Source organism: Natator depressus, chromosome 12, assembly GCF_965152275.1.
Source record: "Natator depressus isolate rNatDep1 chromosome 12, rNatDep2.hap1, whole genome shotgun sequence".
NCBI lineage: Eukaryota > Metazoa > Chordata > Testudines > Cheloniidae > Natator > Natator depressus.
In genome coordinates this window covers 36701962-36762909 of record NC_134245.1, presented here as the reverse complement: position 1 = coordinate 36762909, position 60948 = coordinate 36701962, and the positions used below count along the sequence as shown (strand labels likewise).

Below are 60948 nucleotides of genomic sequence, written 5' to 3'. Positions count from 1 at the left end.
AAGATGTTTTTATACACACAAACCATGAAAAAATGGGTGTTTATCACTACAAAAGGTTTTCTCTCCTAATTTCTTCTATTTCTTCTAATATTACCAGCAGGAGAGTGGGGTAGGGCGAGAGAAAACCTTTTGTAGTGATAAACACCCATTTTTTCATGGTTTGTGTGTATAAAAACATCTTCTGTATTTTCCACAGTATGCATCCGATGAAGTGAGCTGTAGCTCACGAAAGCTTATGCTCAAATAAATTGGTTAGCCTCTAAGGTGCCACAAGTACTCCTTTTCTTTTTGCGAATACAGACTAACACAGCTGTTGTTCTGAAATCTTACAGCTTAGAGGCTTACTGTAGTTTTCCCTGGGAAAAGAAAAGAGATTTTTAAAACAAGCAATGATCCTTGGATTGCTTATACCTAGACAGTAAGGTCCTTGGGGTAAGGACTGTCTTTTTGCTCTGTGTTTGTACAGCATCTTGCAGAATGGAGTCCTGATCCAGGACTGGAGCTCCTAGGTGTTAGCACAATACAAATAAATAATTTCCTGGAAGGGAATGATAAAACCCTAGGAAAAAACGTTAAAGTTAGACTGGGTCTGGACCCTCATTTCTTGTTCTTGAGGTAATAAGAACTCTACACCGTTAGCATCTCTAAAGCCAGTACTCACCAATCCGGCGAGCCTATTAAACCCTAATTCACTATTGTGCCCATGTGAGAGGGAGGGAGGTTGTATTTTCCCCACTTTTTAGCCAGTTACATATATTTTTGGTCTGTTGCTGTCACCTGGATATGATTCATTGGGAGAGAAAGAAGATTTTGATGGGGTGTTTGTTACTCTAGTGCAGGCAGTGGAAGGATCGATTACTGTTCATGTCCCTAAATAACTGGAAGAGGCATGACTTATCTAATTTAAAATTAGATCCTGGAACTAACATAGAGACACCGGATCAGCATAGACTCTTGCCACCCTGTTCTCATGCTGCTGCATCGTGGTATAACACGAGTTTCACAAACAGGATGGCTGACGTCCCTGCAAGAAAGGTGGGGGCTTTTGTTTTATGAGAACTTCTCCAAAGACAGCCTGGATTTAAAAGTTGTCACTCGTCTGATAAACTGTGGCCCTGGTCCTGCAATAAGAGCTCTGCAGGGGATACCCTTTCAGGATTGGAGCTTATGTCTTATGGCTCCAAATGCAAATCTCAGAACTGAAAACTCGAGGGAAGATCACAGCTGAGTATTTGGGGACTTGCTACCCTGGCAGATCCAGCGCTGTGCTAACAGCACTTTTATTTCCCGGGGCGGGGGCGGGGTAGGTAGATAGGTGCAAAAAGAACAGGAGGACTTGTGGCACCTTAGAGACTAACAAATTTATTTGAGCATAAGCTTTCGTGGGCTAAAACCTACTTCATTGGATGCATGCAGTGGAAAATATATATACACAGAGAACATGAAACAGTGGGTGTTGCCATACACACTATAACAAGAGTGATCAATTAAGGTGAGCTATTACTAGCAGGAGAGAAAAATGTGTTATCCATAGGGCATCAACACTAGTACAGAACTCAGATTTCTAATTCAGAGCCATTTTCAGGTCCTCTACTACTCTTTTGAGAGCTCAGTAACTCCATACAGCCATCAGAATCAAATAATACATATTTTTACACATTTTGGGGACCTATTCCACTGTTAATTCTTGTGGTATTCAAAGTGGGATTAATTATTAGGAATTATTTTTCCCCCCCTTTTGTGAGATTTTTCTACCCTAAGGTGTGTTGTGGCCTTACCTTCTGCTGACTGGGTTTATTATACATAATGATTGGACTTTTATGGGGATAATATAGCTGTACTTTGTCATTGTTACAATAACTTCAGTAGTCCTAAGTAAAAAATACATCTGAACTGTTCTTCCTGTGTCAAAAGAAGACACTGAGGTGTAGCGGATTGAGGTATAGGTAACATGTATGTTGCAGGGCAAATCTCTGGGGAAGGGATATGTTTCTGGGGTAGGTATTGGCTCTGCAGCAGTGACTAAGCCAGATGACAAGGCGAAAGCATGGCTTCCCTCTTTGTGTCCATAGCCAGAGGAGGGAGCAGCTAAACAAGTGAGATGAGTCATGTTGCAGCAGCCTCAGGGAGAGATCTCCGCCTCTCTACAGGACAGAAAACAAGTGCACTGAGTTGCCAGTGGAAGGATTATTTACTAATGCTTTAATTTTAGTATCCAAGTTTCTGCATGAGAGATCAGGAGTTTTTAGTGATGATTTGTAGAAGCACAGAGAGTAGATTTAAATAATTTAAGCAGCTCGACGGCATTTACATATTTATTAGCCAGGGAGACAGCGTAGAGGGTTTGTTTCTGTGCTTTTCTGATAAGTTAATATTTGCATCACACAAACTGCAAACTTTTCTGATTTAGTAGAAACCAGACTGAATGACAGAGCAGGTCTGGACTTAGGTAGAGTCCATTTCCACTAAATGTGCTGTTGTGACATTTTTATGTACAGAATGTCTTAGCACTAGGGCTCCTGGCATCCAAATGACGTTACGAACCTGTGCCATGATCACCTGGGAAATCAGCAGTGTGGCTACAATTCAGATCCTCCTACTCCAAAAGCAGGAGTAGCAGACTACTGACATCCTAATTGAAGGAGAATCTGTTAGTTATTAGCAGTATGGGGCCAATGATACACAGTTGCACTGTTCTGATTTCTTTTAGTAGATGGCAGTGGTGCACATATATGCTACACAGTTCATTACACTAATTAGCATTAGAACTGGTAGAAAAACCAGGAGAAAAAAAAATCACAAACAAAATAAACAATTTGAAAAATTTCAGCAGCTTTTCATAGTACACATGATCTTAAAGGACTCTGCAAACACTAACTCCTTATTTCCACACAACAACCCTTCCTCATATGTGCTCATGGCCCTTTGTCCCTGTTCCAACTGTACATCAAAGCGGGGTCCAGATTTCATGGTGCTTCAAAGGTCGGGGGCTGACTGGAATAAAAGCAAGAGCTTACAGGGCATTCTGGGTGGTTGAGGACGGGCTGCAGCAGGACCCTGATCTGAGACGGGGAAAGGAAACCAGTATTGTCAGACCCAAATGTTCAAAAATCATGAGTCCAGCCCCTCCCACAAATCATGATAATTGGCTTACAACATGAGGTTTTAAATAAATAAATAAATAAATAAAAGTTCATTCATTTTCATTTGCCGTATGGCTTTTGAGCCTTTAAGGTACTCTGGCTTCCTGCCTTTCTCTGCAGCCATGAGGGCTAGCAACTCGCTGGTTTTGAAAGTGAAGGCTGAGACTCTTCCGCAATAGCATGGGGCTGGCGGCAGGGAATTTATGAAAAGTGCTAGAACTTACTAGACTCGTGAGAGTTGGTAACACTGCAGAGCCCCGGATCACGGCTGCTGTTTCCTTTGAGGGTTGTGAGCCTAGATAGTGCAAGGCTACAGAGCAGCCCTTCGCAAGAAACTCAGGGAAATATTTACCCTCCAAGGAAGGATCCTGAAAAGCCTTTCTCAGGCTGTATGTAAGGAGCCCTGCAGCAGCCAGGGTGACCTGCATGGCCTAAGGGAACTTGCAGACCCAGAAAAGTGTATTATGATTTTAGTTACAAAAAGAGCACCCTGAGCCCCATAAGGAGGAGCTCTCTTATCTCAGCCCCTAGGGAGACACATCTTTGGGGCCCAGTCCCAGCCTTAGCGCAACCCAAGGGCGGTCCCCACGCTGTCTCAGGCCTTGGGCACGCAATCATAGCTTGGTAACTAGCGCTTTCCTCTCTAGTTCCCTGCAATGCTCCCACTCGTGCAGGAGGCCCAACGGCTAGTCAGAGGTCAAAAGGAACTGCCCCCACTGACTCAGGGCCTCACACCTTCCATCAGACAGTGAAAACTACACCCCATTTTAAGGCCTGCACACAGTCAGGGGCCCTAGGCCTAGGCCAGCCCCTGGAGCCCAGGTAATTTGCTTACCAGCAGCAGAATTTCAAAGGCAAAGCACAAACCCCTTAGGAAAATTAAGGGGGAGGGGGAAGAGGATGCTCCCAACTCCCCCCAGTAAGACTAAAATCTTCTTCTTCAGTGTGAATAGCTACCACTGTCCTGGCCTGCTGAGCAGGAGGAGAGGCAAGGCACTTCCCCAGTAAAGAAGCAGATGGAATAGGGAGGCATTATGCCCTCTCTCCTTGGCAATATGTTTCCTCCACCATAGCGGTGAGCTTTATCAGACATTACTTACAGCAGCCAGCGTTCTTGCTAGGGCCCCAGAGAGAGTCAGCCATGCACAGACAGGAGCCAGGCAGCAGGTGGAAGGCATCTCAGCTAGCGCAGGGGGATACATGACTGTGCAGAGAGAGATGCCCAGCTGGGCAGTAGGTAAAGTAACCTGCACCCCAGGGTGAGGTGGGGCTGTGCAGCCATCAAATGGTGTCCCACGGGAGTTCCCAGTGAGGTAGCAGGCAGTATGTTTCCCAGCAACCCCACGAAGATGCCCAGCTGTGCATCACTCCAAGTTGCCGAGGAGATATACAGCTTTGCCATAACTACCAGAGCCCTGGTTTTCAGCACTTGGCGTTTTCCTGCTGGGTGGGGACTCACACCTGCTGCAGGTTTGTTTTGTCCTGTGCCAGATGCTGCCTGTAGTTAGGGACTCAAAGCTGCCAGGCCCGGAATCCCTCTTAGCTACCTCATCTCTCTGATTGTGGGCTCAGTCAGGTCCCAGCAGAGCGATGTCTTTTCAAGTCGCCTCTGTGTAGAGCGTGACCTTGAGGCAGGGATCCATTCCCGACTGTAGCGATGTCCTCGCAAGGTCCTCCAGCTGGCTGCAGGGAGCGATCAGTCATGATGACGCTGCCGGCTTGGCTGTTCTACCAGGAGCAAAACAGTGCTTGAAGACAAAGTGCCTGGTTTCTTTTCCTCCCTCCTCTCTCTTAGCTCCTTAGAAGGGCAAAGAGTTCAGTCTTCTGATGTCACGAGAGCTAAAGCCACTGCATAGCCAAAATCATTCCCAGACAGAGTCTAGACATGGCCAGTCACCGATCATAAACCATAGGCCCTGTAGGCCAGCCCCAATACTCTGAGCCACCTGGCCCCTGGTAACTCTGCTCCTCTGGCCTTTGCCTGTCTGATGATACACTAGAGGAGCAGAGCTCAACTAAGTAGCTGCGCTGCCTCTGTCTCATCTCCCATTGAGGTGGGGCAGTGCTGGGGGAAGGCAGGAGGAGCTGGGGAGCTCCTGCCTGGAAACCCCCCAGGCTGCAGGGCCTTGTGTGGGGCCTAAACAGGTTCTGGGGCTGCAAACGAGCAGCCTGGGGCTGGTTAGAGGCATTAGGTCCTACCTCCCCTTGCCTATGATGGCTGGCTTATACAGACTGCAGTTGGCCCCAGTGAAAGGGGGCTAGATGGTGACTAGCAGTAGCCCATAGGCTGAGGCAAGGTGGGGTTTGGGGGTTTCCCTGGGGAGAGGAGACCCAGAGACTGTGGGGGGTACTGCCAGAGGGCAGACCCTCCCGACAAAGGGGCACCGGGGTCTGGAAGGGACACGGGGGCCAGCAGCGGTGATGGCACCGGCCTACAGAGGGCGCTCCGGAGCTGGAAAACGAGCTAATTCCCAGCAGGAGACAGCCAGCCAACAGGAGGCGCCGCAGAGATGAGTCTCGTATTGCTACAGGAAAGTATTAAAAATAGCCCAGGCCTTTCCACCTCTTCCCAGCCCTGGATGCGTCCCCAGAGCCAGCGCTTAAAACTCTTTGCAAGAGGTTGTTGCTATAGAAACACAAAACAAAGTCCCAGTGTCACTTGGCACAGCCCTGGCTCATCATCGTTTAAAGTCAAGCCAAGTCTCTTGAAAGGTCATGGCAGGTGCTGCTTGTGTTTTGGTTGCCATGCAACTTGACATGCGCATGGAGCTCAGCAGCGGGTCGGGTGATCTGGTTTGGCATTTGGGCTGCATTCCCCATCGGAGTCACTGGCTGGTTGGAGGAGTTTTGTTGCCTCTTGCAGCGTTGTCGGATGGTTAACATACTGGATGCTAGGAGAGTGGACAGCCCGGGACGTTGGGATACAGGAACCTTTAGCTTCTGCTGCAGCTCACGGGATTGCTGGTGACCTTGGATCACCTGGGGGAAATGAGCTGAGATTCTCAGACCAGTTCCTGGTGCTCAGATGTCCTCATAACACCACCTTTGCAGCTGGCCCCCTCATTGGCAGCCTCAAGTGGAGAGGCCAAGGGCTGATTGGGCCATGGAGACTGAACTCCCGTCTCACCCTTTGTACTGGACTCATCCTGTAAAGGTGGAGACACATTGACTTGGCAGCATGGGGGCAAGCTGGTCCTGCCACAGCGCATAAGGTACCTGCTCTGGGGATTAAGCAATGGGCTTAAATTGCAGCAAGGGTGGTTTAGGTTGGACATTAAGAAAAACTTCCTAACTGTCAGGGTGGTTAAGCACTGGAATAAATAAATAAGCATAGGGAGGTTGTGGAATCTCCATCATTGGGCATTTTTAAGAGGAGGTTAGAAAAACACCTATCGGGGATGGTCTAGATAATCCTTAGTCCTGCCATGAGTGCAGGGGACTGGACTAGATAACCTCTCAACGTCCATTCCAGTCCTATGATTCTATGTGTAAAAATGTAAGCCAGCAAACGAAATGTGTTAACGTCAAAGACCTAAGTTTGACTGAACTCTATATTTCTCCATTGCTGGACTGGCGTTGGGCAAGACACCCAGGGTCTTTGATACCACTAGAAATTTTTACACCCTAATGCAGTTTGTTTGCTTATTAATTAAGATGGTTTTTAATTATACACGTAGCTTATAATTTCTCCAAAGGGTTTGTAACCCCAGGTCCTGATCCTACAAGCCCTTACGCATGTGTTTAACGTGAAGCCTGTGATCATTCCCGTTGAATTCATGCCATGGGACAAATCTTAGGCTTCAAGCGAAGCATGTACGTGTTTGCTGGATCAGGGCTCGAGAGAAGCAAGCATGTGCTGGGAAAGGAGGGAACGAAACAAACAAGAAAAAGTCAGTTATTCCCTCCTCTCCCCTGTGTCAGGGGTTCACTACTCCCTGCAGGGGCGCCTCCTTGTGGCTGTGTCTGGGGAATAGCTCCGCCTCTGACACCCCCTTCCATGTCTCATTCACGCTGAGCCCCCCCTCACACTTTAGGAGTTGCAGTGCTTCCCCGTTGAGACTCAGGATGCTAACTCTTCGGGACTGGGCCAGGTCATTCTAGCAGTCCCTTTCCTGGGTATCAAAGTCTCACCGGACTGGCTGTCCGGGTATCATTCCCAACAGTCCTCCAGTTCAAGGCTAGGCCACTTCATTTGTGGCTAGAGGGGAATCCGGGCCTGCCTACTACTCAGGGTTCCAGCCTAGGGACCTTACAATCAGGAGCCAGGGTCTGCTCCTTCCGAAACCTTGCCGCTGTTTCCCTGGACTGCTTCCTACTCTCTCTATCAGGCTTCCACAACCCTCCTGAATAGGTGCACCCTTGTCTTAGGGTTAGTGTCGCAGGGCTTCTACTCTCCCCCTGGGTTTCTCCTTCATTCCTCTCTAAGCCAGGAGAGTGACTGCAGGTTTCCATGCTGCAGTCTCCTTCTGCCTTCATGCTTGGCCTTATACCAGCCCCCTGCTCCTGCTCAGCCCGGTGAGGCTTATCAGGTAACTTAACCCCTTCTGAGCCACATTAACCCTTTTCAGGCTAGTGTGGGGTGAACACCCCGTCACACCTCAGCCACTGCCATAACCTCAGCATCTGTCAGACTGTTAAACCGTTTGGGACCACCGAGCAGACTGCTGACTAAGCAAATCACGGTAACAACACAGCACCCTTTGTGTTAGTCATTGACTGACTGCACCACAACCTGCCCTCACTCCAAACAGGAGACACGCTGCTCCTTGTAGTCTGGTGCCCTCTCTCTGTCACAGGCCAGAGCCTGATGCTTTCTAAGAAGGCACCTCTAGCCCTTAGATACCTGCTCATTGTGCAGTGCTGTAACTGGGGATCACCGCAGACCACCACATGTCTCCCCCTAAGCATGAGGTTTCGTTGCATAGCTAGGAAGGATGGTAGGGGTCAGAAATGATCCAGCCCACCTTTTAAAGTCCAGCCACAGGATTGGTGCCAGGCCAAGCGACATCATGATCACAAGGTTTAATGTCACCATTGGTATTATTGCATAATCCTGCAATTCACCTGCTCCAGCAGCAGGATTCTTACACTGAGGCCACTCTGACATCTCTCCTTTCTCTGTCTCTTTCTCAGGTTGTTGAGGGCCTCTACCTGGGAAACATCCGGGGTAAGTATCTTTCGCTCATTCCCTCTCCCAAGCACCATGGGAGATTGTTGACCGAGCGCGATCAGTGCACTCGGTGTTGTACAGGAAGACATGGTTCCTGCCCCACCAAGTAAAGAGTCCAAGGGCCTGATCCTATCGGGTACTGAGTGCCTCCTGCAAGGTGCTGAGCATCCTCAACTCCCAGTGATTTCATTGTGAGTTGAAGTCTCTCCACACCCACCCAGGACTGGGCCCTTATGAGCCAGAGGCTATATAAATGGGCCACGCGCTATGAAAAAGGGCACTCCTTCCTTCCCAAGGAGGCTTTCTTCTCAAGGCTCTAGAGAGACCCCCCCCCAAGTAGGGCCTGGAAGTGTTTTATGTATCTCTTGTGCTGCTGATGGTGCGGTCATTCCCCTTTGGCTGGGCCAGGAGTTTTTCCACATAGCGTTAGGAGGATGAGGAGTAAAGAGAAGAGGCAGGACGAGTGAAAAAAGTTGAAAAGAAAATTAACTACAGAGCTGAATAGGGTTGCCAATTTTTGTTGGACATGTTCCTGGAGGTTTCATTGCATGACATAATCTTTCATTAAAGATTATTCTTTAATACCTGGAGACTCCAGGACAATCCTGGAGGGTTGGCAACCCTAGAGCTGAGGCTCTTTGGACAATGTTAATTCTGCTTTCAATCTGTGTGCTTGGCATGGAGATGGCAGCCAAGTGGAATTTACCAGGTTGGTTCCCTGAGCTGATGACAGCTAGCACGGTGGAGTATGTGCCCCGGGTTGCAGACCTAACCTAAGTAAACCCACCCCCCAGGTTACCAGCTCCTTGTGTCGGCACTGCTGAGACTGGTGGGATTCTAGCAGAGAGGCAGGCTGCTTGATGTTCTCATTTGCATATCATTAGCCTCATGCCTTTCCAGCTTGCAGCTGTTCTCTGGGAAGAGGCTGAGAGGCACCAGGGTGCTTTGTCTGATGACAGATATGAACTGAATTTAAGTGTTCCTCAGGAGGGCTGGGCAAATGGGGATAATTAATTATGAGACGAACCTTTGAGAACTGCCATGCCATTGCTGCTATGAAACATTGCCAGGATACTGTCTGTGGGCCCTCTCTGGGCACCTCACAACCATTAATGTGTTTATCCTGTGACGGAGGGCAGCTTAGGTGCTGGCACTCAGGATGCTGGGGGCGTGGCAGCACCCTCTGGCTTGAAGTGGTTTCCACCGTATACCAGATTTATAGTTTGGTTCAATGGCTCTCAGCACCCCAACTGTTCAAATTGTTCCAGCACCACGGGAGGGCAGTGCTATTAACCCCATCATACAGCTGGAGAACTCAGGCACAGAGAGATCATGTGACTTGCCCACAGTCACATGGGAAGTCAGTGGCAAAGCAGGGGATTGAAGCAGGGGTCTCTGAAATGGCCCACTAGTGCTCTAACCACTGGACCATCCTTCCTCTGTGTGTGTTTTCTTTTGTCCATCTGATGTGTTGATCTTAGGTTTCTCCATCTCACTATCCCCGTACTGTCTGAGAGCCGAGCAGGGAATGTAAGCATTGTGTGCACTAGGCAGAGATTCCATAGCAGGTTGGCTCAGTTTACAAATAAAACAAAATATTTTCTGGTGCATTTTTAAAGGCTGGTCCTGCAAACTGCACTGTAAGGCCGCTCGCTACCCATTCTTCCTTTACATGTCCCCACCGGACCCAGCCCTATGAAATCAGCTGTGTCAAGGGAGGGCAGATGTCACTTCATCTGTTTGTAATCAGGTAAAGAATCCCAAATGTGTGTCTCTCCCTAACCCTTGTATGGTATCTATTAGAGTATATGCCTACCCCCACACTCCCCAACCTCATACACCCCTTAACTTCTTCGACTGTAAACTCCTTAGGGCAGAGACTGTGGTTTTGTATGTGTTTGTACAGCTCCTAGCACAACCAGGGCTTCTGGGTGCTACCATAATATAAATATTTAAAGAATAATAATACCCAGCTGATATAATCTGCCTATTGCATTTATAGGGGACCTTAAAGAGATATCACCCCTATGCTCAAACACACCTATAAGGAACCAGCAGTATATGGGCACTGCAATATATAGGCACCGAGGTCTTTATATTTACACTAGCATAACACGGAGCCTGCTGTGTATCCCAGGGCTTAGCCACTCAGGCCGGGTGTTTTGTATTTATTTTGTAAGGGTTGTTTTCCAGGCAGCCCTGCACTTTAAGCATGAAGTCTGGGTGTCGCTGTGGGCTTGCCTTGTATGCCACAGCAGACAGCCTGCATTTCCCGAACAGGGTGACATTTTTTCCAGAGGACGTGAAGGGCTGGGTTTGGTTCTTCAGTGATTCACATCCCCCTGGATTTCTCTCCCCTAGCGAGTTAGTGATCACCATGCCTGGAATGGCGTGGCTGCCACTGCAGAGCCCGTGTCCTCTGCAGGAGCAAGTAGAGAGGAAACATGGGCCAGTGGTTTGGGTAACTGGGTTTAATTCCCTGCTCCAGCAATGCCTCCCTGTGTGACCACAACCTCTCAGTTTCCCCCGTCTGTGCAATGGGGATAACAGCACTGCCCTGGCTCCCAGGGGCGTTGTGAGGGTGAGTACCTGAACGGTTATGGGGTGCTTAGATACAGCAGTGATGGGGAGCCAGAGAAGTACCACAGAGAGGGGGCTCTAGGTGACTGGTGTGTTTTCAAACTACTACGCCTGTCCTGATGGGAAAAGCCCCTTGTTACTCAAGCATCTGGTTACCTGGACTGCGGGATCCTTGCCTCCTGTTTGTATAAGAGGTGCGCTGTCTCTAAATGTCAGGGAAGGGCTGGATGGAAGCTCCATTCGGGAGCTTTCTTTCCGGTTAAATGATTTCTCTTCCCCCAGTGCTGGTTTCTAAAGGTGTCTGATGCGACTGGCCATTGGTTGTGTTTAAATGAAGCAGTGGGGCCACAGAGCAAAGAAAGGAATGAAGAGAGAAGGGCTGTATGTTTGCATGTCAGTAGAACCTCTCCATGGAGAGACTGCAGAAACCAGAAAGGCCACAATGGATATGTCTACACTGCAATCAGGAGGTGTGATTGCAGCACGGGTAGGCATGCCTGAGCTAGATCAAAACTCACTCGAGCAACAATAGCAATGATGCCTGGCAGCACAGGTGGCTGCATGGGTTAATTCTGCCCATCCAGGACCTAGGGGATGTACTTGAGTGGCCATTAGCTCAACGCTAGCATTGAGCTATGTCTGCAATGTCAACTTACCCGCTGTGTGTAATGTGTAGGCGGGGGAAGCCGCCAAATGTATATTTTTAAAGAGAGAGAAAAGAAGCTTTGCAAAGCTGTGAGCCATCTTAATAAGGAGAGTGCTCTGTGGTTCTGCGGGATGCAGTCTGAATTGTGCCCATGTGTGGCAGAGTCCCCAGGCTGCTAATGGAAACTCTCCTGTGGCAGGGGCCCGGACTTTCAGAGCAGGAGGAAACACGCTATCGCTGGAGTAGCGCCAAGGGTCTGAAGGACACTGATGCACAGCAAAGACACAGATGCAAAGTACTGGGTTGTTGTGGATTTGTTCTAGTCCTCAGCACTTTTCATTCTCAAAGCCCTTTGACATTAATTTGTTAATCCTCGCTCCTCCTCAGAGACGTAGGTGGAGAACTAAGTATGAGTATCCCATTTAAGAATGTGGGGGAAACTGAGGCCCAGAGTAGTTGAGTGGCTTGCCTGAGGTCACAGAGGGAGATGGTGTTAGCGCTGGGATTAGAATTTGGGAGTTCTGGCTGTAAGCGCTAGGCCCCTCTTTGCTTTGTTAGATATAGCAGCACCATTTACAATCCTAAGTGGACCTATAGGGTATGTCTACACTGCAACTGGAAGCAAGCCCCCCAGCTTGGGTCCACAGATTTGTAATGGGGGGCCTGAGCTGCAGCTTCTACACAGCTATGTTTAGCGTGCTAGTGTGAGCCCTGCCACAGCAAGTCTGTGGATCCAGGCTGGGAGGCTTGCTCCCAGATGCAGTGTAGATGTACCCACATAGACTAGGTAGTCTGTGGAGCTGTTCTCTGAGACCTGCTTGGAGTCATAGCCTGCCGTGCTGCTGGTGGGTTTATCCCTTACCCAGTGTCAGGGCCGCCTGAAGGAGACGGGCAGAGGGAACCGAAGAGGAGATGGTGATGGGGTTTGGAAAGTGTGTGGCACCGCAGAACAATCCAGCAGCCGGTGACGATGCCTGAGGCTGGGCAGGATTTGGGACACACGATGTAGCCACTAGAGGGAGCAGTTTATGTCTCTCTACAGGCTAAGCCTTGTTGAATTAGCGACTACTGCCTTTAAACAGGAGAATGGGCTGTAATTCCTATGGGCTGGGCACATCTCTGTGCGCGTTTGTGCAGTTCCATGGGGTCCAAGCCATGGAGGGGAATCTAAATCAGCTGGCCACAAGTCGGCTCGGCTCCACCAGCGTGGCTGGTGGAGGTATGATCTTAATGCCGAGAGCCCTGGCATCTTCCAGAGTGAAAAGACATCAAAGCAGTATGGAAGAGGAGCTGTATCTGCATCCACAGTCTCCAAAGGGCTGGGAAAGGGTGACTGTAGGATTCAGAACATCTCAAATGTTGCTTCTGCTTAAATATGAGAATGTACAAAGCCCACAACCTTTCCCACTGTCAAAAGATTGTGGGATTGGATTGAACGATCCCGTCCCTGAATGGTCCCTCAAATACTAGGAACCCAAGCTGGCACCAGTAAACAGGTATGTTTCTCATAGGGCTGATGACATTTTTCCATCAACTTTTTTTGGGATGGAAAATTGGATTTTCAATGAAAGTAAAATTTTCCAGCAAAATGTCTTCTCTCTTCAGAAGCGTTTCAGTTTTTTTTATTTGTCAGAAAATCAAAACCCCCAAAACTGATTTATTATTATTATTATTATTTATTATTATTATTTTGGCTGAAAATTGAGCAATTGGCTTTGGCCATTTTTGTCCAAATATTTTTTTTTGGCAAAGTCAACATTTCCCACTGAAAAATTTCCATGGAAACCAAACAAAACAATTGCATTTTTGTTGAAATTTTCCATGGAGATGGGGGGGGGGGGGAGGGTGTTTGTGCAGTTCCAGGGGAGAAGAGGAGGGTTTCAAGGTTCTGACCAGTTTTAATTTCTAAGATCAGAGCTATTAGCAATGGGAAAGACCTATTGGATCATTAATTTCCTGCCCCTCCTAGCGCAGAATGTAGTCGATGTAATAGAAAAGACCTAGCATGTACTAAACTGACACTCACTTGATGTTAGCCCAAAGACCACTACGTGTTTAGCTGCTGCAAACTAATATTCCTACTTAATGCTTTATGGGCCAGCTTTTAAACAGAGGGTTGGGTGTTTATGAGACTTTTTCTGCCTACAGATTCTGAGGACAGAGAAAATTTGACAAAGAACAGGGTCACCCACATCCTGTCCGTGCATAACAACGCCAGACCCCTTCTGGAGGTGAGTGGGAGTGCGTTCACAGCCTGGGGAGCTGGGAAGGAGGGAAATGTGAGAGGCGAGCATTGCTGCTATCAAGTGGGGATAACAATGCTTCCCGTAGCCAGGGCTGCTTCCCGTAGCCAGGGCTGTGCAGCTGAGTTTGCTAAAGTCTCTGAAGTGCTTTGAGATCTCTGGATGAAGCTCTGCGGCTATAATACCAGTGAGGAGGATTGCTATGCAAAGCAGAGGTGCCAGGCATAGACAGGGCCACCAGAGGGCACCCCAGCTCTGTGCAGCGTTACAAGGCTTCTTCCAGGCCAGAGAAGGAGCCATGTATGCGGGAGGGGACGTGGCAGCCATTCGTGGGTAGGGTGATCAGAGGTCCCGATTTTATAGGGGCAGTCCTGATATTTGGGCCTTCTTCTTATACAGGCGCCTATTACCCCCCCACCCCCATCCCAATTTTTCACATTTGCTATCTGGTCACCCTATTAGTGGATGACTCGAGTGTTCCTTTTTTGGGATCCTAGACTGTGCAAATAGCTTGGTGTACACACACAAGCTTGAATCCAGGCCTTTGTCAACTCCAGGCTTGTACTTCTGCCAAGCGCTCCACACAGGGCAGCTTGGCGTGGCCTGGGGCCACTTGGGGCACTTCTCTGCTGGCAGCTGCCTTGGGCTCAGGAACTGGATTCGTGATGGGGAGGGTGATGAGTGGGGCAGGTGCTGGGTGCCTGGTGCCATCTGGTAGAGGGTTTTGGGGTTAATCCCAGACACATTCCCCAGGTGCTGGCGATGGGAGTGGGGCAAGTTTTGGACGCCAGCCCTTTGTGCGTCATTGAGATGAGAGGCCAGATCTCAGAGATCTGTGGGTATACAGGGGTGGTTCGCCCTCCTTTCCAGGGCAGGGCTGGGGTTCCTGGTGGGAGCAAGGTGCAGGTAGAATTGCACAGTGGAAAATAGGAGGTTAGAGTGAAAAAATAATCTGGAGGAAACCCAGATCCCACTTAGCCAGCCCCATATCCTCAGGCCCTTCTGCAGCACCCGCTATTGTGTAAGTGCACTACTGACCTCTAGTGGATAGGAAAGCAAATGTGTGTGAACTTAGTACCCGTGCCTGCTGCTTCTGGGGGGACCATGGTTCTGCTGGTTGGGGATGCATTTAGCTTATGAGATAAATCCGTACATCTCTTGTGTCTCTCGGTTTCTGCAGCTTGGCCCTCTGTGCTTGTGCTCCCCACGCCCCTATCTGTTAGTCACTCCCTTCCAGCAACTATTGTTGTTGTTGTTTCCCTCGAGTGAGATGAGGGCCCCATTGTGCTAGGTGCTCTACACACACTTAGCCAGAGACAGTCACTGCTCAGAAGAGCTTGCAGGGCAAAACAGACAAAGGGTGGGAGGGGAAACTGAGGCACAGAGCCGGGCGGTGACTTGCCAAAGGTCACCCAGCAGGTCAGTGGTAGAGCTAAGAAGAAACTCCAGGTCTCTGGAGGCCCAGTCCAGTGCATTACCCACTGGACCATGCTTCCTCCCTGCTGGGCCACTATGCTGTTCGTCTTCCACCTCCTCTTGGGCAGGGAGTAGGCTCAGTCCATATCGCAGTGCGGGCAGGACCTTCTGCTAACCCCATGGGCTGGTATGGTACCTGAGGGGAACTCTTTCGGTGAGGGCAAAAGGTCAAAGGGCATTCTCCTGTGGGCCGTTTAATGGTAGCGATAGCCGCGATGATGGCAGAGGTCTGGTGTCTTCGGAGTGGAAGGTTCTCAGGTTGATTCCTGCTGACGGCTGTGAAGTTCCGTGTGGCCCTGTGCGGTTGCTGAGGATGCTGAGACTGTCCCAGCAGCACTGGGCCTGCGCTACTGGACCTTCCTCCTGCTCAGGAGGATTACAAAGAGAAATAACAGCGGGAGCATTTTCCCCGTGAAGGGCCATTGAGTAATTTGTGGGGTAAAATCAAAGATGTAGAAACTGCTGCGGGCGCGGGGGAGCAGCAGCAGCTGCCTGGGAGCCGTCTCTGCCAGAGCATGGCCCCTCCAGACGGGTGGCGAACCACAGCGAGAGCTTACAACACGTTCGAGCACGTGGGGCCAGAGGAAAAGGGGAACCGGAAAGGCATGGTGGGTTGAGCAATGTGTCAATCACAGAGCCAGGCAGGGAACCGCAAACCCCAGTGCTGTTCCCAGGCAGGCAGCAGTGCTGTCATCTTCCCTCCTTGGGCTGCGGGATCTGTCTCCAGCAGGGCAGAGGAAACGGCTAGCAGAGCAGCAGTTAATCCTGGGGTGTGTGTGTGGGAAGAGGGGACCTGCTGGCAAGAAGCACCGAGGAGCTAGACGGTCTCCTGGGCTGGAGACTGTTTGCAGTGCGGCTTCCCTGGCTGCTGGGAAGCTGCAAATCCCGGCCAATGTGTTTTTGATGCAGTTGACTGCTTAGTTTGTTGCTGGACTGGGTGCTGTGGTGTGAGGCCAGCAGGTGCCAGGCAAGCTGCAGCTACATGGCCCTGTCAATGCGTCTTGACCACGAGCTGCAGCACCGTGTGTTGTTCCAGGGCTGTTCCTAGCCTGGCTCTGCCAGTGCACCTCACTCCTGAGCAGTGTTCTCCCCCTTCACTCCCCTCCTGCATCCCCTGCTATTCTGACAGTCCACTTCTGTCACAGCTCTGCCAATGCACCTCACTCCCAACTTGCAGCCCCCCGGCCTGTCCAGGCCTGGGCTTGCTCCCCCACAACCTGCTGTGCCAATGCACCCCACTTTCCTTCAGCTCTTTGACAGCAGCTGTCAGTCCGTGGCAGAACAGACAGTGGTTTGGTGAGGTGTTGGGATGAGGAAACCACCAAGCGCCTTTTCCCCAAACTAATTTGGACTCTCTCAGTTGTGTGAGAGGCGAATTCTCACGCTATGCAGAGGGCTTATGAAAGGGCAGGGCTCCCGGGTGACACACCACAGTGCATTACACCCAGCCCTCTCTTTCCGGCTCCTCCGGGAGTTCTTCCAAAATGGTGTGTGTGTGTGTGTGTGTGTGTGTGTGTGTGTGTGTACATGTATGCACATTGAGAAGCTCTAAAAGGAAACAGCCAGCCTTGGGGCCAACAGTTCTGATGGTACCCAGACACCAAGGTGATGGGCACAGCATAAATCTCTAGAGAGGAGAGACAGACCAGTATAACTCTGCTCCAAGGCAGACAGTAGAGGAGAGCGCAAGGAGATCCCAGAGCAGCCTTCTCCACCTCTTACAGTCTGAAAGGTGGACCCAGAATATGGCTTTTCCCATAAGAAGACCAAGCTGAAACGGAGCAGAGCTCTTGGCAGATGCACAAGCAGCGCACGCGTGAGAGAGATTCCCCAGGGTGGACTGTCTCATTGTTCTTTGGCCTGAATCTGCCAGTGGATCCTAGCTAAAGACACGGCCTTCATAATCCCCACCCGTAGCAGTACTGATCGGCACAGCATGGGCCAGGGCACTGCAGGCTTCCCTTCACCTGCAAGGGCCAACTCTAGGGGTACAAAGGTGGATAATTCAGCCTGTAGCTCATTTTGAACCTTGGCTTCTTCGTGGAGAAAGCCAGCGAGGTACTGCCCATGAAGGTAACCTTTGAGATCTGGACAGCTGCCCCTCTAGAGACTGGACTGAGTACCACCAAACTGCTTTCCCAGAGCGACTGTGCTCTCAGATGCCTGTCTCTGCTGATTGACCTGGTAGTGAAAAGCTCCATCTCCCATTCAAAGGCCCCTGCACCTCCTTCAGACTGACCATTCGTTAGGCCCAATCCGTCCGAGATCACAGCAGTGAGGAGCTCTCCATTCATAGCTGGGTCTCAATGAACGTTTGTGCTGCTGGAGACAGGAAGACGCCCTGTGCTGGCTGTGCTCACCCTACGAAAGTGGCCTTGTTGAGGCCCATGTCTGTGGGAGGCTGTGCAGCAGCTGCCCCCGTTGTGCCTTTGTCTAGCCGCTGCATTTTCACAGCTCCATGTTCACTGATTTCTCAAATCACTAGCTATGTCTTGTCCAGCCATCACGCAGGGTGAGGGTCTTCCACAGGGCCTTAGAAACACAGGTGAGATGAACACATGTGGAGGAGATGCACCACCTTGCAGAAGACCTCTGAGGTTAGGACGAGTGAGGAACTGTTTTCCTTTTAGACTGAGGGCATGCTACCCACAATGCCCTGAGAACACGTCTCGGGGGTGGTGGTGAAGAGAATCCCTGAGATTCCACATGTACCGGCTGACTCCAGACCCACTTTCCCAGCAGTGAAGTGGTCCCAGTCCTGCTGCAGCACAATGGGCACCTCCAGCATCTCTGACCAGGCAATGAGCGTCTAGAACTGGCCCAGCTTGAGCTGACAGTGGGGTGTGAATCCAGGGCCTTCAGCCCTAAAAGCCTCTATTCTGGAAGTAAAGAGTGTGGGCCCAGAGTTTCAAACGTATGTAGGTGTTGCTTAAAACCCTTTTGAAAATGAGATTTAGGTTCCTAAATCAGGCGTTGGGACGCTGAGCGCAGCAGTGGCTAGATACCTTTAAAATCTGGGCCGAAGTCTATTAACTGGCAGCAGTAGTAGACTTTTATCCTCTGAAGTGGACCAGTCCTTCAGGAGCACTAAGACTCACCCTCTCCTAATCAGAATGACACCAATGGAGGGGAGCTCCCCTGGCAGTGCTGCTGGCTCTGCCTGCTGTGGCCAGGACAGCCCATGCATCCCAGGTGAGGGGGATAGTCCTTGCCAGCGAGTTTAAAGCCCCATGCTGCAGTGACACACTGAAGTGCTCTCCAGGCAGCTGGGGGAGAGGGAATAAGTCCCAGCTGTGGCAAGGCTCAGGTGCTGTGCGGTCCCTTGGCCAGCCTGCATACTAGAGATAGGGCTGAGAAAGCTATGCAGGCTGCAGACAGGCAGGGTGAGGTGGGTTGTGAGTCCCAGGGGAGACCTCTCCATAACTGACCAGGCAGAGCAGCTCCCAGCAGTCGGCCACTCAGTCCTGGCCCGTCCTCGAGACTGGACCCTGTTTCCTACCATGCTCTCAGCAGCATGCTGTGCAGGGGCTCTGTCCTGCTCTTGCCAATGGGAGATGTGGGTCTCGGCCCGGCTGAGTCATTGCTCCCGAGAGTCACACACCCTTGGGGAGTGTCTGCAACAGCATTGTCTGGGGGGGTCATTTCCAGGTGAGGTTTGCTGGCCCTGCAAACCCAAGGCCCGGCTGCAGCTAGTGTACCCTCTTCTTGCCAGAGGGCTCTGGCCTGCAGAACTCCCTGCCACTGGGGTTCAGCAGAGGCCTGAGCCTGGCACTTTATAGGTGAGCGCTTTGCACAGGCCTCTCCTCCATAACAGAGCATCAGAATTGCCTGGCTAAACTGGAGACGGCCCCCAGGTAAACCCAGGCTGGGGTGGGGAGGTTAGGCCCTGCTGAGAGACTCAAGGTACCTCCTCTATGGGAGTGGGAAGGCTAGAAGAAAAGATGAGATTAGGGGTAACAAGCGCCGCCAGCCCATTGGCTTCCAGGGACTTTGTGTGACTGGGCAGTGGGAATTCTGGCTTCTAGTGTGCGCTTGCACGTCAGCCACCGTGGGACACGTGCCCTGTGGGCTAGTTTATACGTGGTCTCGTTGGAAATCCCACGGGCCTGGGTTCAGTGTGGGAGCAGTGCCCAGGAGGGGATTCCCAGCCTTGCAGGCCTTGGAGGCCAGGGTCACAGGGACAGAGGCCTGAGCTACTTCATCACCACAGCCAGGAGGGGGCAGACACAGGTGGTTCGAGGCTCGAGTTTCCTCCACAAGGAGAACAACCAACCTGGGTCCCCAAATCCCGTCCGACCTGAGTCCCATGGGGGGACCGGGCTCACCCCCTCCAGGAAGAGAGGAGAGTCTCAGGAAAAGGCGGAGAACGATCTACAGCCCTAGGAGTGAGCTCTGGTTATCTGCAGCGTATCATGAGGTACGCACAGGGCAGACAGAGACGGGGGTAGTGTCGGCTCTGCGATGAGGGCTACATGTGCATGGCCGGGGTTGCGTCTCTGTGCCTGGCTGGTTCCGTGTAATAAAACGACTCCTTTGAGCGGAGAGGGGCCGCGTGGGAAGGTTCGGTGGCCCGTGTTCTCATGGGCGGTGGGTGTAATAGGCCAGAGAAGGCTAAGCCTCCCCAAACCCAGGCTGTGCCCCATCCACGCTCTGCCATGAGGCCTCGCCCTCGTTTTGCATCTCCCCCCCCGAAGCCAGCGCGAGCTCAGCTCTGGCCGGTGGCCTGGGGCTCAGGCCCACCGGCGGCTCGGGCTGGCTGGTAGCTCAGGGCAACTCGGCCGGGGCTCCTCTGGCTGCAGTGGGGTGCTCGGGCGGGGCGGAAGGGACAGGGTAGGGCTAGGGCCTCAGGTGGAAGGGGCAGAGCCAGGGACTAGCCTCCCCTAAGGGGGGTTCACACGCCACCCATGCGCGTTGGGCAGGTCTGACTAGATGGTCTGTGAATCGATGGTCTCTGTTTCAGACGTTCGGTCCCCTTGTGTGTTTGTAGCACGGTGGGGTCCTGCTTCACTCCTAGCTGCTACAGTAATACAAATAAATAAATAATAATCACAGTATGTTTCCCTTGGGCCTGCTCCAAAGTTCGCTGAAGCCAATGTGAGTCTTTCCACTGACTTCAGTTTGGCTTTGGCTCTAGCCCCAGTTGCTTATGGGTTGTTTTTATTGAAAAGTCCACTGCAGCTGATCACCGCCACCCAGCAAAGAGACTGAAGGAGAACTGCAGCAAGCTGGTGTTTACCTGCTCAAACGCTGTCTGGCAGGATTCTCATCCACTTTGCTTTGGAGCGGGAGCCTTAAAAACATCCCACTTTCTAATTTTAGTGCAGCGCTGGGAGGATCTGGGAAGCATTGTTTTAGAGAAAAGAAGTCCCCTCTCCCCCCCAGTGCAGCAGGCCCGATTTATATCTATATAAAGGTAACTAGAAAAGGAAATAACGCACAGATGAGAGCGATTTCAAATGTACATGTTTACACACCATCTTTCTAATCCAGGTGAGGCCCCCATCTCCATGATAGCTAGTTTCATGGCAGGCGAACTAGTTACAACACCTCCTCCCGCAGCTTCAATACAGCATGACTCCGCGTTGGTGGGAACTCTCTGTGTTCTAACCACGTTCCCGAACTGTGCCAAATTCTTGGCTTTAGCGTAGTCTCAGCACTTGGTTAAAGTCCTGTTTGCAGCACAAGAGGGAACCATGTTGCAACTGGGTCAGGAAAACTGTTGTAACGAGAGCCCCTAAATATGGGCTTGTGAGATTACCATATGCTTCCAGTAGCTTCACCATGGGAATTACAAGTGCTCCAGAGCACATGCCTTGGCTGCACCATGTGAATTTCACTTTATTTTGGGTACTATCCATAGAACGCTTGACCACGTTAAGAAAAATAAGCCCCTCCTCACTGGGCTCAGGATGGGGCTAGCTAGTCCGATTATATGCTAAGCAGGTACAGTGGATGAAATCCTGGGGACATGATGACGTTAATGGCAAAAATCCCATTAGATTCCATGGGGCCAGGATTCCACCATGTGTTTTAAACATGGCTGCTTGTTAGCTAGGTTTTAGTGCGTTTACATTGTGAGCCCCTCGGCACAAGGGCTGTTCTTAAGTGCTTGGAAAGTGCCTGGCACATAGTGGATGCTACCCTTAGTAACTCCTTTCACTGGTCTGGATAGGGGCTGGGGTTGTCTGAAAAGCATGTTATAAATCATCCAGGATCCACAAACTGAATTAAGTCAGGAAATTCAATGACATTTTCTCATCCTCCTTTGGGGAACTTTTACCCATATTCCATTCTGGATTTTGTGTGGCCAGCCTTTTGCTGAGGCCTTTGACTTCAACAGGGCCAGGATTTCATCCCAAGCTGGTTGTCATGCAGTCTGGAGTGGCTCACAACTGTGAGTGCCAACCTCAGAGCAAACTGTCAAAAGCAGGGCAGACACCCCAAACTGGTGCCATGTTCTATAATTAGATTTCATCAACCCAATAACAAATGTGACCTCCTGGATCCCTGTGACAGTCTTACCATGGAGTGACAGACAGCCCCCTTGGGCACTCCAGTCTATCTTGCCAGCCAGGCAAGTTGCACTTGGAGATAAATGGTCACTTACACCAAAAAACAACAAAATATTCAGGTTGCTCCCAGTCCCAAGAAACCAGTCACTTACCCCAGATCAATTTGTACCTAGATCTCACACCAGAGACAACGCTGGTAATCAATCCTATAGCAATTAAGGATTTATTATCGAGGAAACTAATTAAGGATTTATTAAGGAGGAAAAAGAAATGAGAGCGTTATTTACAGGTTAAAGAAGGCAACAGATATGCACAAATGAGTTACAGTATATGGTTCCAAAAGCGACAGAGATGTAGTAATCCGTCAGCATTTAATGTCTTTTCAGGGCTAACCTAGGTTGATCTTGGGGATCTCTGCTTTTTGTTTCTTAGCTCCAACCCTTGTAAGAGTCCAAACAGCAAAGAGATGAAAAATCTTCATGTCAGCTATCTTTATTTCCCTCTTCCAGCATTCAAATCCATGGGACAAGGCCTTCTGCATGTAGTTCCCCATGTGTGCATGGGGCAACCAGCAAAGCTTTTGCTCTAGGATGGCCCACCTAATTTTGATAATCTTTCTGGATGGGCGGAGGGAGCCACTCTTCCCGTCTGAGTTCACAAGTTCAGAGCAGGCATTTTTACAATTATAAAACAAGCATATTTTACCTGGTAGCCTGGAATACAGCCATTACAAGTGAGATTAATGCCGGCAGCAATTTACAAGCATTTTATAGAGACTAAACACATCCTTACACGTCTAACATCTATCTTGAACAATATTAACATAGGTGAACTGGTCTGGTTTCCAGCTATAAATCTGTCAGTGCTCACCTGATGCTTACAGACTTGGCAAGAGCTGGCACCTGATTTAACAATGTCACACGGGTGATGCTGCAAGAACAGTCGGGAAGGGGTTTAAGAGGGTCATAGGGGTTGGAGATTTCTGGTTACAAGCTTGTTGAAGGCATTTTAATGTTGTCTCCTTCCTTCTGTTTCAGGATATGACCTACCTCTGTATATCAGTGTCAGATTCGTCCAGTCAAAACCTGTAAGTTCTTTCCAAGTTTTTACACAAATTGTTACGTGGGCAGCAAATTGTTAGTTTTGAATGTCTCAGCAATGAAGGGGTGATCATTAGAATTTGAACTATCTTTAGATCATTGCTGAGCCTAAACACAGCCTGCATATTAATAACATTTCTAGATTTGATATATATGTACATATATATTCATACATAGAGGTGTATATGTATGTGTGCAGAGCTAGTCAAAAAATGGCAAACTCATTTCCCTCAAGATTTCCAAGTTGATTTTGTGTCAAAGGATTTGAAATGGATCCATTTTTTATTTGCTTATATTTTTCAATTGCCATTTTTCCCCGATTTTTCCCTCCAAACTTTCCTTGGAAACATTCCTGAAATAATTGTCAAAACTTTGCACAAACAAGTGTCCATAGGCATTTAGATAATGTTTTCAACACTAACTCTAAAAGAAACATTGAAAAAAGGCACAACATTTTTCACAAAACCCCTCCCCACAACATCTGACCAAGTAGACAATTTTTTGCCCAAAATATTGTTTCTGAAAAAAGGCCATTTTAAAAAGTGAAAATGCCCCCTTGGACACAAGAGAGACAGGGCGGGTGAAGTAATATATTTTATTGGACACTGCATACAACCACTGGAAACATGCTGACAGGTCTGTTTGTGTGTGTTTATACACATAGATACATAAAAACATAAGAACGGCCATACTGGGTCAGACCAAAGGTCCATCTAGCCCAGTATCCTGTCTTCTGACACTGGCCAATGCCAGCTGCCCCAGTGGGAATGAACAGAACACGTAATCATCAAGTGATCCATGCCCTGTCGCCCACTCCCAGCTTCTGGCAAACAGAGGCTAGGGACACCATCCCTGCCCATCCTGGCTAATAGCCATTGATGGACCTATCCTCCATGAATTTATCTAGTTCTTTTTTGAACCCTGTTATAGTCTTGGCCTTCACAACATCCTATGGCAAGGAGTTCCACAGATTGACTGTGCGTTGTGTGAAGAAATACTTCCTTTTTTTTGTATTAACCTGCTGCCTTTCATTTGGTGACCCCTAGTTCTTGTGTTATGAGAAGGAGTAAATGACCTCCTTTGCAAAGCGCTTTGAGATCTCCTGAAGAAATGGGCTAACTAGGAGCTAGGCATTATCATCTCTGTGTATATGAATAGGTGCATGTGCATTTGGGGCCCTTTCAGGAATCCTGTCACCCCAGCCCACGAAGCTGTACTCTGCAATACTAAGTTTTGCTGAGGTGCTACTGCTTTTGCATCCATGCATGATTGCCCTCAGTCAGCCTGGCATGCTCTGAGGGTTCATGCAGCTGCTTCCATCCTGCAAAACCCTCTTCCCAGGTAAGATATGGCTGGGGGCAGAGCTGATTACAGCTCCTCCTTTGTGCTGCAATGCTTGGAAGGAATGCACTGGTGAGGGAGCATGGGGGGTGTTACTCTCCAGCCACTCTGGAGTCTGACTTCTAGGAACTGCTGCAGCATTATAACCCCAGGGAGATGGCATGGAGTAGTGACTTTCTGCATCAGACCTGGTCATGAGTCTCTGTTCAGTTCTCTCTGGTGCCTGAGTGGGAGGAGCTGTGCAGGTCCATCTTTGGGATGCGAGTTCTCTCTTACCTCCTCTCCTCACCCACAAATCCTTTCTGTCTTGCTTTGCTCCTTCTCACCCCACTTTCCCCTGCTCCCCCAAACCCCATGCCCGGGATGGAGTGTGTGTGTGTTTGTGTGTTGTGGGGGTGCAGTGGATTTTCTCCCTCCCAAGCCCCCGTGGGATCTGAAGAATGCGGCTGGTGGACAGGTCTTTTCCCACTGCTGAGCTTCACTCTGCTCAAGGCCACACAGCGTCAGCAGAGTGCCTGTCAGTGCCCTCCAGATCCCAGTGGATCCATGTTAAATTCAGGCCTATTCACAGTGGTGATCCCTCACTGGTGGATTGAATGGGCCACAAAACCCAACTCCAGACAGAGAGCTGTGTGTTTGGAGTTGGAGGTTTTGACTTCTCTTCCCAAGGCCTCCTGCTCATGCTGGCCAACCCTCAGTGCGGTACCATTATCACTGAAATGTTCATGGTGTCGGTCCCCACTGAGCGTAATCCAGTGGCAGAATCTCAAAGTGGCCTCTCCACAACGCTTAAATTGCAACCCTTCTGTTCTGGGGCACATACCTGCGGGTGCTCCAAAGCTCATCTTTCCATGTACAAATAGTATTGGGGTGCCCCATGAATGGCGCCAGTCCGACACCATCTCGCCACTCCATTTCCATAGAAATGCCACTTGCACGTGCAAACCTGCGGTTCCGAGTGCCCAGAACTGTGGGTGGGCAGGTTCAGAGGCTGCCTTGGAAACTTTGTCCCTGGGTATTTGGAGAGCTGCTAGTGTTCCACTGGAGAGTGCATCTTTCGGAGAAAGAGACATGTCCCGGCCTTCTAATTCTGCTTGCTCATGTTCCCAGTGAGCGGAAAGAGAAGCTTTACAAGAAAACCTTTCCTCAGCAAGATCAGGATTTTTTTTTTTCTCCTTTGTGACATGTCTACACAAAACTGGCCACAGGAAGGAAGAGTTGTTCAAGGAACTATTTTTTGCACATTGCTTTATACCAGCGATTTCACAATGTGGGTGAACTTACAAAGGATTTCTAAGAAGGGAGGTTTGTGACTGGAGACCTTGGAGACTCAGAATGACCTGCATGTAAAGAGGGAATCTGTACCGATTACTCTAGGAGATGGCTGGAAATTGAGTATGTTCCTTGGGGCTGATGCCTATAAACATGAGAGAGAGGATTCTGGTGGCTGACATGGTCTGGGAAGTCAGCTGGGGTAAAGAGTCAGCAAAAGTGGGTTCCCATGGTGAGGAAGTCAGCACTACATTAAAAACCTGAACCAAACAATTACACAAAAAGGCTTGTCCAGCAGTGCATTTCCGGGGCTGGTGTATTGTGGGACATGAAGCCAAAGGCTTCAAGCTCCCCAAGGAGAGCAACAAATCCATCATAACCGAGGCCCTGTGTTTTTGGTTTTTATTTTGTTTAAAATATGTATCCGTGTTTATTACAAAAATTAAAAACTGGGTGAAAATTGGTGCAAAAAATTAACTTCACAATTTTCTGGGTAAAAATCCACGTTAATATTAGGGGATGGGAGGGCAGAAAAAATGCAACAAATAGAGAAAAGTAAGAGTATTGAAAGTGAAAGCTGTTTAATGCTGTGATTTATTTTATGAACTGTACATTAATAGTACGTACATATATGCACAGAGTGCCTTATTCCTACAATGGAATGGAAAGTATTACAAAGACAGTCCTATGGATATACGAGCTGGGAGTTGTTGACTCATGGAAGATGTTACCCAATCAGATAGCTGTATTTGGGCTAGTTTTGTGACCTAGCCATAGGGCTTTGTGTTGGTATAAGACAACTCAGGTTTCCTTCACATCCTTTTCTTTTCACTTCCTTAGACAGTAAGTGTGGGAGAACTGTGGCAGCAGTAGTCAGTCCTGGAGATATGCAGAAGGGGTGGAGGCATCCTGTGACTCAGTCCCCTCTCGTGGCTGATTAAAGTGTCAGCTCCGAATGGAAACTTTTTGAGTCGTTGTTTGGAAGGATGGTGGTGAATGGCTGTGACATGTGGGAAGGTTAGAAGGTGTGAGTTCAATGTGGAGAAAATAGGGGGCTATCATAGAATATCAGGGTTGGAAGGGACCTCAGGAGGTCATCTAGTCCAACCCCCTGCTCAAAGCAGGACCAATCCCCAATTTTTGCCCCAGTTCCCTAAATGGCCCCCTCAAGGATTGAACTCACAACCCTGGGTTTAGCAGGCCAATGCTCAAACCACTGAGCTATCCCCCCCGAGGGCTGTGTATCCCAGGGCTGTGTCAGGAATGCAAAGGGGCTTGGGATGGAAATGAAAAGAAGATCTGAGCGATGATGATAATTTACAAAGCCATCCATTCATTTCTATATGAGAGACAGCAGGGGGTGGGGAACTACGAAGCAAGACAAGAGGAGCTAGAGGGGAATTGATTGAGGACTTCAGAACGTTGAAGGACAGAGTCCCTTTCCCATAACATGAAAGCAACGGGTCCCTGCATAGGATTGTTCTTCTTCAAGTGACATATCCGATATGGAGGCTGTCCACCACCACCACTAACACTCATCTTTCGCAGTCACAACAGTGTTATAAAACTTCCCCTCTCCTTTGGGTACCAGTCGATCTGGTGCTGTTTCCAACGTAGCTGGCTTTCTTTCCTCCTCTTACTGGTTTGCCTGCCATCTTGCCTGATAGTATGAATGCTCCAGTCAGGTCACTCTGAGATCAGCGTGTCTACAGAAGGGATGTGATTGATTTCCTAGGGTCTCAAGTAATTGGGCTTTTTAACAATTCATACTTCTCATCACCTCATTGTTCCTAGTTTTGGTGATCCAGCTAATTTTAGTGTTCTTCTGTAATGCCCAAACTCAGACCCTCTGAGTCATCTCTGTATCCTCCTTAAGTGTTCAGCTCCCACATCCCTGATGGAGGGGGTGACCACATACAGCCTGTCAGCAATCTAGTGCGGCTGAGTCGTGTCAACTTTCAAAAACCCAGCTGCTGAATGGAGAATGGGAGACTTAGCTACAAGGCGTGACAAGGAATAACGGTTAGCTCTAGCCAACAAGGGGTTAAATTCCAAGGAAGGCGCTACCACTGGGTTCATAGGAGTCTGTTAAACACCAAGTTACTGCCAACAGCTGTTTTTTCCCACCCAGTATACCTCTTTAGGTGCTATAAAATACAAAGTCTTATCAATTAATAAGCTGATAAACCTCACCCTGCAGATTGTTAGCTGATTGCCTATGGGCCAACTGAATTATAGGGAGTTGGGTTTTTTTCCCTCCTTCTCCTGAAGCATCAAGAATTGGCCACTCCTGGCAGGAGGATACCACAGCAGATGGACCAGTGGTTTGATATGATGTGGCTACTCCTATGTTCCCAAAAGCAAAGAGACTTTACTTGCTATGAGTCAAGGAGGCGACTGGAAATCTGGATGGGGATAAGCTTTTGTTCCAAGCCCAGGGGAACGTGGGACTTTTCCAGTTCACTTTTAGCCAGCCTGCATCTGCTTCTCAGTCCAGAGAAAGAAGGAAAATGTGCTGAAGAGCTAACTGCCTTTGCTGTAAGACAGTCTGGAAGAGCCTGTTATAAACCCAATGGAATTAGGGCCTTGAGTGCATCCAACCCATCCTCCTCTCTCTACACTAGCTTCCCTTCCCATAGAATTTCAAATCTACTGCAACGTCTCAGTCCTTATCTTCAAAGCCCAGGGGTGTCTAAAAGACCATCTAACGCTCCAGCACAAAGCATGATTGACAACTGTGCTTTAACACAATGGAGCTCTCAGCAACAAGGGTAGAGGGCATCTTTGTGGGAGACAGAACTTTCTCTGGGGGTGGTCCGAGACTGGAATGAACTCCCCCAGGAGCAAAGATCCATCCCAAAACTCACCACTTGCCACTTCAAATGCAAGGTGCATTCCTTTGACCAGCCTTCTCTAACAAATGCATAGCCACAGGTATATTTATATTAAAAAAAAAAAAGACCCCTACCAAAACAAGACAAGTAGCATGTGACAGATGTGTAGACACATTGCTTAATGCACTACGGGAAGACGTTCAGCTATTATGGTGATGAGCGTGGTAGAAAAACCTTTATAGGATAGTAGTGTCTCTCTGAGCTTTGGGCAACTAAAACATTTGCTGCCATTGGCACTGTCTTTGGATGGTTTCTAGAAGGTGTGTGAACTGTGTTCTTCCAGGAGGTGGGCAGCATCCCTTCTTAGCAGAGAAGCTAGAGATGGAAAAGATTTGTCAGATCCCTGGAGCCAGGATTAGAACCTGGACTCCCACTCCTGTGGTCACACATGAATAACAAGCCCTCCAGTACCAGTGTAGAATGTTCTACAGAGAAAAGCCACCGGCCTGGTTGCTGGGGAATGGCTCCGCTGTGGCTTTGTACAATCAGTCGAATCTTGTCTTAACTTCTGAGAAATCAGGAAGGCTGTGGGAGAACATCCCCACCCTTATCATGAGAAGGCTGAGGAAGTCAGGGTGATCTCTGAGAAAGCATGTGTGGTCGGGAGGGGGGGGTGGGGGGGGAAGGAAGGAAGGAGAGGAGCTTCTGATGGCTTAACCTTATTCCTGCAATAACAATAGCCCTTATCTCGGCTCCAAGGGTCCTGTTCCAGGGAGAGATGCTGGACTCATTTAATAAATCACCAATTCACTTGGATGGTGACAAAGGAAGCATTCTGCTGCCACACACGCAAAGGGTTAATGTCTCCTTGGATGGGACTGGTGTTATGCCAGGATGGCTGGTTGCCAGACCTCGGCTTGCTTTGTTTTTCTTAGATCTTTTGTTAATGGTTCACATATGTCCAGGAGCTCTGCAGATCCAAGAAGGGCTGAGATAGCAGGGCAGAGAGAACAGATCAGATTCTTTTCTCTGGCACACATGTGCATAAGCCAGGAGTAACTCCATTGACATCCGTAGAATTACTCCAGGTATAGCTGAAGCCAGAATCTGGCCCAGTATATTTATGCAGAGGGCAGGAATCATCCAGGATTTCCCCTACATCTTCCCCTGGCCATTGTCCTGTCTCATCCTTATGGCTCCCAAGTAAGCCTGGACCAAACACCTTTCCAGAGTCCATCCAAGTCTCCCAGAGGTGGCTTCCTGCCTTCAGAGTTGCATCCATCGACACCAGGTCTGCATTTATCCCAAAGAATTGGGCAAGGAGAGCATGAGATAGAGAAAGGAACAGCTAATCTGGAACATGAATGGAGAACGCAGTGGTGGGGGGCTGATGGAAACAATGATAAGGGGCAGCCACACACCTGCTATCCTGGGCATGGGCTTTCCCTGCAGTTTCTCCCCTTGGTTACCTCTCCCTTTTGGATTGAAAATGGCCCCTTTGTTTTTTTAATGGCGAAAAAGGTCTTCAGAATTCAGCCATCAGTTCCTTGGCTTAGCGGCAGCATATGGGCCAGCGAATAACAAGGAAACATTTACTGTAAACACTGATTTAGAAGAAGAAGAAACACAGAAGTTTGTACCCTACCATTATTCTTGAAATGTTCTTTGTCTTTGATGGGATTTAGCAGAATGACGTTTATATTGGCACCTAGATACTATGATGCCGGGCATGGGCGGATGTTTGTGATCTGAATCAGTGTTTAACGCCCTGCCTTTAAATCTGGTAACATGTCACTGACTTGCATGGAGTTCTTGTTATCATTTGTATGAGGGTAATACCTATAGACGCCAACAGAGATCTGGGCCCCACTGTGCTGAGCTCTGTAAGGAACAGTCCCCGCCCAAGAGGGCTGACAATCGAATTAGACGAGAAGTAGGAGAAAGGAATCATGATTATCCCCATTGTACAGAAAATCAGAGAAATAATAGAAATGTCAGGCAGGAAGGGACCCTGAGAAGTCATCCAGTCCAGTCCCCTGTGCTGAGGCAGGACCCAGTAAACCTAGACCCTCCCTGACAGGGATTGTCCAACTCGTTCTTAAAAACCTCCAGTGACGGGGATTCCACAACCTCCCTTGGAAGCCTCTTCCAGAGCTGGCCTGATCGTTAGAAAGTTGTCCTAATATCTAACCTAAATCATTTGCTGTAGGTTAATCCCATTACTTTTTGTCCTACCTTTAGTGGACAGGGAGAGCAATTGATCCCCATTCTCTTTATAACAGCCTTAACAGATCTGAAGACTCTCAGGTCCCCCATCGGTCTTCTTTTCTCAAGGCTAAACGTGCCCAGCTTTTAAAATTTCTCCTCATAATAACAATACCTAGCTCTTATCTAGCACCTGTCATCAGCACATCTCAAAGCGCTTCAAAGAAGAGATCTGTATCATTATCTCCATTTTACAGATGGGGAAACTGAGGTACAGAGAGGTGAAGTGACTTGCCCAAGGTCACTCAGGAAGTCTGTGGCAGAGCTGGGGACTGAGCCCCAATTGCCCGAGTTCCAAGCCAGTGCCTCTTCCCCAAGACCATCCTCCCTTAGAGGAGGAGTATGGGCCAGTGTACTGAGTAGGGGACTAGCGGCCAGGGCGTCCTGGGTTCTAGCCCTGAGGTGCAGGGGAGCTAACCAATGAAACTCTCTGAGTCTCAGCTGCCTAATGCTACAAAGGGGTTAATTTGACACTTCTCTCTCACAGGGTTCTGGGGAGTGTCCGGTTAATGGCTGTGCATCGCTTTGGGTACATAACCGGCTATCCAGATGCAGTCTTTTTATTATTGCTGGCAGCAGTGCTCACCTGGCGCCTATGCTAACTCGCCAGGTCAAGCAGGGCCATGCTTAAAAACAATCTGTAAAACCAGAGTCTTCCTGCAGCAGCACGAGACTTGGCAGCTCTCTTTATTACACCTCCCCATAGAAAGGAGCTCAGCGTCTTGTCCAGAGAGCCAGGAGGGCGCAGGTTCTCTGGAAACGGACTGAGCCAGAACCACATGCGCCATAGAATGGGTGACCTCTGCCTAATCTCGCTGTTTGCTTTCTCTCCTAGGATCCAGCATTTTAAGGAGAGCATCGGGTTCATTCACGAATGCCGGCTCCATGGGGGAGGCTGCCTCATTCATTGGTCAGTGCTGATGTCAGTTGCCCCCTTTGCTCATATTCACTGTGTTTTTCATTGTTATCAAAAGCTCTGTTAATACTACGGTAGCACCCAAAGGCCCCAGTGAGACCAGGGCCACCTTGTGAAGGCGCTGCACAGACACACAGCCTGAGACAGGCCCTGCCCTGACTGGGACCAGGGCCCCATTGTGCTGGGCACTATACAGACACACAGTGCGTTATATGCCCTGCCCCAGCTGAGATCAGGGCCCCATTGTGCCAGGTGCTGCACAGATACACAAAGAGAGACAGGCCCTGCCCCAACTGGGACCAGGGTCCCATTGTGCCGAGTGCTGCACGGGCACAGACGAGAGACAGGCCCTGCCTTGAAGAGCTTGCGGTTTAAATAGACAAGACAGATTAGTGGTGGGAGGGGAAATAGATGCCTAGAGATTGGAAGCCTCGTGCCCAAGGTCCCTCAGCAGATCAGCGGTAGAGCTGGGAACAGAATCTATATCTTTTGAGTCCCAGTGCAGTTTCCTATCCACTGGATTAATGATAGCTCTTGATAGGAAAAGCATTCTTGAAAGAGGCCCCCTCTGAAACAGGGGACTGCCTTTCCACACACACTTTGTGTCTTTCACAGGGTGCTGGTGCAGGGCTCACTGATGCACTCCATGCAGGATGTACTTCTAGCCAGGCAGCTGAATTGGGGTTGCTCCTCCTGGGCTCTCCCACCTCCTGAGTGCACTTTGTCACTGTGTGCTCTTCTTGTTTTCAATCCTTCTGCTATGACAGCCTGGCTGGTGTTTCCCGCAGCACCACCATCCTGGTGGCTTACCTTATGACTGTGACCGACCTCAGCTGGGAGCAGTGTCTGGCTGCCACCAAGGTTGTCCGTTCCTATGTCAGTCCTAACTTTGGCTTCCAGCAGCAGCTGCAGGAGTACGAGATGACTCTGCTCAAGGAGGTACATCCTTTCCTCTCCTTGCTCGTGGGCTGGCATTTACGCATGGGACAAAACAATTGTAGGCCATGACTCTCAGATGTTCCCATTTTACTGGTGTGATTGTTGGTGCATGATGTGACTGCACATGCATGGGGTGTGCTGAGAGTAAGTTGCAATGTCATTATGTCTCGGCCTCCAAAATAAATTAAGAACCAAATTTGCAGAGGGTCTCTTGTCTGTGTTAGCAAAATTTGCAGGCACATCTGTTTTGTACGCATACAATAGGTAACTGATCATGCAAATACCAAATGCTTACAGAAGTTGGGGGTTGGGTCTGGTACTTGTTACTTGGGGATTTTGTTTGTTTCATGCATGCATGCAAAAAAAAGTACCTACAGTAACTCCTCACTTAACGTTGTAGTTATGTTCCTGAAAAATGCGACTTTAAGCGAAACAATGTTAAGCAAATCCATTTTCCCCATAAGAATTATAAGTTTTAAACAAACAATTTAATACTGTACACAGCGATGATGATTGTGAAGCTTGGTTGAGGTGGTGGAGTCAGAGGGTGGGATATCTCCCAGGGAATGCCTTACTGCTAAATGATGAACTAGCAATTGGCTGAGCCCTCAAGGGTTAACTCACTGTTGTTAATGTAGCCTCACACTCTACAAGGCAGCCCGAATGGAGGGAGGGGAGACAGCGTGGCAGAGAGAGACAGACGCACACATCCTGTATGTCAGAGAGAGAGAGATGCGCATTTCCCCTTTAAGTACACTGACACCACTCTTAAGTACACTGCCTTGTTAAGTTAATCAGCAAGCTGAGACCGCAGCAGCTGCTGCCAGGAAGACCCTCTGTCCTGAGCCCTGTCGTGTGTCCCCCCTGCTCTATGGAGATGGGGTAAGCGGGGTGCAGGAGCAGGGGAGAAGGGGGACACCCTGACATTAGCCCCGCTCTCCTCCCCCCACCCCAGAAAGCAGGAGGCTCTGGAGAGCAGCTCCAAGGCAGAGGGCAGGAGCAGCACATGGCAGTGGGGGGAGGGACAGGTGAACTGCCGGAAATTGATCGCCTGCTGGACCGGCTCTAGGCACCAGCACAGCGAGCACGTGCTTGGGGCGGCACATTTCCAGGGGCGGCGTTCCGGCCATCTATTTTTTCCCCCCGGCCCCACTCAGTCAACCAATGGGGCCCTGCGTGGGGCGGGGCGGCGGGCTCAGCGCGGGGGTCCCGGCCCGGGGGCGGTCCCTGCCCTGGACCCCGCCGCCGGGGGAGTGGGGTGATGTGGCTCCTCCCCCCTCGCCCGCCCGCCCCTGCCACACGTGTCACAAGCAGCGGAGGAGCTGGAGAGGAGCCTGGGTCGGAGCAGGACCCGCGGCCAGTAAGGGACCCGCCGCCCGGGGCGGCTTGGCGCTGGGCGGGCCCACCTGACCCCCTCCCACCGCTCTGTCAGTTACTGTCCCCTCTGCAGGGGTGGGGCTGGGTCTGAGATCGGGCTGGGGGCCCACGGGCGGGATGTACAGCCCCGAGCACCTCACTCCAAGCACTGCTATAGCATTAGGCATTCTTTTAACATCACCAGTATTAGTGGCTTCTGGTGAGCGCAGTTTCTCAAAACTGAAATTACTAAAAAATTATTTGAGGTCCACCATGTCTCAAAGTGGTTTGTCAGGACTTGCATTCATTTCAGTGGAAAGTACCATTGCAAAAAATTTAGATTTCACTGAATTACTAAAAGACTATGCAAGTATAAAAACCAGAAACATTCAGTTCATATAAATTCTTTTAATTTATGAGAAACTGGGCGCACGGGCAGACACTAACATTTTTCATTACGGTGTGTAGTTGAACCCAAATTGTTTGTAATTGTGATTTTGTTAAAATGAAATGAATACACTAGTAGGAAATTGTTTTATTTCACTAACTACAAATTCTCTGTTTTCATTTTTTTTTAATTTTAAACAGTCAAAACCAAAACCAAACAAAACCATTGCAAAGTGCAAACATGCGTAAAAGCGAAAAGAAAAAGGGAGGGGAACCATTTTTTTGCTTGGGGCGGCAAAAAACCTAGAGCCAGCCCTGATAGCCTGCTGGGCTGCTGCTGCACAGGGAATTTAGGGGAGCGGGGAGCTGATCGGGGGGCTGCCGGTCCACCCTGGTTCCAAGCCCCCACCAGCTCGCTCCAATGGGCTGCTCTTCCTGCAAGCAGTGGACAAAGCAGGCGGCTGCCAAACGGCGTTAGAAGGGAGCATTGCGCAGCTTTAAGCGAGCATGTTCCCTAATTAATCAGCGACGTAACAACGAAACGACGTTAACCGGAATGACTTTAAGTGAGGAGTTCCTGTACAAATTTTGTGGGTGCATTTTATGGGTGTAAATTTGGTACTGTAATTGTCTGATGAGCTCTGTTTGTGAGACCGGCTGGTGAAAAAGAAGACACTGCTGGGTATTCCAGGATGGATGATGAGTGCTGGCTGGGGCCCCAGCAGCAGCAGCCCAGAACTAGAATAGTGGAGAGGGGTCAGGTAATTGCAAGTCAGGGGAGAGATGCTTGGATAGTGTGTGCGTCTAAGCAGGGCTTCATTTGACAGCAAGTCTCCCATGGTCAGCAGCACCTAAAGGACATCAGCAAATGTTAATTAAGAAACCCAACCTCCAGTAAACAAAGCAGAGGACTAGGCATAAGGAAAACACGATCACTGGCTGAGCCCGGCCAGGTCCGATCAAAGAGAAGGGTTCTTTTTGGCTAGCATTAGATTATCCTAGAAGTCAGAACAGGAGATGTCATGAGTGAAGATGATGATGTCTGCATAGTTCTTCTGCTTCTGATCCACTTTGCACTCTTGAGCTGGAATGCAGCTCTTTAGAGACAGAGGCTGAGGATGTGCAGCCAACTCAGTGTGAAGAGGGTTGAGGTTGGCTAACTCTGGCAGTAGCATCTTACCCCCAGAGGAGTCAGGACCGGGCAGGAAAGACCTGGGATCAGGTAACCAATGTTACTCCTCCTTGGACATCTGCTAGTGCCTGCAGGCCAGCAGTGCATGGTGCACCTCTTGAAGTGTTTAATAAATGTCACTTCCACGCATGCTCCCCTCGGTGTCCCCGGAGCCATTCTGTCTGCCTCTCCCTCATGCAGGCAAAATGCCTCCTGCCAGCATCACCAAGATATTTCACGTGACGGTCCTTAGTTTTGTGACAGGTTGTAGCTAGGGCGTACTCTGTTCCATTCTAAGCCCCAGGGTCTCTGGAGGGGACTTTTTTCTCTTATCCAAAGAAGCCAGCATGTGACACAGCTCAGAATGTCAACAGCTTCCCACTGAGTCCCGGGCTATGTGGATCGATGCCCTGTTATTTCCTTTCTGGGCCTGTTGTTTTGATGGGTGAACTTAGGTCTGAGCAAACTCCGGTGGGGGTGGACTGTTGTGTCACATGATAAGCAGCAGTCTGACAGTCACCAGCCTGTAGGAACTTCTCCAGAAAAATGTCAAACAAATTACAAAAGATGCCACACCCTGGAGATTCCCTGGGGCTTCCCCACAGTGAACAGAGCTTGCCCGGACATCAGGCATTCAGCAAGGCTGGATGGAGTCCTAGCAGAGAGGGCCGTCAGGACGCTACTGTGATGCAGGCTCCCCTGAACTAAATCCCCAGTGTTCAAAATTCAGGGGCAGCCCGACCCCAAAAATCATGAGATTAAAAAAAAAATCCATTTTGCATTCCTGTTCTTTGCCTTTGGCTTTTTGAGTCCTTTGGTCACACTCGGATGCCATAGGTGCTGGAAGTAAGGGTGTGGGGGTGCTGCTGTACCCCCTGGCTTGACAGGGTTACAGTTTGGTTCAATGGCTCTCAGCACCCCCACATTACAAATTGTTCCAGCACCCCAGCTCGGGTCACATTTTTCAAGCTTTTCTCTGCAAACGTGAAAGCTAGAAGTATTTAAAAGAAGAATGCTGAGAGTCTCAGTTAATCACATGACTCCAGAAGTTGGGCCTTTAAGAAGACCCCAAAACAATGTCAAGGTTGGAGCCTGTGCTGCTGCATCTTTGCTATTATTGTTACCTGTGCTAGCTAGATAAGAGCTGACATGGGTATGCTTAGCCATGCTGCAATCACACCTTGATTTTGTGGTGTAGACATACCCCTTGTCCAGTGTCCTGCCCACTGCACCACACTACCTCTCATCCTAGGGCCCCCCTTATCTTTTAGACACATGCTGTCTTGCTCTCTGACTGCATTAACAGATGAGTGGCCTGTTCCCAGGCAGGTGCTGATGTTGATCTATGCACCAGCATGCACAGGAAATATTTGTAAATCCATTGATTTCCCTTCCCCACCACAAAGCTTCATGATACAGCAGAGCTGCCACTGGCCCAGGGAACCCCAGACCCGAGAATGCCCCCTTGCAGATGCTCTAGGATGTGCCACCCCTCACACGTTCAGTGGGACGGACCCAGCTGCATCAGGTGATGGAGATAAATGTGGTCCTGAAGCAAGGGCCAGCTGTGAGATGTGAGGGGCAGACTGGCTCATGCTAGAGAAATTGCATTTGAACCACACCTGTATCTGACTTGATAAACAAACACTTGGCAGCAGCTACAACTGTCAATCATGCTGCCTCTTGCTTTCCCCTGTTGGGAAGTTAGAGACAGCTCTGGGGCTGGGTACTCTAGAGCTAGGGAGTGGAAACTTGGGCCTGTCAGGCTGCTGCATGGTGGTGGTACCCTCCTTCCCCGCCCCAGATTATTTACCCAGGAGCAGTGATTGGAAATGTACCTCTGGAGGTGAGCCGCATTGTACAGTGAGAGACTAGGAACATGCTGCTGTAACATGCACAACGGTCACTGCCAAAAACAGCTGGGTACGCCCACCAGTGACCTGCTCTGCAAACTAAGGCCCTGGCCTGCACAGTGCTGAGTACCTCCATCTCCGGTCCTAGCCAATGGGAGCTATGAGTACTCAGCATCTCACAGGATTAGGCCATCAAAGGGTTAACATTGGCTCTGTTTCAGAGCTAAGCTTAAGGCAGAGATGGCCTCTGGCAAGTGAATTTCTTTCTGGGAGCTTCCTCTTGGCAGGAAGCAGCCGCGCTGTCTGTTAAGGCAGGTCTCCTTGCAATGCATTGTCCTAATGCTCTCTCCAGTCCTCCGGTGACCCACTGATCTGCCCTGCTGTTAGTGAACAGTGCAGATTGCCATGTCAGATAAGCCATGTGTAGTGTGAACTCATGGTGACCTGACCTGAACTGGATGTATAACTAGACTCTTTCTAAGATCTAGTTTCACCAGGACCCATGGAAACGTCTCACAGAAAAGCTTGTTCAAGGACATCAGGCCTGATTCTTCTCTCACCATGGGATAAATCAGGAGTAACTGAATGGCAGTGCAAAGAGGAGGATGTGGTCCATATTATTTCAGGGCAGTGTTCTCTTTGCACTGAATAAGCATGCAGGATATCCTGCTTGGCCCCATTTTTGGGAGGCCAGTTCCCATCAGTTGTTTTCTAGCAAGGAAATTAAGCCTTGCCTTCTGGCCTACGGCCAATATAGCGATGTCTCCACCCTTAACAAAATGTTGAATGTCTTCCTGATTCAAGGCAACGAGTGCACATTGAGTGGGTTCCGCAACCTGCAGGCCTGGGAAGTAATTAGACCTGGAATTGCAGAAATCCCCACTGGAAAGCCCCCGGATTTAAGTGGAAGCCACCACCCACTCAAAAGCTTGTGTTATCAGGGATGGCTCAGCTTGGTGACGACCATCGCTGCTCCAGAGAGCAGAAATGTCACCTAGCAAGGGATTCCCCCTGTCACAGCCAGACGAATGCTGCAGAGGAGTCGCTCTCAAATTTTTCCTTATTGTGCCCTTATTTTCCTTATTGAGACCAAGACCCAATCATGGCTATGCCTCTTCCCAGGTGCTCCCAGTCCCGATTCCACATTTTTCGCTGCAGCAACTAGAATGCTTGGCTATACAAAAATGTAGGATGATTATTTGTATCGTGGTAGCGTCTAGAGGCCAGGGCACTGTGCAAAGAGACAGTCCCTGCCCCGAACAAGTTACAGCCTGAGGAGTTTAGGAGAGTATATGGGGAACACAGGAATAGCCATACTGGGTCAGACCAATTCTCCATCTAGTCCATTATCCTGCCTCTGACCGTGAAACAGCACCAGCTGTTTCAGAGGAAGATGCAAGAAACCCCCTAAGTGGACAGTTGACCATAAAGTTTGCTGACCTTGCAGAACCCGAAACTGGCCTCCTCCTTCTACCTGTGCCCTCAGGGATGGACTCCCAGAGCATAGGGCTCTTCCTGACGGCTTCATGTTGCAGCACAATGGGAGGGATGGGGTGTGTGCGTCACAAATATTCATATTAGCAATATTTTGTCTTCAGACAACCCCACAGTCTCAGCCCAAACCTAGCTGACCATAGACATTAGCAGGAACTGGAGACACTGATGAGAAATCAGACTGAACAAATATGGTACAAAACCAAATAGTACGACAGGCAAGAACCTACTTGTGTTGGTGACCTACTGCAGTGATTCTGGTTGTTCCCGGAGTCACCATCAAATAACAATGTGAGGTGTTTGTTTATGGTAATTTGACTGCACTAGGAACCAGGGTAACTTCTTGGCAACAAGAAGTAAATAATCCCATTGCACTGTCATGACATAAAGTGAAAACAGGAATGCGAGTGACTGTGGTTACATTTTCCAATGGTGTCACCATTATGTTTACCAAGCCGGATGTCGCACTTTGCACAGGAACTTGACAGCATTTATCTTGCCACTCTTTGCCTATATAGCACTAGGGGTGGGAAACAGCTTCTGAGACATGCAGTAAACAGGTGTGCTCTTAATAGAACCACTGTTGGTTTAAGAACCTTCTCCTCTGTAGCTCCCACAACTTGTATCAGTCTCCTTGTATCCTTCCCCCCCTTGTTTACTCATAATCTTCTTTCACCTCTCATCTGACAACATCTCTCGTCTTCTTTATGTTTCCCGCTGTGTATGGCCTTGGGAATGAAGGCTTTAATTTATTTCCCATGCTAAACTTTTGCACCATTGCTTTCTGCAATTTATATCACAGCCTAGTATCAGAGGGGTAGCCGTGTTAGACTGTATCCACAAAAACAATGAGGAGTCCGGTGGCACCTTAAAGACTAATAGATTTCTTTGGGCATAAGCTTTTGTGGGTTTTAGCTTATGCCCAGATAAATCTGATAGTCTTTAAGGTGCCACCGGACTCCTCGTTGTTTTTGTTTTTATATCACAGCCTGTCCATTGTCCATTAGTGCTTAAAGTGCTTAGGGATACAGTTTCTATGAAGGATGCTATAGAAGAAAAGAAAAAGGGGCGTGGCTTCCCTCATTAACTTAACTACAAGTTTAGTATCTAATCATTGTGGGCCTGATTTCCACAATTGTGCATGTCCAAAAGTGCATGCGCAATTGCACACCTAACTAGAAAGTGCAATCGCCATTGCTGTGTGCCCAAACTGGATAACTGCAGGTGCAAATTAGTGCAGTTAGTAGTTTGCACACGTACATGCAGCAACAAATTAGGTGCACAATGGTAGGTGCAAAATTCTGCAAATCGGGTCCTTTAAATGCTGTATGATGATGGACGTCCAGCAGCACAGTCTGGAACCCTCCTATAAGCTTTTTTCACAGAATTTCATGCAAAGCAAAGATTCACCATAATTTCAGTTACAGTGTGCACTGGGACAAGTTAGGATTTCATTCTACATCCCAATAATTCTGATTGCCTCTTGTATCTGGATCTTTATCTGCAGGTTCTAGTGTAAGGCGAATGATAAGCAGAGGCATTTTTCACCTTATCAGTGGCCTTCACAACTCATTTTGGTTTTGTTTTGGCAGTACCGAGCCTGGGTTCGACAAGAGTATGGCAAGAACCCATTTAATGACCAAGAAGAGCTACAGCGCTTAATCACTGAGCAGGAAAAGAAACAGAGAGAACAGCAGCTTGGAAGCAGGGAGAATCACTGGATTAACTCCCCAACATCCAATTACCCGCTTCCCTACAATGCCTATGGTACCAGCAGCAACAGATGGATGAACAGATAAAAAAGGACAGCTAATTCCACAGAGCTGCTATCACTGTTGGATGAAAGTCTCTGCATTCATCTTTCAATGAGAATTGCTTTGATGTTTATGGCTAGGGTGGAGAGCAAACTGAATGCCAACTTCCAAAACATGCTATGTCAAGTAATGTTATCTAGTGGTTAGAGCCGAAGATTGCAATCCGGACTCCTGGGTTCTACTTCCAACTTTGCTACTGACTTATAATGTGAATCCAGGCAAATCACTTGATCTCCCCATGCATCAGTGTAACCATCTCTCAGGGGTGTCGAGTGGCTTCACTTATTAACGTTTGTGAGGGTGTTTTGAGACCCCCCGATAAAAGATCCTATGGAAGCGAATTTATTAATGTTACTGAGTTGGGTTGAACCTTTTCCTGTGAAACTTTTAGCACATTGCACACATGGAGGGTGAGTTTTCTGCTTTGCAGATGGATCATGTTATGATCCAAGCTTGTTTTGTTGTAGGGCTGCACTGGAATGATGGGCATGCTCTCAGTTACAGACAAAGAGCCAAATTCACTGCATGGGTAATCAGGCATCAATCCACTGAAGTCAAGAGTTGCAGCTATTTACTCCATCAGTAGGTTTGGCCCGCAACTTGCTTTCAGGGTGTTTAGAAAACAACCAACCACCATGTTTCAGTAAGAGGACGTGTGATAGCTTTTGAAACTCCTTCCTAGGAGCTCTTTCTGCCTGCTGGGACTTCATCTCCTTGGTCTCTTGTTTTCCTATTATTACTGGTGTGATAAATCCCATGATCTCTTCAGTTGTTGGACACTGAGGGCCAATACAGGGCCAGGATCTCTCAAAACAGAGACAGCTGCTGCTCAATACCACTCTCCATTTTACTCCATGCACAGTACAGCAGATATACAGATTTCACTCGCTGTCCTAGTCATCATCAGTTCAGATTGACCTTACGCTACAGGTGTGCCTATCAGAGCCTGATGGGGCATCTACCCATCTCAGAAGAAGGAAGCTTGGACTGCAGAGAGCCAGTTAGGGGTTGGGGGAAGGACGCTGGAGTATTTTCACATCCACAGCGCTCTGAGGTCCATATCCTGCAATGACAGAACAGTTGCAATCACATTGCTGTCACTTTCTTCAGCAAGCAGACCCATGCCTCTCACAAACACGCCATAGAGTCACAGAACCCGGAGATGGAAAAGGCCCATTAGCCCACCTTTTCCACTCCCCCAGCCTTTGTGAACGCGCATTCCCTAACGCTTGGTGAAGCCCTGTTTTAAATGACTCAAGCAAAGGGCTTCCACTGCTTGCTTGGGGCTGGATTGCACAATCCCTTGGCTTCAATAGGACTGCTTGTGTAAGTAAATGCTCACCAGCATGTGTAAGGGTTGCATTACCCATTGCCTGGGGGGTACCTTGCAGTCTGGAAACTTTTCCTCTTGTCCAGATTACGTTTTCTTGTGACCTGTTTCCTCCTATTCCTCCTCACTGGACCACCCCAAAGAAGTCCTTTGTTTCCTGGGTGTCTCCACCCTTCAAATCCATGGCTCAGAACCCCTTGGAAAATTCATGACCTTGGGCTCCTCACCTGTGTCCGATACATGAACTGTGCAAAATCCTTTCTGAGCTGTGCTTTCTTTTGTAACTGTCATAGTGAGGATTTGATCACAGAGGCCAACATGAAACCCAGTCTACAACAAAGGCTCCACACACATTCTCAGCTGGGGCAACTCAGTGTAGTTTCATTAGCTTCTTACCCCGTCTCCCTCACAGTGTTTGTGTTGCTGTTGTTGAATGTTTTGTCATTCAACAACAATTCAACAAGGGAAGCTTGCAGTGCTGCAGGCTGTGCGGCTTTCAGGGTGGAGAAATAGCGTGTGTAGATGGCAGAAGCTGTCAGCCGAACTACTCAATATTCACAGATGCTTTTTTTTTTTACACACAGTTAGGGCCAGGTTCTCATGTACACCAAGACCCCTTTGCACAGCTCTGGCAGTACAAAGGGGCTTTAAAATGAAAAGAAATGTCGTAAAGTGGGGGAGATTTGAGTTGGTTCTCACCACTTTTACATTGCCGAAGTGGTGTGAAGTGGTGGTTAGTGCAAATGAGAACCAGGCCCAATGCTATTAAAAACTTTTAAAAATCCAGGCGAGAACAATGATTGTATTCAGACTTAGAGGACCTGATCCTTCAGTCAATAATTCAGAAAGATACTTAAGGAGGTGACTAACTTTAAGCAACTGAGCAGTCCCACTGACTTAAATCGACTACTCGTGTTTAAAGTTAGGTATGGGGAAAATACTTTGCTGAGTTGCAGAGTATTCCTGAGTAAGGACTGCAGGATCAGGAATGAAGTACCCCTCAGTGTTTATGATCCTACATAAGATTAAGGGGAAAATAGCAGGGACTATTTTATAGAAACCTTGCCCTAAAATGTAACCAGCCCTTGTTTATTAATTGTTCTGTTTCATTGCTAAAAATACAGGCTACTAGTTTTATGTATTGACTTAAAACCCAGACATAATTTCCATCCATCCATCCATCTGTGCAAGAACGTATAGGACCCTCACTATTATAGCATCAGCAATATTTAAAACCTACATGACTGATTTTTGTCTTTCACTAAAAAAATCCTGTAAATAGCCTGCTTGGATTCTCAAAATTTTCTGTTATCTGCTATCCGTTTTTAGACAAAAAGTTGTTCAAAATATTTCTAATAATTCAGTTTATGGTTGGTTCTGGATGCTGGAATGTTTTGAGTGTGACAAAACGGTGGATGACTTGAGAGATCTTTAACTGAACATTAGAATAAAAATGAGATTTATTACACATTCGGAATCCCTGTTCTTGGTCTTTGCTTTGGCCTCATTAATTCCTGGCATAACTTCAATGAAATCAGTGGAGTCTGGGTATGAATTGGGGGCCTGGGCACTATTCCGCTGATGTCATGTCATGCATATTTTTTCAGAGAACCACGATCAACATCAAAATAATTTTATTTAAAAAGAGCCAGATTGTTTTTTTTTTCTGATACAAATTAAGATTCTGGAAAAGAAATTGATGGAGTTTTTCTTCCCCTTAAAGCAGGAAAAAGGCCTCTTATCATCTTGTTTTTCTCCATCCATTACTCTCTAGCATTCAAAATGGGAGCCTGAAAGCCAGCTGAAAACACTAAAAACAAAACCTGCAACATACACTACCTGGGAATGCGCCCTTAACAATTAGCTAGATAAACCATCATAAATGCTCTTAATCAAATGGATTGAGAGGAAGTCAGTCTCTTAGACATTGCATCTAGTAACTTGGGTAACATTTTAGGAAGCAGACAATGGAGCTTGTGTATAGGAAAAGAGAAGAGAGTTGGGGGTTTCTCTGGTATTAATAGGAAGTTATAGTAGATATCTGATAAGCAGAGATTACATGTGCAATAGGTGTCACAAAGTCCCATGGGCAAGCCTGAAACAAACTGCTAAACCATTGCCATGCTAGTCATTTATGTGTGGCTGTATCACTGAGCTCTTTTGACAAAGGAATGGTCAGAAGTTCCAAACTATTACGAGTTGCAGATTGTGCGATTCAAAATTCATGTCTCCCTAGACTTACCACCAGGTCTCAGATTTGGCTTAAGGTCTCGATGTCACAGGGTATAAATGATATCCAAGGGGGTATCATATCATGAAACAACTGTCTCACATTTTAAAAAAAAACAAAACACTGTCACATACAAGAGTCAAGGGCAGTACTTCTAACTCTCAACCTTTCCAGACTACTCTACCCCTTTCAGGAGTCTGATTTGTCTTGCGAACCCCCAAGTTTCACCTCACTTAAAAACTACTTGCTTACAAAATCAGACATAAAAAAACAAAAGTGTCACAGTGCACTATTGCTGAAAAATAGCTTACTTTGTCATTTTTACCATGTTGTTATAAAATGAATCAATTGGAATATAAATATTGTACTTACATTTCAGTGTATAGTATATAGAGCCATATAAACAAGTCATTGTCTGTATGAAATTTTCATTTGTACTGACTTCGCTAGCGCTTTTTATGTAGCCTGTTGTAAAACTAGGCAAATATCTCGATGAGTTGATGTACCCCCTGGAAAACCTCTGTGTGCCCCCGGTTGAGAACCACTGTTGTATTCGACCCACTTCTGTTGGTGAAAGAGACGAGCTTTCAAGCTTCACAGAGCTCTTCAGGTCTGGGAAAGAAGTGCTCTGTGGAGCTTGAAAGTTTCTCTCGTGCACCAACAGAAGTGGGTCCAGTAAAAAGAGATGACCTTGCCCACCTTCTCTCGCTGTGATCTGGTTGCAGTCAGTAGGTGTCACTGTAAACGTAAGGAGAATTGGATGCAAGGCTGATGGCCTGGCAATTTTAAGAATGAACACTATGTGCCTGATTTGTCAGAAGCACCGAGCACCCACAATTGTAGCTGAAGTTAATGACAGCTGTGGATGCTTCAGCACTTCTGAAAATCAAATCTACGGTACTGACCCAGTGAGGTGCTGTGCACTCTACTTCAATTGGCCTCGAAGGTGCTCACCATCTTTCGGGGTCCTTATGTTGCTTAAATGTTGTCACACACACACAGTCCTGGCAACAAATGGCTGACTCCCCATCCACTGAGGCATTCCACCATTCAATAATTTTCATAATGCAGAATTCACAATTTTTCAGAATTCACAAGTTGTCCATAGGCAGCTTTCCCAAATCATCACAACTCTCTTTTATTTCTGTACATTTATTAGCTGTATTCCATGTGTCGTGTCTGTTGCATATTTGGAAGTCATACGATGTAAATAAAGGTCCGGCAGTGATATGTTATTCTCATATTGGGAAATAGGTCTCTTAAAATAAATACTTGGCAGTTCCGTTTGCACGGAAACTGGTTTAGCTAGTTTTTGTACAGCCATTGCCAACTGCTGATGGGAATGATTTGGAATATTTCTCAAGTGCATGTGTTTTGGTTTCAGGCATAATAAACGTCCAAATGTTAATGTGTAGATATGGCAATTTAAGCAAGTGTTACTGGAAAGGAACTACATGGACTGAGATTTTGAAAAAACCTCCAAGACATTTTCAGGGAGGTTATTATTCGACAACTAGTAGCTCTGTAACTTCTTTCTAGAATCACCTTTCACTTATTACTGCCTCAATCAGGTCACCACTACGGTATAAAGTGCCTGATTCTGATCTTGCTTATTCTGGGTTTTGTGCTTGTGTAATTCCATTGAGTTTGGTGGAGTTACTCCTGATCTACTGCAGTGTGAGAGCAGAATTTAATTGTGGGTCTGTTTCTCTTTGTCTTCTTTTTTAGATTGTCATTGTAAGGTCTTTGGGGCGAGGACTGTCTTTTAGTCTATGTTTGTGGAGCAGCTAGTACAATGGGTCTGGGACTCCTAGATGCCACTGTCATGCAAATAGTAATAACAAAGTTCTGTTATTATTAAGAAAAATGTACAGTGATCTATGAAAGATCTCTATTGCTTAGGGATGATTTGAATGGCAATCTGTTCATATGGCTCACTAATGCTTTGGGCCCAAATTCAGACTTAATGTGAATCAGTGCAACTCCTTCGGGCCTCTTTCTGATCTCACTTACATAGGTTTGTTATATATGTAACCCCATTGACTTCAGAGGAGTCACTTCTGATTTCCATGGGTGTGCATGAGATCATGACAACAGAAATAGGCCACTGGCTTCAATGGAATTCCTTCGGCATACAGCGGGATTGGATTTTGTCATCATTCCAGAGGTTCACAGTCTGTGTTGGACGTGGGATAGATGGACAGATAGATTTGGCACAACAAAGCTCATTTTACAAGGTAACAAAATGTTGTTGCTTTTTTTGGAAAAAGAAATGTATATTTATACTCGTATGTTTGCAAAGTATATACAGCCCAAGGGCCCAATCCTGAGTGATGTTGTTTGCCTCTTGTCCAAGTTGTTGAACATCTCAGCTTCCCAGGAAGTCAAAGGGACTACTTGTGAGTATGTGTTTGCAGGATCAGGTGCCAAATGAACAAATGATTTCCCACTACATTAATAACAATCCACATAGTTGCATTTGACCCCTAATATTTTTATAGTTATTACCCAAATATCCCAGAGCATACGGATCATGCTTCAAGTGTGGGTATTTAAAAAATACTTTAAAGATTAGGGTTGCGATTTAGGTCATAAATTAAAACAGTGTTTCTGTAACCTAGGTCCTAATTTTTATTATATTGTTTATGTGTATAGCTCCATACACTCCCCTTGTGGATAGCAATGTCATCTCTCAGTGTTAGCCACAGTGAGATGTACACATATTTCTTCTTCTAAAAAGCATGTATATAATCTGTACGCGGTGTGTAGGCCCCCTCTTTTTGTCCTATGATTGCAGAGGTGTTAATGAGCCACTCTACCTTGAATGGAATACTCGTGGCACCTTAGAGACTAACAAATTTATTAGAGCATAAGCTTTCGTGAGCTACAGCTCACTTCATTGGATGCATACTGTGGAAAATACAGTGGGGAGATTTTATATACACAGAGAACAACACCCCTTGTTTCATGTTCTCTGTATATATAAAATCTCCCCACTATATTTTCCACTGTATGCATCCGATGAAGTGAGCTGTAGCTCACGAAAGCTTATGCTCTAATAAATTTGTTAGTCTCTAAGGTGCCACAAGTCCTCCTTTTCTTTCTACCTTGAATGGTCCCTTACAATATGTGCTCACTACCTATGCTAAACAATCTGTTCCACCTCGCATTGTGCTGTGATGCTGGGAGTGCCTTTCCCAGATCTTATGAAGATCTCTGTGTGGCTCGAAAGTTTGTCTCTCTCACCAACAGAAGTTGGTCCAATCAAAGATATTACATCGCCCATCTTATCTCTCTGTATTTAATTTGGCAGCCCTAAAAACAAATGTCTAAAATCATCAGGAAGCAGAAGTCCTCTTGTCTCTGTTATCACAACTAATCTACGTGGGGAATATCTTGGCACATTTCTATTCCAGATAAAACATGGAAAGGCACTATTAAGTTTGATAAAGAATTTTCTGTTCAGATCTACAGGTGGAATGGAGACCAAAGTAAAAAACACTGGCAAAACAGTCACAAAATGACATTTCCCCTGCTTAATTTATTTTTCCAAATCATAAATCATAGGTGTGCATTTCAGGTCATCTTACTCCTGAGAATCCTTTTCAGATATGGGCTGGCCTTATCCTGTGCAGTGCTGAGTACCCTCACCTTCTAGTGACTTTAATCAAAATTGTACTTTATACAATCGGGTCCTTAATCCCTAAATGTTATAGAACAGTGATACTCAGACTGGGAGCTGCAAGTGGCTCATTAATGTGTCTCCTGGGGCTCTTTGTGGCACATGATATTAAAACACTATGTAATTTAATTAAAACCAATCTAAGTTATTAACTAATCAGGATGCTTTTATTACGTTATTAACCAATTAAGTTATCAACTTGCACTAACAATGAATTCACTCTACTGTGGCTTTTTTGGGTAATGTTGATCACTAATTCGGCTCCTGAACCTCTGAAGTCTGAGTATCAGTTTTAGACTCTCCAGCTTATGTAAAAGAAACTGGCTCTAGTGAATCTTGGTTTTACAAGATCAGTGCTTTTTTTCTTTCTACTTTATAACCAGCAAGCAATTCCAATGTTTCCAACGTATCCATTAAGAGTAAGCTACACCTCCAGAGTTAGCTGCATACATTATCCACCCATTGGTGTACAGCTATTTTACACATAGTGCACACGTTTATCTACATGCTGATGATCTCTTTGAATTACATTTTCTTTGTGCCAGCAGTGCAATAACTATAGGAAAGACAATAAAGCTGGTGAAAAGATATCCAAGATAGGTGCCTTATATGTCCACTGATTATAATCAATGCCCTGGAGGTTCTACAGCTTCAGAATTCCCCAAGAAATGCTAGGTTTCAGAGTAGCAGCCGTGTTAGTCTGTATCCGCAAAAAGAAAAGGAGGACTTGTGGCACCTTAGAGACTAACCAATTTATTTGAGCATGAGCTTTCCTGAGCTACAGCAACTTTAGTATTTTAATAGTGCCCATAAATCGGAAATTAAGGAGGTGTTGGGTCATGTGAAGTCCATTTTCCAGTCAATGCAGGATCACTTGCTACAGAATGTCCATCTGTGATTTGTCTTGCTTAAGTTTTAAATGTCACCCAGTGGAGTTTCCGATCCTTTCTCTTGGGATACTGTTGCACTCTAAAAGTGTCCCAGTGCTGCTGCAACTACACAGAACAAATATCTGTGCTATCAGATCATTCCATTGACAGTCTCATTTCTCTTCCTACATGGTAACCTGCCGCCTGGGTGATGGCTCTGGGTATCCCACCTTTCCCATCTCATTGCTTGCACTGGAATCAGCAAATGTGAGGTGCTGAGTGAGTTAACCGTGCAACTGAGCTGTAATTTAGCGGCAGAGAGAGAGCTGCGCTGGAGAGCCACCCTGCTGCCCGGAGCTCTACAGAGAGTCACTCTCCCAAGACACAAGGTGTCTGGGACACGCTCCAGGAAATTCCCAGCCACGCTGCAAAGCGGGGGCAGCCTTCCAGCAAAGCTTGGGTTTCGACGAGAAATCCCCTCTTCGAGCTCTGCCCCCCTCACACTGAGCAGATTTTCAGAAAACGCCCCCAGTCGCTGGCTCCCTGCCTGTCCACCTCATGCAGCCTTTGCAAACGACACCCCCGGGGAACGAAAGCTAGGCTGAGATCCCTGCCAAGCATCCAGGGATCCTGATGGGAAAGGGAGGTTAGGAGCATGCTCGCTGCGGCCCGGCAGCCCTGCGCTACATGTGGCCGAAAAACGGGCCACAGGCGAGCCCCCGGGGGGATGGAACGTTGACCCGGGCGAGCGCCCGGGGGGATGGAACGTTGACCTGGGCGAATCCCCGGGGGGATGGAACGTTGACCCGGGCGAGCCCCCGGGGGGATGGAACGTTGACCCAGGAGAGGAGGCTCCAACATCGAGACCCCCTTTGCGCCCCCAGCGCAGCCTGATTTCTCGGAAAAGAAAGGGCTTAGAAGAAAGCGCTCAATTCTGTCCTATTCCCATTGGCCAGCCGGAGGCTTTCCGCCGCTGTCCATTGGCTGCAAGCCCCGGGGGAGGCGGGATACAGCGGACCCTCCCCCTGCTTTTTAATAAATGCGAGGAAGGGGCGGGGGAGTGCCTGCTTTCGCTTACCCTCTCTGGCCTGCGAGTGCTGTGCGCAGAGCGAACCAGCTGCGCGCAGCCGCTGGGCACATCTGGGTGAGCACCGGGGCGCAAGCCGATTCTGCAGACCGCTGACAGGTATTTGCATCTCACCCCTTCCTCCTCCGAGCAGAGCATTCTGCAGCCGGCAGGGTTGTTGATAGGTGGGCCGGGCAGAGCCCAGGTGGTGCGTTAGCACAAGGGCTTTGCTAAGCCTTGCCTCTTCTTTGTAAAACCATTGACTAACGTTTGCATTTGCAAATGTAACGTGGCCCGCTTTGGCATTGATTTGAGGAGCTTTTTATTTCTTTGCAACCTCAGCTTCCTTTTTGCAGGTGAGATTTGAACTTTGGAGGTGGCACGTTTCTGCCTCCCGCCGGCCAGCGCTGGGCTCCCCCCCGTCCATGCTAATGCATTTTGACCTAACTTTAAATGAAAGCATGGAGCTCGCTCCAGGCAGGAATCAGAAATGACGCTTAAGAATGTGGAGTGCAGCGCATGTCCTAGGACCCTAATTGATTAAAAACAATTACCTGCTCTGTTGACAAGAAATAAATCAGTGATTCCTCATTGATGCTATGGAGAAGGATAATTGCAGATATTTTCCATTTTTGTTCTCTTTTATATTTAAATAATGTAATCTGGACTGCACCTGGTGAAACACACTCTGACTGGTGTCTGAGAGAACCTTTGCTAGTTTGCAAAGGCAAGGTAAAAGGTTTTGCCCATAGCCAGCATAGTAAAGTACAGGCTGGAGGAAAAGCAACATATGTAAAGCTCTCTCTTAACTTAAAACAAGACCCCAACAAAAATGACACCAGCAGTATTACCTCTTGAGCGGTTTCATGAAACAATGGAGAAGCTGGGAGCTTGGAAAGTTTTCCCCCTCTTCCAAAATTCCAAACTCCCGCCTTAGGTCTCTGCTTAAAAAAGAAAAGAAAAGTTCATTGGGCACAATACACACAAGCTGTGAGGGTAACTGGTTCTTTGAAAATGCTTTGGAGGGATGTGCAATATCCTGTGATTCTGCCTAGTGATGGGCTCCGTCACTGGCTATGGGTCAAGGTGGTCAGGGGCACAGGCCCATGCTCTGGGTGTCCCTAAACCTCTGACTGCCAGAAGCTGAGACTGGATGACCGGGGATGGATCACTTGATAATTGACCCTGTTCTCTTTATTCCCTCTGAAGCATCTGGCACTGGCCTCTGTCGGCAGACAGGATACTGGGCTAGATGGACCATTGGTCTGACCCAGTATGGCCAGGCTTATGTTCTTTTGATCCCTATCTTATTGTCTCCTGTTCCCTAAACAGTACAATAAAGTCTTCTTGTTCTAACTGTACTATTATGAATCCTAGCTGAGCACAAAATAGGAATAGGAACATTTAGGCTAGACATAGCTTATGGGGTCTATTCAGCACACCCTCTAATTAGACAGAACTCTGGCTAACCTTCACAGGAATCTGGACAGAATGAATAGTGAGCAAGCAGTGCGACAGAGCCCTGTTGTTATCTCTTGCCCCCAAATCATATTATTGAATGGAGCTGATCTCTTCTTATTTAAGCAGTAGGTATGGTGGCCACTTTTTGGCTTTGGGGTAATAAAGACAGAGTAATATTAAAGGATTGGGCTAAATGTACAAAAGGCAAAGTCATTCCTATGTCATGTGTGCAATCAGTCTTTAACTAGCTCCATTGTCCGTACGTTTTGTAAGGGATCTCCAATCAGCTTGCCACCAGCCCAGTTCTGTTAAACTCCATCTAATTGTTGCATCATGTAAACCCAAAATATCAGTCATTCGGGGTTTGCATGCTTTGCATGGTGTGGAAGCCAAGCCAAGGTGTCAGGGAATCTGGACTAACATGAAGGACAGCATTTATGGACAATCAGATGAATTAGGGAAGAGTTGTTACCTTTAACTGAGTATTTCCCTGATGGCATTGGTTAAATTGGACAGTTAACATTAGTTTAATTAGGCCCAAAGTCATTTGGATTGAGTTCAGCAATGGCCCCAAAATGCACCTTGTCAAGTAAGTGCCATTGGTCCCTATTAAAAAGTTACAAAAGACAATTTGAAGCATTAACAGTTTATTCTCAAATAGAAGAATTTGCCTAAATATCACTGAGTAATTCAGAGACAGAAGAGAAGTGTGTACATACGATCTTTTTGACTGTTTACATGGTTTGTCTTTAATGTTACCGTGGATCCTCTTTCAGAGGAATGAGCCAACAAATCATAATTTAGGTGGTCCTGGACTTTGCCATGGACTTCCTAATGATTAAACTGTTAAGGACCTGCTGCAGAAAAGGAAACGGGAGAGGGGTGAAAAAATGCCATTTCTAAAAGAGGAAGAGACACTGAAAACTGATCAGTTGTTTGAGCCCTTGTGCTGCTATTCAGGCTGCTCCCATCTCTGGTGTGGAGGCCAGGGAGGAAAATGCTGGTGGTAGCATAGGAATCTCTAAATCCTGATCTGCAGCTCCCCTTGGAAAAGAAAATGCGATGCTAATTGGTGTCAGACAGGGATAAAAACACTTTTCAACAACTGAAAGAAATGAGTGGTTGAAATCAGGAAGCAGGGTGGGTGGGGGAAGTTAGACTAAGTCTTGGGATTATTCGCTTTACATATTTATTTGCAGCAATGAAGTCCCTGGGGCCTCCCACCACTGGGAGATGTTGCACAAAGTGACATCATCAAAAAGAACCAGCCAGCCAGTGCAAACCTTGGTTTGGGTGATCCACTCCCTAACCCATCCTTCTGCAGCCTTAGGTCCTTTGAACATACTTTCTAACTCCGGCTGGAATATTGTGATTCCTTAGGTGTGCAGGTCCTTAGCATACAGTTGTAGAATTAGGACCACTCTTCCATTGCCCTTGTCATGGCTCTGAATCTATTACCTGAATTTTTGCCTGGTGTCCTGAGTGTGAGGATTTGGCCAATGGAATAATCTGTCACTCAGAGGAACCTCTTGAGCTTGGTCCACAAAACCCAATTGAAATCCGTGTTTGAAATGTAGGTTATCTGTGCATAATGTGTGAACAGATTTTCCCTGGGATAGACCCACACAGTCCCCATTGACTTCAGGTATGGGCTACGATGGAACACAATTCTTGTTAAACTTAGTTGGGTATGTGCATAGAGGTGCTTTTCAAATTGTGCCTGTTACCAGCATGTCAATGACCTGCTTGCTTAATTGTTTAAAAGAATACCCCCCCCCATTTTGTTTTCTGTAAAAACACTTTTCTTAATTGTTACCAGCATGTGCAAAAACAGCTTTGGAAATTCAAATAATTTACACACCTATTCTCATGCAACAAAGACACTGATCCTGGAGGACTTGCTCACATGAGTTATCTCATTGAAATCAACGGGGTTTATTGTCTGACTAAGGATTGGGCCCTAAAACATAGCCAAACTGACTTACAGCCAAAATGGAATAAAATTACACTGAGGCAGAGAACTCTGTCTCTTTCAGCATGATGTATATTAAAACTGCTGAGCTATAATGAGAGGCCCAGTGATTAGGGGAAATTCTCCATTTCTAACTATAGTGATGCTGAATGCACTATAATTAGATGATTCTCTGAAATGCTAATTGCATTTTACTTTAGTTCATTTGTATATGTGCTCATGGCTCAGTCCTGCGTTCCTTGCTCAGCCCAAGTACCAGCGAGAGGTAATGGAGTCTGTGTGAGGAGCAAGGACAGGGATATAGTAAGCCAAGAAATGCTGACCATTAAAGCATATCAGCTTACTAAATAGACTTCCATGCAAACTCAGTGGATTTCATTCTCCCCTCTCACCAGTGAAGAGCAGGAATAACTCCACTAACATCGCTGGAGCTTCAGTGGTATAAGTGACAGCAGTATCAGGCCCCGTAGTCCCTAGTTCTGTATGCAATGAACACATCATGTAATTGGTAAGATCTTCAGCTGGTGAAAGTAGACGTCGCTCCATTGAAGTCAGTAGAATTGCATCAACTTACACCAGCTCAGGTTCTGGCCCTCAGTGGAAAAGGCCGAGAGAAGAAATTGTAATAATCCAAGGGAACTGACTAATACAGTGTGGTTTTTTGTTTCTTGTTACTCTGGCTACACTGATTCAAATGAGGCTTCTTTTCAATAGTGCTCCTGGGAGTTTCAATCCGATAATTGGATAGCTTTCATCATCTCTATTAGCCTGCTATTAGGCAGGCATCCAGCAGTCTGAGGAATTTTTCTCATCAAAAATAACATGGGGAAATAGTCTATAGCACTGAAATGTTGGCAAGACAAATGTTTAGTTAAGGGCTGAGCATCTTTCCAGCTATCGGGGGGATTTCCAGCTGTTGTTCTTGTGACTGGCACCTGAATTACAGAGAAGATGATTTTGTACAATACAAAGCAGTCTCTTCATGGTGTTTGTCAAGATCTGCTGCAACGTGCATATTATGTGAAGAAGCGTTTGGGAGCGGGGACAGAGGAGTTGGGGAGGAAAGCTCTAAGCTTCCTGTACCACCTGCAGTTTTCCAAGAGGGACAGTTCTATGAAAGTGTTGGACACATCTGATTCACAGAGGTTCTGCCTAAAAATGCTGGTTCTATGGAATGTCTGTTTTATTCATTTCTTTGGATCCTCCCCTCCCCACTTTACAAACAGATGCATATGGGCCCTACAGACTGCATTTCAAGCAACTTTAGGCCAGATTCTGCTCTTGGCTATTAAATAGTCTCTCTCCACTAAAACCAGTGGAGTTACTGTGCATTTACACCAGTGTAACTGAAAGCAGAATTTGGTTCTTTACATCTAAATTGTGCTCTTTTCCTTATCCATTAGGTATATTATGGCAGCACTTAGGAGCTCTGCCCTGGACCAGGACTCCATTGTGCTAGGCGCTGCACAAACCCAGAACAAAAAGATAGTCCTTGTCCCAAAGAGCCTTGAAATCAAGTTTCAATCCACAGTGTGAATAGTAGGTGGCATGGTCTAGTGGTGAGAGCTGGGGAGTTCTTGGTTCTAGTCCTGATACGCACTCCCATTGTGGCCTGGGGCAAATCACTTATCCCCTCTCTGTGCCTCAGTTTCTTTATTTGTAAAATGGGGGTAATAATAGTGAGCTTTGAGATCCTTGAATGGTAGTTACTATATAAGTGCAAATTATTGCTATTAATAGTAATTTATAATGGGCTGTCACAGAGTATTGGGGGCATTTAATAGTTTTGGCGTTGGTTATGTGTACACAATAATTAGGACATTTTGATATCGCTGTATATTGTCCGTTAAGTGCTGACCGTGTACCAGACGTAGACAGTGAAGACAGCCCTGGCGCATGGTGTGTCGTGTAAACCCCCCCCCCCCCCAATGGCTGCTGACTCCTGATGTCTGTGTACGGGTCAGCAGAACGCCTTGAAGTGTGGCACTTGATTCCTGTAGGTGGCAGGCGTGTGGCTGGTGGGAGGCATTTAATGGACCCTGCAAATTTCCCTTCCAGGATGTGTGACAGGAACGGTGGGAGGCGGCTCAGGCAGTGGCTGATTGAACAGATCGATAGTGGGATGTACCCGGGCCTGATCTGGGAGAACGAAGAGAAAAGCATGTTCCGCATCCCGTGGAAACATGCCGGGAAACAGGATTACAACCAGGAGGTGGATGCTTCTATATTCAAGGTAGGAGAGATGGTAAATTTCTTTTCTTAACACGGCTCATGCACCGTGACTTTCTCTTTCATTGCAAACACATTGGGCACATCCCCTTCCTGCTGAGCAGCCCTGCCCCTGCCCTTGATGCTCTGGTGCTCTAGGCTGCTGGCTGCCTCCGGAGAGTTGCCGAGCGCCCTTGTCTCCCACTGACTTTGCAGAAAGTGCTCAGCCTGCTCCTATTTTTGGCAGTGTAACAGATTTCCATGCTTGCATTATTTTTTTTTTTTCCCCCCCCAGTGAGAATTGCCTAGCGCTGCAATCCTCCTTTAAATTAAAGTTAATTTGGGCATTAATAATACGTCTCCTACCTCTTCCTAAAGGTGCTGAGCACCCACAGCAGTTGTTGATAGGGCTGGTCTAACGTTTTTTGATGGAAAATTGGCTTTTGCAAAGATCTGCTTCTGTACAGAGATGAAATGACCTACAGCTATCTGGGTCCCGACATGACTATGGCAGTAGGCTAAATCTGGCTCAGCCATACCGCCGGAGCCCTGTTGGCTGCATTGAGGCTGCACAGGTGAAAGGTGCAGAGTTTGACCCAGGGAGTTAGCGTCTTCAACTTTTCAGGAGTTTATGGCTCTGAGTTTAAAAAGGCTAAGATATTGAATATGGAATATATTGGTGGTACTAACTGGTCTTTGTCTGGTTTTTATTATGAATAGTTGCCGTAGACATTTATTTATAAACAGGGCTACAGCCCCCATTCTGCCAACGCTTATTCATATGCACAGCTTTATTCACTGCGAAAGGTCCCATTTATTCCAGTCAAGTCGCTGCAGGATCAGGGCCTAAAGAAGTATTTTTATGGCACACCAAAACTGCTCCAAAGGGATCAAGCCGGCTAAATTAATATGGCTTTCCAAATCACTATGTGCACATTATATTGCGAGACACCATGTTGATAAGCTTTTTCAAATGTCCCTAAATATGAATTTTCACTAGCCTGTAATAATAAAAATACCTAGCTCTTACATAGATCTTTTTGTCAGTAGATCTCAAAGCGCTTTACAAAGGAAGTCAGTATTATTATCCCCATTGCACAGATGCAGAAACCGAGACACAGAGCAGGAAAGTGACTTGTCTAAAGTCACCCAGCAGGCCAGTGGCAAGCAGAGAATAGAAATCAGGTCTCCTGAATCCCACTTTTGTGCTGTATCAACTGAGCAACGCTGCCTCCCCTGCAATGAAAATCATGCCAGCCTTGAGTGATAGCTTTTTAAAAGCACTTAATACTGTGGATGTGATTTCCAAGAATGAATGCACCATTGTGCATCTGCTATGCAAAAGCAATTTAAAAAACCTCCAATTATTGCTATTATGCCTGAGCTGAGCACAGTTGTGTTAATTGTAAATGTATTTTTTGGAAATCAGACCTTCCATGGGCAAGAGTATTGAGCACACAGAAGATTGTTTAGACTAGTTTAGAGCTGGGAGACACTAATGAAAAGAAGAGTGTGCAAAGCTTAAGACTCTCCCCACATCTCTCACTCACCTGTCCATCACGATGAGGGTAATTACAAGGCTAATTTTGGACCGTGGCAAATTGTGTAAGTCACAATTTGTGCAAAATTCTGGAAAGAAAAGAATTTCACGTCAGGGATATGGTGGCCCTATACAGGCTATTTGCATGCAATAGTCTCCCCTCTCGGCTTTTCAGATTTTGGGACAAGAGGTTTTTTGTTGTGTTTTTTGAAAACTTGATCGAAACCTATTGCAGCTTCCTCTTTGTAAGCTCTGACTTGCCAGTGCATTGATATTGTGGGCCGGATTCTCCCGTGCCCTGTGCCTTGAGTGGTCATTTCCACCTGGGCAAAGTGACTGTAAAACACTACTCCTGGGATGAAATGAATGGAGAACTCTGAATGGGAAGCATTTTGCGTGGGTTTAAATGATAACTGCAGAAGCTGCAGTGCCCTGGAGAATCGGGCACTTTGTGAGTCAGTGTGAAGGATAGTACAGTAGTTAGGGCCCTGATCTAGGAGATGAGGCTTCAATTCCCACCTCTGATGTACTTGCTCAAGGTTATCCAAGAAGTGTAACTCTGCCCCTCAGTTTCCCATCGGTGAGAATGGGATAACAGCCCTTCTCTGCCTAACAGCAGTGCAGTAACTGAGGATAAATCCAGTGACGATTATGAGGAGCTCAGACACTGCAGTGACAGTGGCCAGGCAAGTACCTAGGAGTGGTGGTTAGATCTGCGGTGGAAGTCACTAGGAGTTTCCGTGAGTGAGGACATTAGGAAACGGCCTTGAGGAACAAATGTGAGATTTGGCCCTGAAGTTATAAACTGGGCTTCTGATTTTAGCCTTTAACCAATCAGAAGACAATGAAATAGGCGTTTAGCCAATAAACACCAAAAATGGTTACTTGGATCTAAGGGTTTGTCTACACAGAGCTGCAATACGGACTATAGGGCTGTGGTTTCTAAAGTGCTCTAACGTGCTGTGCATTAATTAGTCTGTGTAGACCCTGCTGGTGCTCACTAAAGACTCCCTAGTGTGCTTGAATATAGTGCTGTTTGAAATGGTACTACATTAAAGCACCACTCGGGAATATTCCCAAGAGATTACTCATTGCTGTATACACAGAGAGAGCCCCAAATCCCCTGGATTTTTTTGCAAACTGCATAAAATTCAAAAACTGCTAAAAATAAACCTTGAAAAATGAAATAAACCCCGTAAAACAGAGCTCTAATTGTAAAGCTGGTTCTTCAGCTCTGTGGCACTTCTCTTTTGTTTTAGGCTTGGGCAGTTTTCAAAGGGAAATTTAAAGAAGGTGACAAAGCCGAGCCAGCCACTTGGAAAACGAGGCTACGCTGTGCTCTGAACAAGAGCCCGGACTTCGAGGAGGTGACTGACAGGTCCCAGCTGGACATCTCAGAGCCGTACAAAGTGTACAGGATTGTCCCAGAGGAAGAGCAGAAATGTAAGTGTCCTGATAAATTAAGTGACTTGTTCCATAGCCACCTGCCTCCTGAGCATTGAACATCTGAGGGATTTATAGGAGAAGAGAGATTGTGTCTGGTTATTAAAGCAAAGGGAAAAACAGAAGTGGACTTACGCCAGCTCTGACATGCATCCAGATACCGAGCTGCATTTCCTGGGCCACATTCCACCTTCACTTGTGCCAGTGTGAATCTAGGTGATTCCACTGGGTCAGGCTGTACCCCCTAGATCAGTGCCCAGGGAGCTGCCTTGGTCATGGAATGGGTGGGGAAGGGGTGAGTCAGCACTGTCCCACTCTTCCCTAGAGCTGTGGGGCAGGGATCCATGGCTGAGGAGGGGCAGGCAGAGGGCAGATATGGGAGATCAAGGGGTTGGGGAAGGAGAGGCCAGGGGGTGATGCATCCTTTCTTCCTCAAAGCCACCTGGGGAAAGTTAATGTAGCTGTAAACTGCCTTCACTTTACTGTAGCCACGTGGACTGTGGAACCTTTTCAGGGAGGATTCTGGGGTTGCCTTTTAGCAAGGAAAGGCCTGGCAGGCGGCCCGTCTGCTGGGGAGAGGGACAAGGGCCCCAAGGCCACTTCAGATGCACAGGACCTGCATGTGGAGAGGCACTGGAAGCCCATGCCATCAAGATCTTGTCCCTTCTTCCTGGGGGGAGGAGAGCAAACACTCCTCAGCCCCCGCTGAAAGGATCTGGGGAAAACTCCATGTGGAAAGTTTGGAATTCACCCTCCTCCCCAGGGCCTCATCCCACAGCTGTTTGAGTAGGAGAGGCTATTCCCGCCGAGTAAAAAACCAAACAGAGCGTGCTGTCTGACATTAGCTGACAATACTCCATGGCAGTCTGGCTCAGAAGGTCTGATCCTGTTCCCACTTACACCAGTATAAACACAGAGTGACTCCACTAAAGTCAATGGAGTCCTTCCGGGGTAAGTCTGGGCTGAGATCAGAATCAGTCCCAAAGTCTGTCCTGGTGAAGATTTTGGTTGTGGTTTTGGCCTTACATTCAGTCCTGTTGCCCCCTTCTAACCTAAAGGTGCAGCTGCTTTAATCTGTACAGATGCTGAGGAAATAGAATCACTCCCTCGCATTGCCCAACAGTAAAAGCAGCGATTATAGTAACAGGGGTTCAGCAGAGAACATTTGTTGCTGTGATGTCCGGTCTGTTGGTAGCTGTGCTAAGTTTATTTTTATTTGTGGTTTTGTTTGTGCTTTTCTTTTTTTTTTTAAGCATGCAAAATCTGGTTGTCAGGAAGTCTACCTTTAGCATTTTGGTCTCTGTAAACTTCATTCACGCAGAAGGCTTTATATTTCTGTACACTTGTTACAAGCATTATGCAAATGGCATTCCATTTCCCCCCAACAGTGCAGAGCTGTGCTTTGGCAGGGAAGAAAATTTGCCAGTGAAGGTTAAATTGTTCCCAGCTGCAGCAGAACTCTGGCTGTTTTCTGGATTTAATCTTATTCACACCCATGCAATCCGTTGGGCTCAATCCTGCAGTCCTTGCTCTGGAAAAATTACCATTGATTTCACTGGGAATGGAAAGGACTACAGCTGCAGGGCCAATGGGGTTGCACAGTTGTAAAGTGACAGGTTGGCTCTAAAGTGGTACATTGTCAAGTGAATTCCCCATACATGGCAGTGAGAGGTAAGATCCCATGAAGGATTCTAGGTTTCTTTATTTTAACAATGGTAAACATGTCCCTAAAGCAAGTCACCCTCATCCCATGGCCTTCTCTTGCATGTTTTATGGTCTGGTTCCTTGTTAGATCACTGCACATGGTATGATGCGTTGAGCATTGAATTCTTGTATTTCTTTCCAGGCAAAGCGGGTGTTGCTAATGGAGGCAGCTTGAATGAAGCCACTGACATGGACTGCAGTCCTTCTGCGATAGATGACCTAATAAAAGAGGTAACTAACTGCTATAGAGAAGCGATCTCTCTTTGGTTGGAAGGACTAGATGGTAAAGTTTCTCCATGAAATTGTGTATTGCATTTTTCTAATGATAAAACCATACCGCCGCGGGACCTAGATTTTGATATCCCTGGGGCAAGAAGAACAAATCTGCATGTTTTACAGATATGTTCGTTACATTCATTCATGTAACACAGTGCACAGACCTGTGGCCGTTGCTTGTCATATCAATGCGTCTCACGTTTGCATACAGCTCCATAAGAGTTTCATCAGCGGGTCAGACTTTTGCAGCTCTTGTCTCCCTTCATTGTGATGCAAAATTGTTGGGGTAAATTCCGCTCTCAGCGTCCCTATGAAATCCAAGGCCCCCTCCTTCTAACCTGTCACAAAGCCGAAGAGTTCACCTATGTCACAGTATCCCTGCTGCCCTACTATGTTTGTTTTTACTATTCCTGTTCAGGGGCCGGTGAGCAATTTAGATAATGGCTTGTTTCCATACCATATTGATTGCTTGAAACTGCAAAACTGCTTAATCTCGGTTTTGTTACCTGGATGATGTAATGGCTTTTCTGTCTTCCTCAGTCCCCTGGTGTGGACGATTACCTTGGTATAATAAAGAGAAGCCCTTCCCCACCTCAGGAGAATTGTAGAAACCCTCCAATACCAGACTGGTGGATGCAGCAACCTAGCCCTGGTA

At 47.4% G+C, this 60948-nt stretch overlaps 2 protein-coding genes across 2 annotated transcripts in view; both read left to right on the top strand.

The window, feature by feature from the left end:
- The first annotated feature begins 5888 nt into the window (after nt 1–5888).
- LOC141996816 (dual specificity protein phosphatase 22-A-like) lies at nt 5889–43379 on the top strand. The gene is made up of 8 exons (XM_074969113.1): nt 5889–5923; nt 6298–6355; nt 8277–8310; nt 13688–13770; nt 22808–22857; nt 31418–31492; nt 32266–32437; nt 40291–43379. The coding sequence occupies exons 1-8, from the start codon at nt 5889–5891 to the stop codon at nt 40495–40497; spliced, it is 714 nt and encodes a 237-aa protein (XP_074825214.1). The 3' UTR covers nt 40498–43379.
- A 6301-nt stretch (nt 43380–49680) lies between these two features.
- Nucleotides 49681–60948, top strand: part of IRF8 (interferon regulatory factor 8) — a 19764-nt gene continuing 8496 nt past the window's right edge. The window contains exons 1-5 of the mRNA XM_074969196.1: nt 49681–49809; nt 55181–55355; nt 58130–58313; nt 60160–60248; nt 60834–60945. Coding sequence (XP_074825297.1) covers nt 55182–55355; nt 58130–58313; nt 60160–60248; nt 60834–60945 — 559 coding nt within the window. The 5' untranslated portion in view covers nt 49681–49809; nt 55181. The remainder of the gene's footprint in view (nt 49810–55180; nt 55356–58129; nt 58314–60159; nt 60249–60833; nt 60946–60948) is intronic.

Excerpts from the sequence above, each read along its gene's own strand:
- LOC141996816 (XM_074969113.1), top strand. The coding sequence starts at position 5,889 with ATGCAACTTGACATGCGCATGGAGCTCAGCAGCGG. Across the intron at positions 13,771-22,807 it reads ACGCCAGACCCCTTCTGGAG|GATATGACCTACCTCTGTAT; the intron begins GTGAGTGGGAGT and ends CTTCTGTTTCAG. Across the intron at positions 32,438-40,290 it reads AGATGACTCTGCTCAAGGAG|TACCGAGCCTGGGTTCGACA; the intron begins GTACATCCTTTC and ends TTGTTTTGGCAG.